This window comes from Hyperolius riggenbachi, chromosome 2, assembly GCF_040937935.1.
Source record: "Hyperolius riggenbachi isolate aHypRig1 chromosome 2, aHypRig1.pri, whole genome shotgun sequence".
Lineage (NCBI taxonomy): Eukaryota > Metazoa > Chordata > Amphibia > Anura > Hyperoliidae > Hyperolius > Hyperolius riggenbachi.
Window position 1 is genome coordinate 31,714,048 of NC_090647.1, and position 72,089 is coordinate 31,786,136.

The following is a 72,089-nucleotide window of genomic DNA, read 5'->3' on the forward strand; positions in this document are numbered from 1 at the left end:
AGTGTGAGGTGTGTTTACCTGTGTGAGGTGTCTGTACCTGTGTGAGGTATGTGTACCTGTGTGAGGTATGTGTACCTGTGTGAGGTATGTGAACTTGTGTGAGGTATGTGAACTTGTGTGAGGTATGTGAACTTGTGTGAGGTATGTGAACTTGTGTGAGGTATGTGTGCCTGTGTGAGGTGTGTGCACCTGTGTGAGGTATGTGTACCTGGGTGAGGTATGTGTGCCTGGGTGAGTATTTGTTTACACTGGATATCTCAAGAAGGTTTAACAAGGGTTTCAACATTCAAAAAACAAACAAACAACCAAAACATATGTTATCTCTCCTTTTTATTCTACTTAGCTAACCTATACTGGTAGAACCTACCCGATTGACCTATACTGGGGAAACCTACTTGATTAACCTATACTGGGGGAACCTACCTGATTAACCAGTACTGGGGGAACCTACCTGGCTGACCTGTACTGGGGGAACCTATCTGGCTACCTTATACTGGGAGAACCTACCTGGCTAACCTATACTGGGGAAACCTACCTGGCTAACCTATACTGGGAGAACCTACCTGGCTAACCTATACTGGGGGAACCTACCTGGCTAACCTATACTGGGGGAACCTACCTGGCTAACCAGTACTGGGGGAACCTACCTGGCTGACCTGTACTGGGGGAACCTATCTGGCTACCTTATACTGGGAGAACCTACCTGGCTAACCTATACTGGGGAAACCTACCTGGCTAACCTATACTGGGAGAACCTACCTGGCTAACCTATACTGGGGGAACCTACCTGGCTAACCTATACTGGGGGGACCTACCTGGCTAACCTATACTGGGGGAACCTACCTGGCTAACCTATACTGGGGGAACCTACCTGGCTAACCTATACTGGTGGAACCTCCCTGGCTAACATATACTGGGGAACCTACTTGGCTAACATATACTGGGGGAACCTACCTGGCTAACCTATACTGGTGGAACCTCCCTGGCTAACATATACTGGGGAACCTACTTGGCTAACATATACTGGGGGAACCTACCTGGCTAACCTATACTGGTGGAACCTACCTGGCTAACATATACTGGGGGAACCTACTTGGCTAACCTATACTGGTGGAACCTACCTGGCTAACATATACTGGGGGAACCTACTTGGCTAACATATACTGGGGGAACGTACCTGGCTAACCTATACTGGGGGAACCTACCTGGCTAACCTATACTGGGGGAACCTACCTGGCTAACCTATACTGGGGGAAACTACCTTGCTAACAAATACTAAGGGAACCTACCTGGCTAACAAATACTAAGGGAACCTACCTGGCTACTTTATACTGGGGGAACCTACCTGGCTGACCTATACTGAGGGAACCTACCTCGCTAACATATACTGGGGGAACCTACCTGGCTAACATATACTGGGGGAACCTACCTGGCTAACCTATACTGGGGGAACCTACTTGGCTAACATATACTGGTGGAAACTACCTGGCTAACATATACTGGGGGAACCTACCTGGCTAACAAATACTAAGGGAACCTACCTGGCTACTTTATACTGGAGGAACCTACCTGGCTGACCTATACTGGGGGAACCTACCTGGCTAACCTATACTGGGGGAACCTACCTGGCTAACCTATACTGTGGGAACCTACCTTGCTAACATATACTGTGGGAACCTACCTGGCAAACCTATACTGGGGGAACCTACTTGGCTAACCTATACTGGTGGAACCTACCTGGCTAACCTATACTGGGGGAACCTACCTGGCTAACCTATACTGGGGGAACCTACTTGGCTAACATATACTGGTGGAACCTACCTGGCTAACATATACTGGGGGAACCTACCTGGCTAACATATACTGGTGGAACCTACCTGGCTAACATATACTGGGGGAACCTACCTGGCTAACCTATACTGGGGGAACCTACTTGGCTAACATATACTGGTGGAACCTACCTGGCTAACATATACTGGGGGAAGCTACCTGGCTAACCTATACTGGGGGAACCTACCTGGCTAACCTATACTGGGGGAACCTACTTGGCTAACATATACTGGTGGAACCTACCTGGCTAACATATACTGGGGGAACCTACCTGGCTAACATATACTGGTGGAACCTACCTGGCTAACATATACTGGGGGAACCTACCTGGCTAACCTATACTGGGGGAACCTACTTGGCTAACCTATACTGGGGGAACCTACCTGGCTAACCTATACTGGGGGAACCTACCTGGCTAACATATACTGGTGGAACCTACCTGGCTAACATATACTGGGGGAACCTACCTGGCTAACATATACTGGTGGAACCTACCTGGCTAACCTATACTGGGGGAACCTACCTGGCTAACCTATACTGGGGGAACCTACCTGGCTAACATATACTGGTGGAAGCTACATCCTAACAAGTTTGCCTCAGGCAGCAAAAAGTCTACAAATGGCCCTGTTGCCTGTTTTTAATTGTTACAATGAAGGAAATGCAATAATGATCATGGCAGGAAGGACCAGTGTGGTCTGAATAATTAAAATACATATTTTGATCCTGCGTACTTAGTGGTCTGCTTGACTAGGGGCGTGTCAGGGGTGTGAACTGAGGTGTGGCATGGGCGTGAATTAAAGGTGTCCCTGTTTCTTAGCTTGAAGCGCACCTGAAATGACATATGACATGATGAGATAAACATAGGTACATATAATACTAGTCTTAGTAGGAAATTCTCTGTAGTCCCTTATTTGTTTTCCACTACAGCTAGAGTTGAAAAAGCATGAGTTGCTATTGATGCAAAATAACTAAATAACTTGTTTGACTGCTTGTGGAATTCAGTCTGGGTTTCCTGAAAAGTAAATAGAGGGTAAAAAAGCTGAGAAACAGTAAGATGATGCTTCTAATAAGGCTTAATTGCAACAAAAAAAAAAAGCTCAAAGGGTCATTAATTCTCTCCCGTTCAGCTTAAAGAGGAACTGCACTGTAAATAACAATGAAAAAAATTGTATATTTTTTACAATATACTTTATAAATAATTTAGTTGGTGTACACCCATTGTGAAATATTTCCTCAACCGTATTTGAATTGAGAAATTTATCACAGATAGCGATTTCTTTAGTCCTGTCAGGCGATCTCTGCAGAATGTTTTGTTACTGAGCATTTTAAAGTCAGTACAAATAATACCTGGTCTCCAAGAATGCTCTGGGGGGAAGAATTCTGCCTAACTAAACAGCCTAGACTAAGCATCATTGGAAGGGCGGGACCACTCACCAATATACAGATATAGGAAGTATTTATGATACTGAAACCAGAAAAAAATTCCATAAAAGTGGGTATCTTGAATAATTTACTACATTCTACTATATAATTATCATTGATTTATAAAGCACTAGCATATTCCGTAGCGCTGTACAAAGTAAGAAAACAAATATGGGGTACATAATGAAACAGACAAAGATATACATCAAATATGGACACTGGTGCAAAATACAGAATTGGCAATTACAACGACATATAACGTGAATAAAATGTATAACAGTGCAAGCTAAGAATTGAATAACAAAGTCCAAGACACAAAAGGGTGAGAGCTCTGCCCTTGCGAGCTTACAATCTATATGTCACTACAGTGCCTCTTCATCAAGGCAGAGTGTGGATTCTACTGTAAATAGCAACTATGACAGCCTGAAGCAATCTTAAAGGAAACCAGAGATGAACGCTTTGGCACAAAATAAACATATCCCCTGATAGATTTTACAAAATAAATAATATATCTGGTATTTTCGCCGCTCTGGTGTGCCGTTTTTTTTGTTTTTTTTTTACTAAAACTCCATGCAAAACACAGTTCATCAGAAAAGCATGTTATTTAGTGGGCTTTGTGCAAAATGAAATCACCATTTCTAAAAACCTCTTATGACTAACAAATATAGATTTAAAAAAACACGTTTTTCAATATACCCTTACATTAGCGGCTCCTCCCATCTCATCACAGCTCTCTGTGTATACAGAACAGGAAAGCAGAGCCAGAAGGGGGCAGGCTTGGGCTTGAAAAGACATGACAGAACACAGACTCGGCTATAATGATTCCTGAGCAAAGCCAGACTGAATGCTCAGTCTGGGATTTTATCAGGGCTGATAACAAGCAGGCTGAGCAGTGAAGAATGAAACAGAGAGCAGGGTAGGCGTTTTCTGTAATGTCCCCACTGATATATATGGTAAAATACATGAGGGTGCTTCGTCTCTGGTTCACTTTAAAAATTGAGCCATTAAACCGAAAATAAAAATATGAGACTCATTCCCTTGTTACGAATGTTCTGTATCATCTATACTACACAAAGAATTCATTATCTCACAAGTGTATTTTCACTCCAGGTTCACATAAAAAAAGTAAAGAGGTGTGCATGTACAGTATACACTCACATATAAGCCTAATTTTGTGGCATAAAAATGTGCTGAAACGTTACCCCCTCGGCTTATGTGCGAGTCAGTGGAGCAGAACGGACGGTGGAGGAGGTTTTGTTACTGACAGAGGAGCGTAAGGATTGTGTACTAGTGATCCTGCTCTTGCCAGCTGCCTCCCTGCTGTATCCGTGGCAACCGGGGGCCCCCATCCCCCAGCAATTTCTGCATATCATATCTACAACGCCATATAGTGGCATCCTGAGACACAGCTGTATGTGTATTATTGGTGCATATCTGGCTATGGATAAAGGAGATGACTTATACTGGGGGCAGATATGGCTACTGGAGAGGGAGCTATACTGGGGAGGGGCTTATATGCGAGTCAGTCACTTTTTCCTGGTTTCTTAGGGGAAATTTGGTTCCTCGGCTTACAAGGGCGTCGGCTTATATGCTAGTAAGTACGGTAATACATCTAGGTATATAATGTTCCGTGAGTTTCCAGCAGTCTCATTCAATTTCTTCATGTCAAGGACACCAGGAGAGCGCCCCTTGGTGTCTGTGGCTGTCCATGATCTGTCACGTGACAGCTGTCTGATAGTGTTGGGGTGTAGCTCAACTGCTGAGTCTCTGAAGGACGGTGACACATCCATGATGACTGGTGCCTCGAAGCAGAGGCTGTCCCTCCAATATACTGCCTGTAGTTGGATCATACACCAACGTCTTGTCCGTCCCCACCCCGTCCTCATCCCTGCCCCCCATAATGTAGATCTTCCCTCCGCAGGCGGTCAGTCCACAGCTTTCCTGGAAAAAAATGGAGACCGTGTTTAGTTGCATCAATTTAAAGAGTACATGTGGTAAAAAAAAGACAGAGCTTGTTATGCCAGTCTCTGATGGATTAGGGAGGGGGTCTCAGGTTTGAAGTGAACCCGAGCTCTTGCAAAGAACAGACTGAAAAGTGTTCATTCCACATCGAAATGCTGTAGAAATCAGCTGCACCAAGCTGTGTTTGTTTATTTAAATACAGAGGAGTGTAACGAGTGGGTAATCAGTAGGCATGACTCACAGTTCCGCCTCAGTGTTAGCTTACGTACAAGAAAGACAAATGCTCCCTGAAAGTTCATCCAGTAAAAAAACAAACACTTTTTTTTCAGGGCTCTTTTTTTAGGATTTCTGTGCATCGTAACAAATAATTTTTCCCCCCTGATTGTTTTAATACTGTCCCTAATCTTTTAGAGCAGAGAGGAAGTTCTGAGCTCAGATCCACTTTAAAGAAAAACTGTTAGCCATACAATGCATTAATAAAAAAACAAATAAGCAAGTAAATAATTACTTGCTCTACTTACTTAACAGATGTATTGCGCTGTCCACTGTTTAATTCTGATTTTACAATGTTTGCAAAATCCAGTGACTTCTGGTTCTGGTGGTGGCCATTTTAGATCCCATATGCTTAAAGAGAACCCGAGGTGGGTTCTAAGAATCCAATTAGCATACAGAGGTTGGTTCTGCATACAATGACCACCCTCTGTTGCTATACTGTTTGTCCCAGTCTCCCCCTTTCGCTCTGCTATGCCCCATAAATCAATCGCTGTGCTGGCGACATGCAGCGTGTCGCCAGCTGGCTGTTTACATGTGAAGTGTCAGTCTGCCGCTCCCCCGCCTCCTCCATAGTGCCGGTCCCTGCCCGCGTCCCTTCCCTCCAATCACCGGCGCTATGGAGGAGGCGGGAGAGCGGCAGAGACTGACACTTCACATCTAAACAGCCGTCACAAGCACGGCGATTGATTTATGGGGCATACTGTAGCAGAGCGCAGGGGGGAGACTGGGGTAGACGGTATAGCAACAGGGGCCGGTCATTGTATGCAGACCCAGCCTCTGTGTGCTAATTGGATTCTTAGAACCCACCTCGGGTTCTCTTTAAGTATTCCCCCTGGCATCCTCTCTCCTCCCCGCACTATTACAGAACAGAGTGGGGAGTGATAAAGGCAGTGCAGACCAACTCACCTACTAATAGTTCCAAGCACTAAAATTCCTGTGCATAATCTCTGCACTACCACAGGAGGCAGCGCAGAGAGTATAGAAGGGAACTCCAGTGCATGGAACCATAAGGAAGTGAGTCTGTGTGCACTGCCTTTATCCCTCCCCGCTCTGTAATAGTGCGGGGAGGAGAGGGGATACCGAGGGGGCATGCGGGGTGGAGAAAGATGCGGCAGGAGTGAGGACATGGCAAACTGCAGTAGGGGGGCCGAGGACAGTGTCAGGGGACAGCCTCTGGCCCCCCTTCCTGCACCCTAGCAGCTGGCAGTGATGTCAGTGACAGAGACTTCAGCCAATCAAGGCTGAATTTGCATGTGACATCACTTCTCTTTTGCGCCTGTGACTCTGCGTACCACATTAGAGCCAGGGGGGGGTAAGGAATAAAAATCAATCAGCAAAAAGGTGAGATTGATTTTAGACTTTTATATTGCCTCTTTAGCATCCATTTTTCTTGTAGAACAGTTACTTATTAGAGAATTGATTTTAGATTTTATGCCTAACAGTTACTCTTTAAATACTTTCTGTCACACTGGCCAGATCGCTTTGTGCCTCCCAATCTGCTTCAGCCCACAGACCATCCGATCTTGTGGATGCAATCGATGTGCGGAGGCAAACAGACAGGCCAGGAGGGAACGCGTTAAAAAACATCAACACTACTACACACAACTTGACGGTAAAAGTCTGCCACCACCTCATTTATTCAGGAAAAGAGGAAGAAGCTTTACAATCGGAAATTGGTGTGGAAGAATGATTGTGATTGCTATTTTCACGGTTCTGTCATGACACTTACCTCATCCGAATTCTTGTCTTTGGGTCACACTCACAAGTGATGCTCCGCCCCATTCGGCAGTGCAGTTGCGGCTATGTTTCTGAAGACTGACAAAGCTCTTCAGAAATCTCCACCTGCATTGGCGCAGGCCACACCCAGCTTAGCAGCCACCAATTAGGCCGTGGCTGCCAAGCTTGGTGCTGGGGGTGGGCTGCGGCAAAGCAGACGGGCCTTTGCAAAAAAATGGCCTTAATACCGAGGGGGCAGAGCAATCACCTTCCTGGAGGGATGACATCTGAACAGGTAAGTATTTAACCCTGACATCCCCCCATCATTAAGGGAAAGCCTGCCATGACAGGTTCTGTCTCTTTTATCCCCTCCCGACCTCCTAATGCCAATCGGCGTCGGGAGGTTGGCATCCCTAGGAGTTTTGCAGGAGATCGCGCGTGCCATCCGCTCCGTCATCAGTCTGCCAGCAGCGATTGCTGCTAGGAGACTGTTAGACGGCGAAACGGCCATCTATTTACATTATACAGCTCTGCGATCTACGGCAGCACTGTACTGGGGACAGCAGTGTCACTCGGCTGTCCCCTGGAGAGGCTCAAGAGCGATCGTCTCTCATAGGCTGTTGCCTATGACAGTCAATCACTGTGATTGGCTGGCAGGGGGAGGGATGGAATGGGGATAGTTAAAAAAAAGTAAAATTTATTAAAAAAAAAATGACAATTAAATTAATTTAAAAAAAGCCTGCAGCATTGATCAGAGCCCGCCAACAGAGCTTTCAGAGGCCACCAACAGGAAGCTCTGTTGGTGGGCAGAAAAGGGGACAAGCTGCATGGCACCAATTAGTAAATAAGTAGCCTGGCCATGGGGGGGGGGGGGGGGGAGAGGGGGAAGGCTACAATCCTCAAGTGGTTAACTGAAGACTGAAGATACTCTTTGACCACTTCACCTCCAAGGGTTTTTCCCCTTAAAAAGCAGACCAATTTTCTCCTGTCAGCGCTCCTTCCAGTCATTCACTATAACTTTATTACTACTTATCACATTTAAACAATCTATATCTTGTTTTTTTCACCACCAATTAGGCTTTCTTTGGGGGGTACTTTTTGCTAAGAATTATTTTATTCTAACTGCCTTTTTAACAGGAAAGATAAGAAAAAAAACTGGAAAAAAATCATTACTTCTCAGTTTTCAGCCATCATAGTTTTAAAATAATACATGCTACCGTAAATAAAACCCACACACTTTATTTGCCCATTTGTCCCAGTTATTGCAACGTTTACAATTTTTCCCTGGTGCAATGTATGGCACCAATATTTTTATTTGGAAATAAAGGTGCGTTTTTTTCAGTTTTGCGCCCATCACTAATTACAAGCCCATAATTTTAAAAGTAACAGTAATATACCCTCTTGACATACATTTTAAAAAAAGTTCAGTCTCTAAGGTACCGTAACTATTTATGTATTTTTTTTTTTTTTTACAAAAATTTTTTGGGGGTAACTATTGGCGGGTAAAAAGTTTGTTAATGGAACAAAATGTATGTAATTTTATTATTTGGCCACAAGATGTCCTATGCATAGTATTACTAATACGTAGTATTAGTGTAAGTATCGTTTTTTATAAATGACGGCGCTATCTCATTGATGGCCGCGATCATTCACAAGGGGACTTAAATCAATGAATAGGAACCGTGTTCCCATTCACTGATCTCCCGTCTAATGATTGGCGGCAAGAACGAGCGCGGAGGGGGGGAGTTGGGGCGGGGCAGGGGATCGGGATTGCGCGTCAGCAAGGCACATAGCAGCTACGTCCCTGCGAGAAGATATGGGAAAATGCAGGGATGTAGTTACTCGTCCCGGGGAGGGGAAGTGGTTAAGCTTGCATGCAAATATAATGCGAAATGTACACAGATTAGGATTGGGCTAATCTAAATCTTTTATTATGTTTTTGTAAGCAAAAATACTGTATGAATGTATAAATGTTTTAATGCTAAGTAGATGGGTGTCTATACATTGTTCGTTTGTTGGAAACCTTTGGCTTTTTTTAATACTCACCAGCGGTCCAGGTAAAGTGGCTGCTGCACTCCACGTATCTTCCTCTGGGTTATATCTGAAGATGGTATTCATTAAGCCGCCAATGACGTATATCATCCCATCTAAGTGTACTGCACCAATGCAGCTCTTGCAGAAAGGGGCTGGAGACTTGTAGGTCCATTTATCTTCCTCAGGATCGTAACATTGGACCTGAAATACAGAGGATTTTCATCACAATGTTCAAAATACAGTCTGCACTACTCCAACAAACAATATAAGAAGGAAGGCCCTGCACTCTATAAGTATTCCTGATATGATCTTCACTTAATTCTCAATGTTTTCATTACTCTGGATGTCCTTCAGTGGTGACTTCTCTTCACTCACTTACTCTCTGTGGGTGTTCCCCAAGGCTCAGACTTTGGGCCTGTACTCCTCCCTCTTTACAACCCCAAGGCTCAGACCTTGAGCCTGTACTCCTCCCTCTATGCAACCCCAAAGCTCAGACCTTGAGCCTGTACTCCTCCCTCTATACAACCCCAAGGCTCAGACCTTGGGCCTGTACTCCTCCCTCTATAATACCCCAAGGCTCAGACCTTGGTCCTGTAATCCTCCCTCTTTACATCTTTACTTATATCCTCTTTTTGTCTACAACACTTTTTGCATGTAGATGATTCACATGCCCATTGCCCGCTGAAAGGAAGGGTCAGTTTTCAGACCCACTTGACCATCAGGGATGACCTAGAAATAATGCTCTGTGATTCTCTAAATTGTCTTTGTGGACATGTAAGGTACTTAAAATTTTATCTGATCAGGCTGAATTATTATTACTCTCTCACTGTCAAAACTTGCTGGTCTGTGCCCATGGCGGTTGCCCTAGACCGCACTGCCCAAGAAACGGCCCTGGTGTTATGTGTGTTCTATAATTGTACATAATTAAATTGTCAGTTTGGTTAAATAGACAGCCATCCATTTAATTGAACCTGAAAATATGGTACAACACCAGCCTGCAACCTCACATATCCAATATGATCCAGAGGAAGGCGAAAAACCTTTACAAGGCTTGGACCAATTAGCATTAATATTTATCTAAGGTTAACCTTGGGTCAAAGTCATATACTTACCTAAGACTAGGGAAGCCTCAGGATCCTACAGAGGCTTCCCACGCTCTCATCTAGGGATGATCGGAATGAGCAAATTCCGTTTCACCGTAAATCACGGATTCCGTCAGTGTTAAATTCCGTCGCTATGAAAAATCCGCCGGATTTGTACGCAATTCTCCGGAATTCCGGATTCCGTGGGAAAAATTGAAAAAATCACTAAAGTAACCTTATATATCCTATATGATGGTCCATAGTCCCTATTAACTTAGTCTTCCTCTCTTTCTCCCTCCTCCCAGGGTCTCATCTTCCAGGGAATTGTAGCCTTTTAAAAGCCAGCTTACATTCAGTGGCTGGGAATTGAACCCAGGTCTCAGTGTGTGGTAGGTAACTGACTTAACCACTATACAGCATGTAGTGTGTTGGTGGTGGTATAGTGGTTAAGTCAGTTACCTACCACACACTAAGACCTGGGTTTAATTCCCAGCCCTGCCTGGGTTCAATTCCCAACCAATGTGAGTTGGCTTTTGACATGCTACAAATCCTTAAGCACACTAATTTTTATCTTGGATTGAGCACATTGAGCTGCGGGGACCCGGCGGAACGGCACGGAGGGCGCGGACGGTGCCCTCCGTGCATTGCTATTACATGCAGGTATTTAACTTTTTAGGTCTTTTTCGCCTCGGAAGTCCTTTAAGCACGCTAATTTTTTTCTTGGATTGATCATAATGGTGCATGCTAGGCTGGCTTCAGCATGTAGTGTTGGTGGTATAGTGGTTAAGTCAGTTACCTACCACAAACTGATACCTGGGTTCAATTCCCAGCCCAGCCTGGGTTCAATTCCCAGCCACGGTATGTAAGCTGGCTTTTGAAATACTACAATTCCCTGGAAGATGAGACCCTCCTCCCTCTGCGAGGAGGGAGGAAAGGGAATAGGAAGGAGGAAAATAGATAGGTGAGGAAATAAATTTGAATTTCGTAAAATTCCGCGGAATTAAAAAAATTTCCACGGAATTCCGTTTAGAGCTATAGCAATTCCGTTCCCACCAGCAGAATCAGAATTGGCCCAATTCCGTCCGGAATCGTGGAATTTAGAATTCCGCGGAATCCTGCGAGCATCCCTACTCTCATCGAGTCCCCCATTGCCAAGTACGGACTCCCCAAAGGAACCGAACAAGACGATAAGAGAATTCTTAAGATAAGTCAATTGAATCAACCCCATAGAGTGTTACACTACCTTCTCTGTGCTTACATCGTCATCCACTCCTCCACCAATGACGTAGATCTTGTTCAGGCAGGCCACCACTGCTGCAGAGCTCACAGCTTCTAACATGGGGGTGACAGGAGTCCAGGTGTTGGTGAATGAGTTGTACCGTTCCACCAAAGATAACCTCTTCTGGCCGTCAAAGCCACCAACAGCGTAGATCTACAGAGAACGAGAAGGGAATGTTATCACGTCTCGTCTAAGGCCACCAGGAGAAAGCTTGGCTAGATGGAGCACTCTTCTTTCTTTCTATTGTATTGTAGACAGACTTTTTTGCCCTACATGACATCTGTAACGATTACTGGAACGACCGCTTGATAGCCCAACTCTTGCAAATTCAGGCACTTTAGTTTTGATTAGAATTTCTTTAAGATTCATATAATGCGTATTAGAGCTTTAACTATAAGCTTTTACAAAAATTTAAAGTTAGCCAGTAAATGGGATTGTCCTGATTCAAAGCTTTCTGCCTTAGTTGGTAGCCATCATGCTAAAAACTCTACTACTAAGGCAGTGAAGGAAAGCATAGGCGCTGATTCCTGGTACATTTTTTATAGACGGACATTTCACGAGCCACATTTCAGATGGAAATGGGTAGAATGGTGGTCATTTCCCATCATTTATGGCGATATTTCTGCACTCACCTGACCCTTTAAGGCGGCCACGCCGTGCTTCCATCTTCCAGTGTTTAGTGAGGCCACTTTAATCCAACAGTTGATGTGGACGTTAAACATCCAGACATGGCGGCTGTCCATGTGACCACCTGGAAAAGGGTGATAGGAAGTATGAGTTTTACCCAAGTGATTTCTGAATGAAGTTACTGGCAAGTTAATTATACGGTTGTCTCTTAAATCTTAAAGTAACTTGAAGGAACCCGAGGTGTGAGACCTATGGAAGCTGCCATATTTATTTCCTTTTAAACAATACCAGTTGCCTGGCAGCCCTGCTGGTCTTTGTGGTCAGCAGGGTCTAAATCACACACCTGAAACAAGCATGCAGCTAAGGTTGTCAGTTTTGTCATAGACATCTAATCTGCATACTTGTTCAGGGGCTATGGCTAAATGTATTAGAGGCAGAGGATCAGCAGGACACCCAGGCAATGTGCATTATTTAAAAGTAAATAAATATGTCAGCCTCCATGTGCCTTTCATCTCGAATTCCCTTTGGAATAAAAGTTCTCATCAGTACCCAAACTCCCAGTCCCCATCCAGCTACTAGAGATATAATGAAGCCTAAGGATGGTGCCATCTTCTTCTGGTGGGATCACACACATTAAGAGTGGGTCCACACTAGACCCGGTTGCAGGACGGACACTGCAGTCCGGATCAGGGGAAGTACCCACCGTACTGCAAACTGATGAAAGTGCATCAGTTTTGCATCAGTTTCCGTTCAGGTTTTTCCCTGACAGAAAACGTCTCCATCATTAGGAAGGAGTGGGAGGATTTTTTTGGGCCAATCATAAAGCTCAGGCTATCCATTTTAACATCCGTTTTTTGCCTGTGGAGCTGGAGATGCATTTTCTCATTGCTTTCACCACCCCTGCGTGTATCCGTGGTCCTGATCCGTTGCGTGAAAATGCAGCAGATCCGGACCTTCCGTTCAGGTTTTGAAAACGGATCCCCGCAAACGCAGACGGATCCGTTTTTTACTTGGGTGAGGCTGGCTGCTATTTTCAACATTAGTATCCGGGACTCCGTTTTTCATCAGGTTTGAAAAACGCAGCCACGGATACGTTTCCGGACCTAGTGTGGACTGGCTCTTACTGGTCTTCCAACCCCCCCATAAGTATTTGAGGTCCCTCGGTCTCCTCCCATGCTCTGTCCCTGCTTTGTGTGCCTCCTCAATTATGCTATTATTGCTGGCAAAGTTGTACACATGCACAATTCCTAAAACTTGCAACTGCACATGTGCAGAATGCTCCCAGCCACCAGAGCACGATTGAGGAGGCACATGGCCGGGACAGCGAAGGCATCGCAGTCCACGGCTGCTGACATCGGCATAACGGAGCAGCCAGGAAGGACATCTCAGATATAGGCCTCAATTCACTAAGCTTTATCAAACACTTTATCAAACGTTTGATAATTTACCTCGTGAGTAAAATCTAATTTTGAATTCACTGAGGTGTTATAGATTTATTAAATGTTTTATCGATAAAACGTTCAATAAATCTATAACACCTTAGTGAATTCAAAATTAGATTTTACTCATGAGGTAAATTTTCAAACATTCAATAAAGTATTTGATAAAGCTTAGTGAATTGAGGCCATAGAGTTGTGCCGAATATCAAATTTTGGGTTCACAAATTTTAAATCGAATCTCCGCAAAAGTTTGTGGATCTGGCGAATCTGCGAATCTCCAAAGACTTCAAGGGGCAGGAGAATTTTACAACCTTCGAAGACTGTTTTTGGCTTCAAAAGTAATGGAAAAGTTTTTTCAAGGGGCCTAACACCTGGACTGTGGCATGCTGGAGGGGGATCCATGGCAAAAGTCCCACCAAAAATCACAGAGTTGGCGCAGTCGTGTTTTAATCGCTAAAGGGCAGAAATCACATTACATTCCTAAATTTGTGGAATAAAAGTGCTTTAAAACATCCGGCGTGTGTATATGTCAATCAGGTAGTGTAAGGCTCAGGGCCGGATTTACCATAAGGCACTGTAGGCACGTGCCTACAGGCGCCTGATTGGGCAAGGGCGGGGTTTAAACTGTCCCCTTCATAATTAAAAACCTCAGAGAGCGATCCCCCATGACAGCGCCGCACGGTCCGCCCACTTGCGTCATGATCCGGCGGCCGCAACTAAAGTGACAGGCAGGGCAGTCTGATGGCGGCTAATCACACATGCACTGTCTATTCCGCTCTTCCCGCCCGCCGCCGTTATCATGCCTGCACGCAGCGCTGCAACTTGTAGTGAGCAGCAGCTGCGTGCATGGGGGGGGAGCGGGCGGTACGCTTCTTCACGCTTCAGTGTTCAGTCTCTGCTGGCTGGGATCGGGAGAAACCACGTGGGTGGCCACCAGAGCTGAGCGGGCCGGGCATCACTTGCCTGTGAAATTAGTCTGCCTGCGCCCATAGCCCTGAACGAGGAGGTGGGAGACCAGTCCAGTGGAGGTAGGTAAAAAGCTCCGCTCTGCTTCCCTCTCATGTTCACAATGCAGCCAGCCAGTCAGCATGTTACAGTCGGGGAGGGGGGCAGAGGAAACAGATGTACGGGGAAGCCTTGTCCTGTATAGGCTACAGCTCCGCCCCCTGTGCGTATGCTATTAGGGGCTTGAGGGGCACGCTGTATCTGATCTTTCCCCTATGATCTCTGACACAAGGCAAGGGAAAAGGGGTCAGGCCAGGGGCACACACAGCTGCAGTGCAGAGTTTGCTGACAGCGCCATGCATTCCCTGCTGCTTCGGTTCCAGCCTGATCTAGACAGTGTCACCTGGCTGCGAGAAACTTCAGCTCAAGATGCTGTGAACAGTACTTTCCCTTCCTGTAAAGTTAGCTAGCTCATTGAATGGAGGAGGGGGAGTGATGGTTTTGTTTTATGTGTGTGCATGAGAAATGGGATGGGGAGGGGGGGGGGGATTATGGTGTGTGTGTGTGTGCGTGCGATTGTGTGTGTGTGCGCGATTGTGTGTTAGTGTAATCTGTATGATCTCTGTGTGTGATTGGGTGAGTGTGTGTGTGATCTCTGTGTGTGATTGGGTAAGTGTAATCTGTGAGTGTGTGTGTGTGTGTGATTGGGTGAGTGTAATCGCACAGTGTGTGTGTGTGTGTGTGTGCGTGCGTGTGTGTGTGTGTGTGTGTGTGTGTGTGTGTGTGTGTGTGTGTGTGTGTGTGTGTGTGTGTGTGTGTGTGATCTCTGTGTGTGATTGGGTAAGTGTGTGTGTGTGTGTGTGTGTGTGTGTGTGTGTGTGTGTGTGTGTGTGTGTGTGTGTGTGTGATTGGGTGAGTGTAATCGCTGTGTGTGTGTGTGTGTGTGTGTGTGTGTGTGTGTGTGTGTGTGTGTGTGTGTGTGTGTGTGATTGGGTGAGTGTAATCGCAGTGTGTGTGTGTGTGTGTGTGATCTCTGTGTGTAATTGGATAAGTGTAATCTGTGAGTGTGTGTGAATGGGTGAGTGTAATGTGTGTGTGTATGTGTGTGTGTGTGTGTGTGTGTGTGTGTGAGATTGGGTGAGTGTAATTGCACAGTGTGTGTGTGTGTGTGTGTGTGTGTGTGTGTGTGTGTGTGTGTGTGTGTGTGTGTGTGTGTGTGTGTGTGATCTCTGTGTGTGATTGGGTAAGTGTAGTTAGTGTGTGTGTGTGTGAGTGATTGGGTGAGTGTAATCGCACAGTGTGTGTGTGTGTGTGTGCGTGGTGTACGCAATCAAAGGGCACCTGAAAATGTGGGTGCCCAGGCAAGCTGATAGTAGAATATTGGTAAATTTGCCAATATTTTACTATTAAAGAGTAAAGAAGGAAACTAAAGAAGTAAAATATCGGAATTAAATACCGATATTTTACTAAAGCTCAACCTACCCCTACTCTCACACAGTACCCTCCCCCTGACACCTAACCCTAACCATCCCACACTGCACAGACACCTTACTGACATAACTCTATCCAACCATTCCGCACAAACACCCTACCTAACCCGAACTGCCCCCGTCTCGCACGAAATCCCTTCCTGATACCTAACTGCCCTGTCCCCTCCACACAAACACCCTACCTGATGCCTAACCATAACCACGCCCCCACCACCAATCACCACAGAAAAAGAAAAACGTAATTTTTCATGCGCCGCCATAGACCCATTGAAATAGTGGCTCTGAGGAGTAATTTGATCACCTGATGAATATCGGGTACTGGACCGCTAGGCTGCTTTTTATCACTTTGCCGCTACTTCAATGCCTTGCATAATTTTATTTTGAAACAAAAGGGGTGTGGCCTGTGCCTCTGGGGCGGGGTTTAGGGCGCCAGATCTTGTGTGCCTATAGGCTCCTCAGCTCTAAATCCGGCCCTGGTAAGGCTTATGCCCACTTCACACTGACAGACGCGTTTAAAGCACCACAGTCCACAAACAACCGCAAAGACCTTTAGTGATTACATGAGGTGAGCATATCTTTGTTTTTACTTGTTGAAACCCCCAGGACATAAATGTTAGTCCTCTCGGCAGCAGACTTTGTGTAGTGGTCGCCGTGCTTGTGCGCACAATCGTGGGAGTACAGGCGATCACAGTTTTCCAGCCCCTATGGTCAGGCTGAGGTAGTTCAATGACAGTTAAGTGACCAAAATAACACTGATTCTGCACTGAGGCATTATACAGAGGTCAGTAGTGGATACTAGATGCCAGTAGTGGTGGTGAAGGATTATTGGGTTAGGGTCAGTGCATTACTAGGGCCAGCAGAGCAGACCTGTCTCCTATAGCACTGAGATCTTATACAGGGGCTAGTAGTGGATACTAGACGCCAGAAGTGGTGTGAAGGTGGGTTATGGTCGGTGCACTACCAGGACCAGCAGACCTGTCTCCCACAGCACTGAGGTTGTACACAGGGGCCATTGGATACTAGATGCCAGTTGTGATGTAAAGGATTATTGAGTTATGGTCGGTGCACTAGTAGGACCAGCAGACCAGTCTCCAACAGCTAACTTGTGCACTGGCCACAGAAGAGCAATACAATAGCAAGAGAAACATTGTATCAGCCCTAAGAAGGGCTTAGCTATTCAAGACAATGTGGTGGCAGCAAGAATGTGCACTGAGAGGACACAGAACACAAGCCTACCTAACTCTCTCCCTGTCAGCAACACACTGTCCCTCATCTTCCTAGCACAGAAGCCAAACACAGACTGCAAAGTGGCTTCTGTGCTGGCTTTCTGATAGGTGGGGGGCGGTCCAGGTGGTAGGGATAGCTGATTGGCTGCCACGTGCCTGCAGACTGTGATGTAAGGGGTCAAAGTTTAGCTTGATGATGTATAGGGAGCGGGTTGAAAATGCCATAATTCCCCACACCCGTTGTTCGTCGGGTTATGAGGGGCTGGAAGAAGTCCCCAAATAAGAAAAAAACTTAACAGTTGCCCTCCCTTAACAATTCCCTTAATGCAGATATGTTATATAATAATATATAATAATAATAATCCGAACATTTGTATAGCGCTTTTCTCCTTTCGGACTCAAAGCGCTCAAGAGCTGCAGCCACTGGGACGCGCTCAGGAGGCCACCATGCAGTGTTAGGGAGTCTTGCCTTGAACTCCTTACTGAATAGGTACTTGACCTAGCCAGGATTTGAACCCTGGTCTCCCATGTCGAAGGCAGATCCCTTAACCAGTACACTATCCAGTACCATCACTCTGTATAGGTGGCAAACATTTGCCCCCCCAAAAAAAGTTTTGTGTCCTTAAATAACCAGGACTCGGGCTTCTCATAAAACTCAGCAAACATAACAATAAAAACTTGGGTAAATCCTACCTTACTCTGACTCACTACAGCCATACTTGGGAACGTAGCCAAGTCCACTTATCATTCTTTCTAGTAAACCTCATTTTGAACAGTAACCTGGAATCTACAATAGTGTCATCTAGTGGCCAAATATCAGAACACATTCCATAGCTACATCCTTCGCTATTTTCTATTTATCAGCTCTCATTCATCTGAATTGACTTAATCGACCATCTGAATCGACTTCATCAGCTAGTTTCCTTGCCATGAGCAAACTATTTGCATCTTGGTTTGTAAAACATGCAAAATTAAAGCTAACAGTATTCCAAATTAAGCAAAGCCGTACTTTAAAAAAAAAAAATAAAAACAGAAACGTATATACTACACAATTAGAGCCCATAGAACCAAGATATTTTGATTAGGTTCCTATTTTGTTCTATAATTTGGTTTAAAATATCTAGCTGTAAATGTTAAAATGACCTGCATGTTTTGTTCTTTGTTCTTATATGTTGTACATATGTTAATGTAACTAAAAACGTAATGCCCTTTGATAAGGGAATACTGAATTGCTGTAAGACTTTATCTGAATTTTTCTCAATAAAATATTTTGAAACTAAAATATCTAGCTGTAGGTCTTCCTCTAAAATAACTCTTCCCTTATATACCTCATACACACACCCAAAACTTACATCCAGAGCTATTTTTATGCGTAGGCAAACTAGGCAATGACCTATGGTGCACCCTGTTGCCAAAGAACCATGCCAAACGCACAGAGGCATAGCTATGGGTGGGCAAAGTGGGACATATGTCCCTGGGCACAGCACCGTGAGAGTGCTCAGCACCCAATGAGTGAGGCGGCTCGCTGATTGCCCGAAGTGCCCCTGTGTCTCTCCCTACCTCTGCAGAAGAGTGCAGAATTGGCAGCTGGCTATCTAAAAGGGGGGAAGAAGGAACATCTGGCTATCTATAGGGGGGCACACCTGGCAAACTAAATGGAGAAAGAGGGGCACTTCTGGCTATCTAAAGGGGGCACATTTGGCTATTTAAAGGGGGCGCATCTGGCTATCTGAACAGGGGAAGGGGGCACATTTGGCTATCTAAATGGGGGGGCGCAGTGGTGTACCAATAGGGGATGCAGAGGGTGCGACCGCATCGGTGCCCTTGGGCCAGAGGAGCCCCCGAGGGGCCCTCCCTCAACTGCAGTATTAGCTCTTTATTGGTCCTGTGCTGGTAATGATCACTTTTTTTATTTTTTTATTAGTGAAAGCTTTATTAAACATTAAACGTAACAAAGTAATGTAATGATCACTTCTATAGATGCTTTGAGTACTAGTAATCATTAACAAGCTGCTCCCCACCCACTTCTTGCACCTCTGACACTGTAGTTGCTATTGGCAGATTTTGGTGCGCAGTATCAATTGTTATCTACAGAGTGTTTGGGGGGACCCAATGTAAAACTTGCTGAGGGGCCCACAGCTCCTTAGCTATGCCACTGAGGGTAAGGGGGCCACATTTGGCTAAACAGCCTTTGTACATTTGACTCCACCCATGACCACGCCCACATTCTGATGTGTGGCCATGTACATTTTGTCCGGGGTGGGCAAAAACTGTCTATGTCCCCGGGCGCTGAAAACCTCTGCAAACAAACTTTTCCTTATGGAATTATTAAACAAAGCTACTAGTACCATGATGGACCGGGCAGTGCACTGTGTGTGCATGTATGTTTAATACACAGTATTTTATCACCCTTCTAAAGAACTCCTGCCAGGAGACTGGGGGCACCTCCGAAGCAATGCAGAGGTCGGCATGTGATTTTCTCCACGTGCAATTCCGTGTTTGCAATTCATTTAAAAGAAAACTGCAAGTTTTTGTGATTTTTTTTTAATATACATTTGCATGCAAAATTTTTTTTTTTTTATGTGAACATCAGTGAAGCTAATTCACATAAAAAAAACAACATATAAGTAAGTTTAAAATAGCGTGTGAATGTCTGTGCAAAACGCAAATTTTTATGCAAATTCTCTGCGTTCCCATTCCCTGAGGCAGATGTGTACGAAATCAGAAATCCAGTGTGATACCATTGGATACAGTACATCTGTGGCAAACGGGGTTTTGCAGTTTTGCAAACCGCAAGTGAACCGTGCCTAAAGCCTTGTACACACATGCAGTTTTGATTAGCCAATGCATGACCAATCGTACAACCTCCATGCAGCATGAGGGCCAAAGCTATGAAGTGATTGTGTAGGTAAGCTCTCTCATACTACGTAGAAGTGGTAGAATTGGCCAATCAAAATTAAAGGTGCTGTAGGATCGTTTAAGGTTTGTGATTCAGACACTACTGCAGCCAAAGAGATCAGCAGGACTGCCAGGCAACTGGTATTGCTTAAAAGGAAATAAATATAGAAGCCTTGCTTTAGGTTCCCCTTAAAGGGCAACTGAAGTGAGTAGACTAAGGAGGCTGCCATGTTTATATCCTTTTAAACAACACCAGTTGCCTGGCAGCCCTGATGGTCTGTCGGGCTGCAGTAGTGTCTGAGTCACACCAGAAACAAGCATGCAGCTAGTCTTGTCAGATCTGACAATGTCAGAAACACCTGATCTGCTGCAAGCTTGTTGTATGGTATATGGCTGAAAGTATTAGAGGCAGAGGATCAGCAGGATAGCCAGGCAACTGGTATTGCTTAAAAGGAAATAATCATGGCAGCCGCCATATACCTCTCTCTTCAGTTGTCCTTTAAAGGGCCACATACTGGTACTGAAGTGATTATCATTTCCCCGCTCCAGCATCAGTGCCCTATACTGTAACTGAGTGTGTACCATGTACATAAGGAAAGTGTCACAGTGTTTTCGGGATTAAACTCATGACAGGTGCACTTCAGGATGTTCTCACCTGAGATATAAATGTTATTCTTTAATACGCAGACAGCCGGCTCAGACTTGCCATATCCTGGGAGCCCGGAGAGCGCCATCCACTGGCCTGTCTTAGGGTTGCAGCCATCAATGTAAGGTAACTTTAACACTCCTCTCTTATCGCAGCCGCCAACAGTGACAATCAGCTCAGACAGATCCGTGAATCTGGAGGGACAGCAGACAGCAGAGCGTTAGTGTAGGAATTCCACTAAGGGGTGTGTCATAGGGCCTGTTATGACCAATGGGGGGAGGAAGAGCAGAAAATCCACTAAGGGGTGTGTCATAGGGGCTGTTCTGACCAATGGGAAGGGGGGAGAGAGCAGAAATTCCACTAAGGGGAGTGTCATAGGGGCTGTTCTGACCAATGGGGGGGGGGCAGAAATTCCACTAAGGGGTGTATCATAGGGGCTGTTATGACCAATGGGGGGGGGGGGGGCAGAAATTCCACTAAGGGGAGTGTCATAGGGGCTGTTCTGACCAATGGGGGGAGGAGGAGCAGAAATTAAACTAAGGGGAGTGTCATAGGGCTGTTCTGACCAATTGGGGGAGGGGGGTTCGGGGCAGAAATTCCACTAAGGGGTGTGTCATAGGGGCTGTTCTGACTAATGGGGGTGGGGCAGAAATTCCACTAAGGGGAGTGTCATAGGGGCTGTGACCAATGGTGGGGGGAGGAGCAGAAATTCAACTAAGGGGAGTGTCATAGGGCCTGTTCTGACCAATGGGGGTACTATCTGAATGTATAGGTGCATGCAAACACCAGATCACAACATGAGAATAATCGCAGGCTCGCATGGAGTTGTAAAATTACACTTATTAAAGGACACATCGGGGGTTTAAAAAAACAAAATCTACATACCTGGGGCTTCCTCCAGCCCCTTGCAGCCTGTCTGTCCCTCACCACAGCTCTGCTCCCAGACGGTGTCCCGTGTTCCCCTCCGTTGCAGATGGGGACCCCGGACACCGGCAGGGAGCAGAGCTGCGGCGAGGGCACAGGATGGCTGCCAGGGGCTGGAGGAAGCCCCAGGTAAGTAGATCTTATTTTTTTAATAACGGGAGGACTATATAGCCCAAATAGCACCACTCGTATAGATTATCAAAAAGTATTGCAATTTTATTGGAACAATTAATACACTTTAAGCAAATTTTAAAACCATTTAAAATGATTCTCACCATAACAATTCCAACTTCAAAAATACCAAAACGTATATAATATAACAATAGTTATTGATAAGTGTCACTCCAGAAATACTCGGCCATACTAAATAGCTGGTATACTATCACCTGAGGTGCTCATGAATAGAGCTCCCATCGAGTGGTGAATCCGGGTTGAGTTGTACATACTGTACATATGCTAGTCAAAACCGGGCTAAACCAATCATTGTATGTAGCCTTGCCAAGAATCTACTATGTGTCAAGGCGGATCAGTGAATAATGGCGCACAGCGCCTATGCATAAAAATGGCGCTGCATTAAAAAGATACGCTTATCGCTATTTATCGTTAGTACTGCATATTAATGGCGCACAGGGAAAAAAGAAGAAAAACGGCACACTAACGTTATTTATCAATAGTGGCACACAGTAACGTTATTTATCAATAGTGGCACACACACTAACGTTTTTTTATCAATAGTGCCGTTCATTGCCAAACAGCAGACGTTATTGCCCACAGTAACGTTATTTATCAATAGCGCCCTACATAAGCCAAACTGCAGACGTTATTTAACTTTAAAACGGTGAATGGATTTAATGTAACACTGTCAAGGTTAGGGTTAGGCACCATCAGGGGGCTCTTAGGGTTAGGCACCACCAGGGGCGTCTAAGGGTTAGGCACCACCAGGGGAGATTTAGGGTTAGGCACCACCAGGGGCGTCTAAGGGTTAGGCACCACCAGGGGGGTGCTTAGGGTTAGGCACCACCAGGGGGGTGGTTAGGATTAGGCACCACCAGGGGGGTGGTTAGGGTTAGGCACCACTGGGAGGGGGGGGGGGTTCTTAGGGTTAGGCACCACCAGGGGGGTGGTTAGGGTTAGGCACCACCAGGGGGGGTTTAGGGGTTAGGGATAGGTGCAGAGAGGGTTCTGTGTGTTAACGCTAAATAACGATAAGGCTTTAACGCTAAATAACAATAAGGCTTTAACGTTAAATAGCGATAAGCGGCAAACGGATTAGCGGCAACACCGTGCGCCATTATTCTCAGGCGCCATTTTCAGATGCATTCCCTGGAAAAGATCTATACAATGGTGTCAGGTGTCTTGACAACCATCAATGGTTTCCAGCTTTCCTTACAATATCCAAATTGATAATAAACGTTTTAAATATCGATACAATTTATTACAAGGACGAATTTGCTCAAGCTGTACCGGGCTTCTTAATTCCCTCCCAACCACTCTAAAGAAGAGTTAATTTATTATTACCTTCTTGGTCTCATCTTTATGGAATTAGCAGGGTCACCTAGAATATGGTACATCTGAGCCTCTTGCAATAAGACAAAGCACTCTGGAGAATCTTGAATGGTCTTGTCCATTTGTACTTTCTCTAGAAAGTAGGCAGGGTCCAGCAAGGGCAACCTCACGTGTTCCAGAAGATCCTTTAATTCTCTTACTCTTGTGGTTTCATTTCTCTTGATCCATCTCATGACGGCTTCAAACACCTCCTCCTCCTTGCTCACCACCAGCTCGTCATCAGATAAGTACTCAATCAGTTCCTCCTTACTGATGTCCAGGAATTCCTCCTTCTTGGACACTTCTGAAAAGCTTTGGAGCATCAACTTCTTGCTCTTCTCAGACAACGAAGCGATGGACAAGCTCTCTGCAAACCTTTTGATTCCCACACAGTTTGAAGGGTCCAACTGGCTTTCGAGAAACTGAACACAGAGGTCCCGTAAACAGGTGATGTCAAGAAAGTCTGACAGTTGGAGAATTTCCCGAACGTTTCCCTCGTGAATTGGAAGCTCCCCTTCATACAGGAAGTCCAAAACCAAACCCATATTTAGTGCTGAAACCTCACAAAGGTGTACAGTGCTGAGCTGACTCTCTCTGAGGTTGCTTGTGAACATTGTTCTGAAATAGGCACTTTTGGCAGACAAGACAAAACGGTGGCAGGGGAACGCCTGATCTTCTACCTGGACCGTAAAATCTGTGAAGACCCCATTCCTCCTGGAGATATTTAAAGTCTGCAGGATTTCATTAGCGTAACAGCTCCCAATGCAGTTCCCCGATTGGGATCCAGGCGCCATGTTTTCTTCCAAAGAACTCTGAAGATATCTTTGTTAATTTGTTCTGTAAAACAACAACACCCTCAGTTAAAGAAGTAAATACTGTTAAGTAATCACAAGTATATTTCAATGCTTTTCACTTTTCTATTCACAGGAGAACTTAACTTTTATTGCAATTGTAAAGTTGGTAATGGTAACCAGTACCACCATTTTTTTAGGTTGTAGCTCATCACAGTCCATGGAGGCACCAAGTTGGTCCTTCATGTTAACTGTTTAGAATATCTGTTTTCGTGTATGACTAATTTTAAAGTGCTAGAGTGTATCCCAAAAATGTACCGTATATTTAGTGCAGATGCACTGATTTATGAGCAACTTTAACCAAGGATTGACCGTCATCCCAATCAGTAGCCAATACCCTGTTTCCTATGAAAAATGTTTACCTTTTCTTGAATAGGTCGGTGGTCTGTATTGCTAATATTGGGGTGAAACCCCTCCCACAGTGTGATGTCATGACCATGGCCCTGACAGTTTGTGGTCTGTGAACCTCGTTGCATTGTGGTAAATAACAGCTTTTTTCAACTGCCAAGCAAGCAGTATCTCCCAGTATTGTACTGCAATATTGTATAGAATTATTCATGATACCCACTTTTATGGTATTTTCCTGCTTTGAACTACAGAAACATTTCCTTTACCTATTGTGTGCTCAAGAGCTTTCATTTTAACGAGAAGATCAACTCCATGAGCTTATATTCTTTTTAATTTGGGGGTCCTAATTTTATAGAAATGCCTCTCATGTAGGCCTTGGGGGCATGTCAGGTAGCTGTCACTACCACTTCAGGTGAACTATTCATCTTCAAATATTCAACAAGGTTGTCATGTAGAAAAGTTTTGTTAGATGGTAAAGAATAACGAGTTGTTGAATCTCTAGGTTGCCTCATTTGAACCTGGGGCTTTTGTGTTGATCTTCACAAGTATTGATCTGACCATGCAATAGAGTTAATGTTTGTATTGGATTAGAGTTAATGTTTGTATTGTAATGTGTGCAGTGTGTACCAGTCTACCAGGAAGTGATCTAGCCTGGAATACGTGTGATGAACTTTGGAGAAAAAAATGTGTAGTCTCGTTAATTTCCATGGGGGATTGTACAGTTGTCAAAAGGATCCTTTTAGATAAGCTATATTGAAAGCAAAGCAAGTTGTTTTTGTGTGTTCTATTTCAGTGTTTGCACAGGCATTAAAATCCCCAATCACTATAATTGAACTTTTTTTTTTACAATTGTTTAGTTTCTTGAGGATCCATTTAATAAAAGAGGATTGGTTGGTATTAGGTGCATATAAATTCATCAACGTTTATATTAGGTGTGTTAGGTACTTAGAAGTTCATCAAAGTGAAAGGTTGTTTTTTTTTCTGAATCTGCCCTGCTTATCACTGATTTCTTCTTTAATTTTAATCTACAGCAGGGATGGTCGTAGTCAGCCAACTTCGCTACGCTGGAACTCCGCGTATTTTTACGCAAATACGCTTCGCAATCTACGGCTCCGAAATCAGCCACTTCGCTACGTTAGCCTACCGTAGACTACGCATTAAAATACTCAAGCTTCACGTATTGCGTAGCGTAGTTGATGCGACCGCTTATGCCCTTATGCGGAAAAATTACCGCAATAATCTGCTAACTATGCGCATACACAAACTATTATAAGCATACATTCAAACATCCAATGCGGAATTGTATGCGTATAAAGGGCAATAAAATTTCTGCGCATGCGCAATGGCCCATATAAATGCAGTTACCGCACGCGTAGTTGACTTCGCAATACATACGTCAACTACGCGTAGCGGGCGAAGCTACGCATAGCGGGACTATGACTACGTGGAAATGCGTACGTGTAGTTCTTAAACTTCGCCTACGAACTACAATGCGTAGTTGCGTACTACGATGCGTAGATTCGCGCTGGCGTAGTTTACGAGCAGCCCTGATCTACAGACAGGGGCGTTGGGAGCTGTGCGATCGGGCCCGGGGCACCCGAGGAGCCCGCTTGTCCTCCACACATGCTGCCACTGAGGGGTCATCAGATACTCACTTCGCCACGATCCTCGCGCTGCATCTACAAACTTCTTCCTGTCCAGCTCACAGTAAGAACGTCCTCTAGGGGGCGCACTTACAGTGAGATGGAACGCAAGAACAGGAAGAAGTAAGTAGATGCAGCGCATGGATCGTGGCAAAATAAGTATTTGATGACCCCTCTGCCCCTGCTGGTCCGTGCTGCTGCATCCCGCCTCCGCCTGGCTACCCGGGCTACCTATACTGGGGCACCTATTCCTGGGTACCTATACTGGAGGCACCTACTTCTGGCTATTTAACAGGGGCGTAACAATAGACCCTGCAAGGGATGCAGCCGCAGGGGGGCCCAGAAGCCACAGGGGACTCCGTCCTGAGAGACTGACAACTAAGGGCTTGGAGAGAAAAAGCTTTCTGCTTTCTGCACAATTGTTCTAATGACTGCATCTTGGTGAAGGGCTGCTTCACTTCACTGCTGGGAATTGTGAGCACTAATTATATTACATTGCTGTTTGTATATTGTTTTTTGCTGCTGCAATATCTGGTGGATTGTCTGTTGTGGTTCATCTGATATTAAGCAGCAAGTGTCAGCTTTTAAAAGTACAATTTTTTTTTCTTTTCCCTCTAGTTTGTTTTGCAGCAGGCAATTGGCTAGGGGGAGGGACTAGCTGCAACAGGAGGTATTTGGTCAGCTTCAGGACTCAGTCTGTGGCTTGCTCACTAAGTGGCTGCGACACAAGTGGCATAGGCGTTAAAAACAGGCGTTACAACACAGGCACAAAGAGAGTGGTGAGAGGAAGTAGGTAAGGACTAAAAAAAAAAAAAAAAAAAACCTTCAATCAATATTGCGTTTTTTTGCATTGGTTAGAATGTGCTAGGCACGCTGTGGTGTAGTCTTTAAATTTTGAGGACTCCACCCCAACTTCACTCACTCCACCTCCACTCCTCCACCCCTCCCGCCCCTCCTCATCCCCTCCTCCCTCCTCCCCCCTCCCGCCCCCTCCCCCCCTTCTCCTCCCCTCACTCCCCACACTCCCCAACTTTACTTACTCTCCCTCTCCTCCTCCCCAGCTACACTCAATCTCCCGTTTCATCTTTTACCGCCACAGTTTACTTTAAATAATTTTTCCCCACACAAAAGTCATCATGTTGGACGATGCTATGCAGTGTACATCCTGCAACATGTATGCATGCCTTGATCAGCGGATTGAGGGTGTTTACTGTTGCCCTGGGTGTGTGCGTGTTGCTCAGTTAGAGGCGGAAGTCGCAGAGCTAAATAAGCATCTTGCAACACTGAGAAGCATACACAACATGGAGAAGCAGGGCCGAGCCTGGGCGGGTGCTGCGGGTGCAAGGCACCCAGGCGCCTGCCTCTGAGAGGCGCCGCCCCGCCGCCGCTCTCCCCCTGTGGCCGTCGCTCGCTCGCTCGCTCCCTCTTTCCCTCTAGCCGCCGGCACCGCGTCAGACCTCGATCAGGCGGGCGGGCGCTAGGACCTAGCACGCCGCACTGATATGCGGAAGTGACATCACTTCCGCATATAGAGCGGGTGCGCCTGGCGCCTTCTTACTGGTCGGGTCGCCCGCTGATTGAGGTCTGAAGCTGCTGCAAGGTGAGGGGGGAGCGGCGGCGGCAGAGGCAGCAGCGGCGGGAGGGGAGGGTTGGGTGCGCTCCTGTCACTACCTAAACGGGGACCCTATACCCCCTGGCTACCTATCCTGGGCACATATTACCCCCTGGCTACCTATCCTGGGCACATATTACCCCCTGGCTACCTATCCTGGGCACATATTACCCCCTGGCTACCTATCCTGGGCACATTTTACCCCCTGGCTACCTATCCTGGGCACATATTACCCCCTGGCTACCTATCCTGGGCACATATTACCCTCTGGCTACCTATCATGGGCACATATTACCCTCTGGCTACCTATCCTGGGCACATATTATCCTCTGGCTACCTAACCTGGGCACATATTACCCCCTGGCTACCTATCCTGGGCACATAATACCCTCTGGCTACCTATCCTGGGCACATATTACCCCCTGGCTACCTATCCTGGGCACATGATACCCCCTGGCTACCTATCCTGGGCACATAATACCCCCTGGCTACCTATCCTGGGCACATAATACCCCCTGGCTACCTATCCTGGGCACATATACCCCCTGGCTACCTATCCTGGGCACATATACCCCCTGGCTACCTATCCTGGGCACATATACCCCCTGGCTACCTATCCTGGGCACATATACCCCCTGGCTACCTATCCTGGGCACATATACCCCCTGGCTACCTATCCTGGACACATATACCCCCTGGCTACCTATCCTGGGCACATATACCCCCTGGCTACCTATCCTGGGCACATATACCCCCTGGCTACCTATCCTGGGCACATATACCCCCTGGCTACCTATCCCGGGCACATATACCCCTGGCTACCTATCCCGGGCACATATACCCCCTGGCTACCTATCCCGGGCACATATACCCCCTGGCTACCTATCCCGGGCACATATACCCCCTGGCTACCTATCCCGGGCACATATACCCCCTGGCTACCTATCCCGGGCACATATACCCCCTGGCTACCTATCCCGGGCACATATACCCCCTGGCTACCTATCCCGGGCACATATACCCCCTGGCTACATATCCCGGGGACACTGGCTGTTTGTCATTATGTGCATTTGCTGGTGAAAAGCAGTCTCTTGTTATGTGCATTTGCTGGTGAAAAGCAGTCTCTTGTTATGTGCATTTGCTGGTGAAAAGCAGTCTCTTGTTATGTGCATTTGCTGGTGAAAAGCAGTCTCTTGTTATGTGCATTTGCTGGTGAAAAGCAGTCTCTTGTTATGTGCATTTGCTGGTGAAAAGCAGTCTCTTGTTATGTGCATTTGCTGGTGAAAAGCAGTCTCTTGTTATGTGCATTTGCTGGTGAAAAGCAGTCTCTCGTTATGTGCATTTACATGGGGAAAAGCAGTCTCTCGTTATGTGCATTTACATGGGGAAAAGCAGTCTCTCGTTATGTGCATTTACATGGGGAAAAGCTGTCTCTCGTTATGTGCATTTACATGGGGAAAAGCTGTCTCTCGTTATGTGCATTTACATGGGGAAAAGCTGTCTCTCGTTATGTGCATTTACATGGGGAAAAGCTGTCTCTCGTTATGTGCATTTACATGGGGAAAAGCTGTCTCTTATGTGCATTTAGTGGGGAATTTTTGTCAGTAAAAATCTTTTGTCAGTAAATTTTTAGGTATTTGTCAGTAAAAAATAACGTGAAAGGTTGGCAACACTGGCAGGCTGTGTGGCGCAACGGAAAAGATACAGGCAGCCCACCTTGGGCTTGGCAGGGGGGAGGAGCCGACGTCAGCGAGTGAGAGTAGGGTGGCCGCAGGCAGCCATAAATACGCAGTGTGTGACTGCGTCGCACTCGCAGAGCCTCTCAGCCTGAGTCAGTCCAGAGACTAGCAGACTCGCAGGAAGCCAAAGCCAGCCAGGAGCAAGCCCATGGAAGAGGGGTAGGAATGGGGTATCACATGCATGCGTAAAGAGGTGGAAGGTGTGGGTGTGATTAGGAAGGACATGGGTGTGGTTATGTGGTTGGGCGCGGTTAATTTAACCACTCCCATAGGCGCCAGAGAAAATCTTGCACCCAGGTGCCAGGCACCCCAGGCTCACCCCTGTGGAGAAGAGCTTGGATCTCACGATCCAGACACTGGATGGAACCGTTGAAGATGAGGAGGGTGGAGTTCAGCCGGACTTTGAAGCTGAGGCAGCCTCTAGTTGGGTCACAGTTAGAAGGGGTAGGGGAAAAAGTGGCAGGGAGGCTAGTCCCGAGTTGTCCCTCACTAATAAGTATGCTTGTTTGTGTAATATTGGGGAGGATGATTCAGGAGTAGCAATGCTGCAGCAGGATGTGCTCCTTAGCAACCAAGAGGCAGACTGCTGTAACGAGAAAGGGAATAGGAGTGCAGCTAAGGCTAGACAGGTACTGGTGGTAGGGGATTCAATTATTAGGCGCACAGATAGGGTAATCTGTCGAAGAAACCGCGAATGCCGTACAGTCTGTTGCCTCCCGGGTGCTCGGGTTCGGCATGTAGCGGAAAGAATTGACAGATTACTGGGTGGGGCTGGGGAAGACCCGGCTGTCATGGTACACATTGGCACCAATGACAAAGTTAGTGGGAGATGGAAGGTCCTCAAAAAGGATTTTCAGGTACTTGGAGATAAACTTAAAGCAAGGACCTCCAAGGTGGTGTTTTCTGAAATACTGCCAGTGCCACGTGCTACATCTGAGAGACAGAGGGAGCTTAGGGAGTTAAATAAGTGGCTGAGAAATTGGTGTAGGAAGGAAGGGTTTGGGTTCCTGGAGAACTGGGCAGACTTTGCAGTCGGCTACAGGTTCTACAGCAGGGATGGGCTGCACCTTAATGGGGAGGGTGCAGCTGCATTGGGGGAGAAGATGGCTAAACGGTTGGAGGAGATTTTAAACTAGGATCTGGGGGGAGGCGGGAGGATAAAGTCTCAATACGTAGACAAGATGAGGTAAAAAGACAGTGGGAACCTAACATTATGGAGGGTGGAGAGGGGGGTGGGGACAGTGTAAAGATTAAGGAGGTTGGTAAAAATTCAAGTAGCCAATTTCATGTAAACAAAATTGGTAAATGTGGTGGTAAAAATATAAAGTGCATGGTAAAGTGCATGCTCGGAGCCTTGCAAATAAAATAGACGAACTAGAGTTCATTCTGAATGACAAAGGCTATGACATTGTGGGAATAACCGAGACATGGATGGATGAAAGCCATGACTGGATAGCTAATTTAAAAGGATACAATGTGTTTAGGAGGGATAGAACAGGGAAAAAAGGTGGAGGGGTTTGTCTCTTTAAGAATTCTCTTACAGCTGTCCTCAACGATGATATGGAGGAAGATTGCGAAGATGTGGAGTCCGTTTGGGTAAATATTCATGGTGGAAATAAAAGTTGCCAATTGCTTATTGGGGTATGCTACAGGCCACCTCTTATTAATGAAGCTGCAGAACTGCGATTACTACAGCAGATTGAAAAAGCTGCAGGTAAAAATGAGGTCATAATTATGGGCGACTTCAACTTTCCAGACATTGACTGGAGTATTGAGGCTACCCATTCTGGTAAAAGCAGCAGATTTCTGGCAGCACTACAGGACAATTACTTGACTCAAATGGTAACGGAACCAACTAGGGGGCTATGCGTTACTGGATCTGATCATTTCTAATAGACCAGATAATGTATCAAATGTGCAGGTTCAAGAACATTTGGGAAATAGTGATCACAACATGATAACGTTTGATCTGGTGACTGATAGGCCACGGGGCAGCGGGACCACTAAAACTATGAATTTTAGAAAAGCAAAGTTCACTCAAATTAGGCAGGCACTAAGTTTGGTGAACTGGGATAATGTACTACAAGGGGAAGACACTGAAGGGAAATGGCAAGCTTTTAAACTTATACTCAATCAATACTGTAGTATGTATATCCCATATGGAAACAAAATGTCTAGGAATAAAAAAGGCCTCTATGGATGAATAGAAAGGTTAAAGATAAAATGAAGAGGAAAAAGAATGCCTATAAGGTCTTAAAACAGGAGGGGACCGAGGCTGCACTAAGCAATTATAAGGAGTGCAATAAAAATTGTAAAAAAGAAATTAGGCACACAAAGATTGAAGCTGAAAAACAAATCGCTAAGGATATCAAATCTAACCCAAAAAAGTTTTACAAGTACATTAACTCTAAAAAAAGAAGGGTTGACTGTATAGGACTCCTAAAGGATGAGGATGGGAACTCAATGGTGGATGACCAAGGTAAGGCAGAGTTATTAAATGCTTTCTTTGCTTCTGTCTTCACAAAAGAAACAGCACTGTTGCAAACTACAGAGGCAGAAGAGTCTCAATCTTCTAACTGTAATATTAAATACTTAACGCAGGAAGAAGTGAAGGCAAGACTAAATAAATTAAAAATAGACAAGGCACCTGGCCCGGATGGCATGCATCCTCGGGTCCTAAGGGAATTAAGTTCAGTTATAGATAAACCCCTTTATCTTATCTTTTGTGACTCTCTTGCAACTGGCAGAGTCCCAGTGGATTGGCGTACAGCCCACGTTTTCCCATTATTTAAGAAGGGCAAAAAATCTGATCCAGGAAATTATAGACCTGTAAGTTTAACATCAGTTGTATGCAAACTATTTGAGGGGTTACTAAGAGATACTATACATGACTTCATTGTAGAAAATAATCTTATTTCTCAGCATCAACATGGGTTTACTAAAGACAGGTCCTGTTTGACTAACATGCTCAGCTTTTATGAGGTAGTGAATGCTAATATGGATATTGGGAATGCTGTAGATGTGATATACTTGGACTTTGCAAAGGCCTTCGACACTGTTCCCCACAAAAGTCTGGTGCAAAAGTTGAGGATGCAAGGACTGGGGAAGAGTCTGTGTTCATGGATAGGGAACTGGCTAATGGACAGAAAACAAAGAGTTGTGGTCAATGGATCGTACTCAAAATGGGAGACTGTTAGCAGTGGGGTCCCACAGGGGTCTGTTCTGGGTCCAGTGCTCTTCAATTTATTTATTAATGACCTAGTAGATGCAGTGGCTGGATAGTGTACTGGTTAAGAGCTCTGCCTTTGACATGGGAGACCAGGGTTCGAATCCTGGCTAGGTCAAGTACCTATTCAGTAAGGAGTTCAAGGCAAGATTCCCTAACACTGCAGGGTGGCCTCTTGAGCGCGTCCCAGTGGCTGCAGCTCTTGAGCGCTTTGAGTCCGACAGGAGAAAAGCGCTATACAAATGTTCGACAAATGTTCGGATTATTCAGTAGTGAGCAATGTTGCTATTTTTGCAGATGATACAAAATTGTGCAGAATCATTAACTCTCAGGAAGATAGTGTCATATTGCAACAGGATCTGGATAGGATGGCTATATGGGCACATACATGGCAGATGAAATTCAATGTTGACAAATGTAAGGTCATGCATTTTGGACGTACTAATGGTCTAGCACCATACAAAATAAATGGGATACAGTTGGGGACATCAAACTTGGAGAAGGACTTAGGAGTACTCATTGACAACAAGTTAAATAATCGTACTCAATGCCAAGCAGCTGCAGCTAAAGCTAACAAAATTTTGGGATGCATTAAAAGGGAAATAAAAACTCGAGATGCTAGCATAATATTGCCCCTGTTTAACTCTCTAGTAAGGCCACATCTGGAATATGGAATTCAGTTCTGGGCACCACATTACAAAAAAGATATTGCAGTTTTAGAGCAGGTGTAGAGACGAGCAACAAAATTGATGCGTGGGATGGAAGGTCTCACTTATCGAGAAAGGTTAGATAAACTGGGTTTATTTAGTCTAGAGAAAAGACGCCTTAGAGGGGATCTAATTAACATGTATAAATACATCAGAGGGCAATATAATACCTTGGCGGATGAGCTTTTTGTCCCTAGGCCTTCTCAAAGGACTAGAGGACATGATCTGCGCATGGAGGAAAAACGTTTTAACCATTTATTTAGGAAAGGGTTCTTTACAGTAAGAGTGATTAAGATGTGGAATGCATTGCCACAGGAAGTCGTTATGGCAAACTCTATACCTGCATTTAAAGGGGGCTTAGATGCTTTCCTTGCATTGAAAGACATCCATGGCTACAATTACTAGGTAATGCCTAATGATGTTGATCCAGGGATTTTATCTGATTGCCATCTGGAGTCGGGAAGGAATTTTTCCCTTTAGGGGCTAATTGGACCATGCCTTGTAAGGGTTTTTTCGCCTTCCTCTGGATCAACAGGGATATGTGAGGGAGCAGGCTGGTGTTGTACTTTATACTGGTTGAACCCGATGGACTTTGTATGTCTTTTTTCAACCAAAATAACTATGTAACTATGTAACTATGCATCTGCTCAGCCACTGATAATGAATCATACAAAGTTTTGTAGACAGAGATTTGTAGACAGACCCTATTCCGTGTGCAGGGGGGGGGGGGCTAGTGATTTCTAGTTACACCCCTGCTATTTAATGTAAGGTAGGGGGCCCGCATCCAAATTCTGCATCAGGGCCCCGAGGTTTGTAGCTGCACCACTGTATACAGAGTTCAAAAATTCTCTGTATTGAAAAAGATTTATAGTACAATCAAACATTTTGCAAAGAAGCAAAAATACGGTAGCAATGCAAACGGAAAAAAGACAATATATCACCAAAAACTCAAATAAAACTAATGGCTCCAGGAGGTTCCAATGCAATGTAGTTAATAAAGGGAAAACACTACTAATAGAGGCAGGTAATTAGAAGTTCAATTCAAAGAGTGTGTGGTCTACCGGGCACTATGAGATATACAGTCCTATCACTGGAAGCGGGAGGTATCAAACATCCAGACACCACCTTGATTAGGAAGACTGCGGGCTCATGAGGCTAATGACAGATGTATAAAACATGGATCATTGAGAAAAAGAAACAAGTTCCATCAGGCACTGCAGTTGATTTGTATTTATTTGAAATTCAAGCATGATATGGATCACAATATGTGAATTCCTTGTGTTCGTTGGTAGGTGCATAAGTCATAAGCAAACAACTTGTGCTATGATGACAAAGTCAATATTTCTGCATAAGATAGATGTCCTACCAGATCAGAGGGTGGTGGTGGTGGGTGCAGGGCAAAAAACGGTGGCCTAACGGCCGTTTCGCATGGCGGTGCTTCTTCTGAGGCTGATCCACTGTGTTACCTTCCCTGGCACTAGCGGGGGCGCTGTTGCGGTTCTTAGCACGGAAATAGATGGAAATAGCCGATCTCTGTCGGTTCCGCTCTACTACGCAGGTGCAGGAGACTTGCACCTGCGCAGTAGAGCGGACCGACAGCGATCGGCTATTTCCGCCTCTCTCCGAGGGGAGAGCCGATACTGCGCCTGCGCTGGAACCGGGAAGGGAAATGTTTACATCCCCGCTGTTCAGAGGGGCACAGCGAGACGGCCGTGGGACACAGGAGCAGCCCCGTTTCTTGCCCCGTGCGGAGCGTGCCGCCGCCCGGGGCGCTGTTGGGAGGGGGGCGCTATAATGGAGGGGGGAGCCGGAGCCGCGGGGAGGGCAGCCCGACCTCTCCCTCCCTCTCCTCTCCCGGGCGCCCTCCGTGCTCCCCCCTCAGATGCAGAGTTCGTGAGCAGCAGGGAAGCGCTGTTTACAACTCACCGGCTGCCTGGCTCCAAGCGCTGCTCTCTCGCCGCTGGTCTCCTCTCTCTCTCTGTATACGTACTGATACACACGCTGCTTCCTGTAGCCGGAAGCAGCGTGTATCAGTATGTATACAGAGAGAGGAGACCAGCGGCGAGAGAGCAGCGCTTGGAGCCAGGCAGCCGGTGAGTTGTAAACAGCGCTTCCCTGCTGCTCACGGACTCTGCATCTGAGGGGGGAGCACGGAGGGCGCCCGGGAGAGGAGAGGGAGGGAGAGGTCGGGCTGCCCTCCCTGCGGCTCCCCCCTCCATTATTGGGGGCATCTACCTATCTAACCTATTCTGGGGGCACCTACCTAATCTAACCTACGCTGGGGGGCAGCTGCTAATCTAACCTACGCTGGGGGGCACCTACCTATCTAACCTACACTGGGGGGCACCTACCTAATCTAACCTACACTGGGGGGCACCTACCTATCTAACCTATACTGGGGGCAGCTACCTAATCTAACCTACGCTGGGGGGCAGCTACCTATCTAACCTATACTGGGGGCAGCTACCTAATCTAACCTATGCTGGGGGGCAGCTACCTATCTAACCTACACTGGGGGGCACCTACCTAATCTAACCTACGCTGGGGGGTAGCTACCTATCTAACCTACACTGGGGGGCAGCTACCTATCTAACCTACACTGGGGGGCACCTACCTAATCTAACCTACACTGGGGGGCAGCTACCTATCTAACCTATACTGGGGGCAGCTACCTAATCTAACCTACGCTAGGGGGCAGCTACCTATCTAACCTATACTGGGGGCAGCTACCTAATCTAACCTATGCTGGGGGGCAGCTACCTATCTAACCTACACTGGGGGGCACCTACCTAATCTAACCTACGCTGGGGGGCAGCTACCTATCTAACCTACGCTGGGGGGCAGCTACCTATCTAACCTACGCTGGGGGGCAGCTACCTATCTAACCTACGCTGGGGGGCAGCTACCTATCTAACCTACACTGGGGGGCAGCTACCTAATATAACCAACACTAGGGGGGCAGCTACCTATCTAACCTACACTGGGGGGCAGCTACCTAATCTAACCTATACTGGGGGGCAGCTACCTATCTAACCTATACTGGGGGGCACCTACCTAACCTATACTGGGGGGCACCTACCTAACCTATACTGGGGGGCACCTACCTAACCTATACTGGGGGGGCAGCTACCTTATCTAACCTATACTGGGGGGCAGCTACCTAATCTAACCTATTCTGGGGGGCACCTGTCTAATCTAGCCTATACTAGGGGGCACCTACCTAATCTAACCTATACTGAGAGGCACCTACCTATCTAACCTAGGGGGGGGGGGCGCAATTTTTACACCCTCGCCCTGGGTGCATTTTAGCCTAGAAACTGCACTGATGGAGGAAGCCTCGATAGGATCCAGATGCGCCCCCCTACCGAGGCGAGTACCCCCCAGGGAAACTGTTTTAAGTTACAGGTTTTCTATAAGCATTAGTGTACCTCTGTGTTTTTTATGTACACCAGAGATGCATTTTAAAGATAATAAGAACCCAAAATTATGTCAAACCTACAGACCAATCTCTCATTATTGAAAAATGATTTACAAACAGGACGAACGGCTTTGGCTTGCTAGGCAGGCAGATATGTGGCCGCTCGTGTACTCGTGGAGGAGAGCGTGGCTACAAGACCATATCTGACAAGCTCTTGGGTTTGTGGGGGACATGGAAAGCGTTTGGACTGAAGCCTCTGGTCTGAATAATGATTCATGGGAAGTCCTTTTCCATAAAACCCCTTTATCCTCAGGAAAGTACAAGAACACCCACACACAAAACACTGGAAACAACAGGAGATACAAAGGGTTAGAAACTGGGTTTTGCAATATTAATCAGCAATGAGGTACAGTATACTTAAGGAACAGCACTAAAAGGGAATCTGAAAAAAAACTATAGAAATTGGGTAACTTGGATAGATTCTCCAAAAATGACTGTGCAGGGATTAGTTCATTGCAAATACTATGTTTTCTTTTTCTTTTTGCGGCCCTGCAAAACTCGCATTTTTGTGCATAATAACATGTGAATACGGAAAATAAGAATTTTTTTTCTGTGTACAGAGATACATTCATTTAATTATTCATCAACATGGGGCATGATGACACTGTAACACGATAACATAATAAAATAATTCTCCTAATAAGCTCATTAGCTCTCCCCTGCAAGCAGCAGGGATTAGCCAATCACAGCAGTGGACCCAAGTAACAAGCATATCCAGCTTCTCTCTCCCCAGTGAAACCATTGTGCTTGTTAGGAGAATTTTTGCACATCGCTTATATTAGTAGGAAAAACTAGGTATTGTAAAAAGCATACCTTTTAATGACTACGGCCTGGTGCACGCCAAAAACCGCTAGCAGATCCGCAAAATGCGAGCAGATTTTGAAACGCTTTTTCTTCTTTTTCTGTAGCGTTTCAGCTAGCATTTTGCGGTTTTGTGAAGCGTTTTTGGTGTAGTAGATTTCATGTATTGTTACAGTAAAGCTGTGACTGAACAGCTACTGTAACAAAAAACGCCTGGCAAACCGCTCTGAACTGCCGTTTTTCAGAGCGGTTTGCGTTTTTCCTATACTTTACATTGAGGCAGAAACGCCTCCGCAATCCAAAATCTGCAGCAGCCCGGGAGTATGCGTTTCTGCAAAACGCCTCCCGCTCTGGTGTGCACCAGCCCATTGAAATACATTACCCTAGCGGATCCACACCCGCAAGCGGATCGCAAACCGCAGCGGAAACGCTCCGGTGTGCACTAGGCCTAACTGATGAAAAGGTTTAACTTATTTTTCAGGCAACCTTTTGGGGATCTAGTTACCTTCATCAAGCATAAATACCTGAAAATATTCCCTGAAGAAGAGGGGCTGGACCTCTAAAATCTTGCATTGTAAAAATGTTTTCACTTAGTCATTAAAAGGCATCAGTTTTGCAATATCTTGCAATATTTCTTACCTACATACTTCACTCAGCTAAGAAAGCACCAAAAATGTTTTTTCGTTGCTCCTGCGCATCACTTAATCTCACTAATATTATAAATGCGAAAGTTTGGATGTTCAGATGTTTGTTACTCATTCATGCAAAATTGGGTGAACGGATTTGAATGAAATTTGGCACACACATAGTACATTACCTGGAATAACGTAAAGGATACTTTTTATCCCCATAACCAAAAAAAGTGTGGAGCTAAATACAAATTTCACTGGAAAATGTAAACTGCAGCCATTCTTACACAGTTAATGGCAGGGATCTCAAACTTTGCCTAGATGATCACTGGGTGGCTGGGATTAATATTCAGGGAAGTGGGTGGAGCCTACAAAAGCCAATCAAAATTCACCTGTTGATTTTAAAGGGGAATATTTAACCACTTTACCACCACAGGTGCGTATATCTATGCTCCTTTTAACACCCGTTGCCCACCAGGAGCGTAGATATACGCACCTCCCGCCGCTACCGCCGCTGTCCACGCTCCCGCTCGCTCTTGCGCGCGCTCCAACGCTCGTGCACGCCACCGGCCGCTCGCCCGGAGGTCAATGAACGGGAAAAAACTTTCCCGTTCGTTGATCTCAGCCCCCCCCCCAGCGCGATCATTGTGAAAAAAAAAAAGTTTCCCAGCCTCGTTGAACTTCATGTAAGCGTACTTACTACGCTTACAGGGCGCATTTACAAAAAATTACTGTGGCCATCTTGTGGCCAAATAGTAAAACTACATCCAAAACTTTTTTCATATACAAATACATACTTTTACACTATAAATTAACTCATTACCTCCCACACTCCCCAATTTATTTATTTTTTGTAATAAAAAGAAATAAAAATTACAATAAAAAACAAACAAACATAAATAGTTACTTTAGGGACTGAACTCTTTAAATATTTATGTCAAGAGGGTACAACACTGTTACTTTATAAACTATGGGCTTGTAATTAGGGATGGACGCAAAACTGAAAAAAATGCACCTTTATTTCCAAATAAAATATTGGCGCCAAACATTGTGATAGGGACATAATTTAAACAGTGCAATAACCGGGACAAATGGGCAAATACATTTCATGGATTTAAATTACAGTAGCATGCATTATTTAAAAACTATAATGGCCGAAAACTTAAAAATAATCATTTTTTTCCCACATTTTTTCCTATTTTCCCATTAAAACACATTTAGAATAAAATAATTCTTGACATAATGTCCCACCTAAAGAAAGCCTAATTGGTGGCGAAAAAAACAAGATATAGTTCATTTCATTGCGATAAGTAATAATAAAGTTATAGACGACTGAATGGAAGGAGCGCTGAAAGGGGAAAATTGCTCTGGTGCTCAAGGGGTAAAATCGCTCAGTGGTGAAGTGGTTAATTGCTGCCATTTTTGCACTGTTAATGTGCCATTAATGTGCCAAGCCTCAAACCTGGTACAGTTGGTCATTGGGTGACTGGGGTTCACATTCAGAAAAGGGGGTGGAGCCAAAGCCAATCAGATTTGTTTCATTTCAATGCAAATTATTGATGCCAAACACCGCAAAGCTTACAAACTTGGTCATTGAGTAATAGTGGTTGTGTGTTAGGGTTAGGAAAGTGGGCGGATCCAACATCAGCCAAATACATACCCGGGCAACGCCGGATCATCAGCTAATAATAATTATAATAAACCTTGTTAATATATTTATATCCATTCAGAGGGAAACCTTGTAAGTTGCATATTAATTACACGACAAAATAGTTCATACTAAAACACTACCTTGATATGTCAGTAAAGCAGGTATAACACTTGAAGCTGCGAAAACATGTGCGTTTTAACCGTCTTTTTTCAATGCTTTTGTGTGTGCGTTTTTCTCTGCGATTGCCTGTTTTTGTCGAATACGTTTTTTTTTCTGCTGCACCTTGCCAAGAAGTCAAAGAATGGGTCCTGGAGGCAGGTAAAGCATTACCAGGTCTACTGTGCAAAAAAAAAAAAAATATAGACATGGGTAAAAATGCGCAGCAAATGCATCCAATTGGCATAGTCTGAGGGCGATTTGTACATGCGGTGCGATTTTATGTGTCAAAGAAACATCGCAAAGGGGTTCAGACAGTGCAGGAGCCTCAAAGGCATAAATTAGCGTGCATTAGTGCATTGTAAGATAATGGGGTTTTATTTGCGTATTCATTGAGTTTCTCACAGGTGGTAATAGTTTAGCAATAATAATAATCTGAACATTTATATAGCGCTTTTCTCCTGTCGGACTCAAAGCGCTCAAGAGCTGCAGCCACTGGGACGCTCTCAGGAGGCCACCATGCAGTGCTAGGGAGTCTTGCCTTGAACTCCTTACTGAATAGGTACTGACCCTAACCAGGATTTGAACCCTGGTCTCCCATGTCAGAGGCAGAGCCCTTAAAGGGAACCAGAGGCCCCAGAAAAAAAGATTTTATACATACCTGGGGCTTCCTCCAGCCCCATACGCACGGATCGCTCCCACACCGCCGTCCTCTGCTGCCTGGATCCACCGGTACCGGGTCCCGTCATTGCCGCGAGTCGGCCAGCAGACGCGGCCAATAGTCCGCATCACACAGAGCTTCCTCCATGTACGTACGCGTGTGGCTGCCTACTGCGTAGCCGCATGTGTACGGGTATGGAGGGAGCCCCTGTGATGTGGACAATTGGCCGTGTCCGCCGGAAGTGACGGGACCCGGTACCGCCAATCCAGGAAGCGGAGGATGGCGGCGTGGGAGCGATCCAGGCTTATGGGGCTGGACGAAGCCCCAGGTATGTATAAAATTTTTTTTTTTTTTTACTACGTTCCTCTCTGGTTCCCTTTAACCAGTACTCTATTCAGCCACTACATTAGCAAACTATCAAATTCTTGACAATTTATAAAGATTTTTACCTTATGCTGTACTTAATATGGAAATTTAAGGAGACATGCAATAATTAATTCAGTATTTTTGGCGGAGATTATTGCAGCGTGAGGAAAATGGAAGTCAGGTGAGATACAGAAAGCATTGTTTATTATACTGACATTCTTTATTATACTGACTAAGTGCAAGTCCAAGCTGCACAAAATTAACATAAAATCTGAATCAGCACAAAACCATGAATATCTTATTAAACATTTTTAATCCCCACATAATAATGTTGTGGATTTGTGTTTTACAACAAATGTGATATTAGGAAAAAATGTTTTCATTAACTCTTGTTCTTTCCTGATTAATTTAATTATCTTTCTTCTTTTCTCTACCTTCTGTTTTGCTTTTTTTTCTCCTTCTTAAAGTGAATGGGAACCGCATTTTTTAAAAAATGAAGCAAATACTTACCTAAGGAGAGGGGAGGCTCTGGGTTGTATAGGGCCTTCCGTCTCCTCTCTCAGTGCTCTCTATCCTGTGCTGGCTCCCCCCCCCCCCCCCCCCCCCGTTTCAATCCCCCATTTGGAAGTCTTCGGGAGCCTTGTCCTCCCGAAGACGTGCGGCTCCATACTGCACAGGCGTGAGCGTGCAAGAGAGCGTGCTTGCGCAGGTGCAGTACAGGGCCGACCTTCTTCAGGAGCACTCGGACTCCCTGAAGACTTCTGAAGCCTCCTTCGGCCGTGTAAAGCAGTATTTGACTAATTTAGTCAAATACTGCTACCGGGCGAGCCAGCACCGGAACGAGGGGACCAGGAGAGGAGCTGGAAGGCCCTATAGGACCCAGAGTCTTCCCTCTCCTTGGGTAAGTATCTGTCTCATTTTTTTAAATGCGGTTCCCATTCACTTTAAAGGACACCTGAGGTGAGAGGAATATGGAGGCTGTCCTGCTGATCTTCTGCCTCTAATACTTGTAGCCATAGACCCTGAACAAGCTTTCAGATCTAAGGTTTGACTGGATTAGCTGCATGCTTGTTTCAGGTTTGTGATTCAGAATTTACTGCAGCCAAAGAGATCAGCAGGACAGCCAGGCAACTGGTATTGTTTAAAAGGAAATAAATATGGCAGCCACCCTACTTTTCTCACTTCAGGTGCCCTTTAACACCATTCGATATCCTCACAAATGTCTGTTTGTTATCTTACTAACATAAAGGCAGGAGATACAATACAGAGCGTCTCACTTGTCTTACAGCATACATTAATCTTTGTGTGGTGACATGTATGAGGTATTTACCTAACTCATAGGTCATTTTAGTCTCCATGCGGTAATAGCGTAAAGGACAACTGAAGTGAGGTATATGGAGGCTGCCATATTTATTTCCTTTTAAGCAATACCAGTTACCTGGCTGCCCTGCTGATCCTCTGCCTCTAATACATTTATTAGCCCCTGAACAAGCATGCAGCAGATCAGGTGTTTCAGACTTTAAAGTCAGATCTCACAAGACTAACTGCATGCTTGTTTCTGGTGTTATTCAGACACTACTGCAGCCAAATAGATCAGCAGGGCTGCCAGGCAACTGGTATTGCTTAAAAGAAAATAAATATGGCAGCCGCCATGTCCCTTACACTTCAGTTGTACTTTAAGTGAATTCACATTTGACAAAGTGTGCAGTAAAATCAGCTGTTTGTTCTGCTTTACCACAGACAATAATGCTTTGTGATTTGAGCCCATTGGCTGGATAGTGTACTGGTTAAAGGCTCTGCTTTGACATGGGAGACCAGGATATGAATCCTGGCTAGGGTCAGTACCTATTCAGTAAGGAGACCATGGGCAAGGCTTCCTAACGCTGCAGGGTGGCCCTTAGTGGCTGCAGCTCTTGAGCTCTTTGAGTCCAGCAGGAGAAAAGTGATATACAAATGTTAGCATTAGCATTGCCATTGTCACATTACCTGAGGTGCAGGCAGCAGAGTAGGATGGTTGTCACTCTTGTGGCAGGGACTGTCTCCAGGCAGTGCAGGGACACACACAGATGTCAGGCAGCTGGCTCGGTGTCACTTGCAGGACTGACACGGGAGGGATGTCTGGCTTCTTCTTGTGTGAGGCAAGTTCAGTTCCAGAGAATTACATTTTGTTTCCTTCTTCCTCCTATAAGGGAAAATGTATACAGTCCTCAGCTGTGTCTCCAGCAGGAGGGGAGGAGCTCAGAGGACAAGGGGGGCTCACAGCCTCCCCCAGGGGATGGATAAATGATCCTACACACATAACATGATTTCTGGATCCATTCTAGGCTGTCATTAGCGCCAGCTGTCCCTGATTTAAGAAGTGGCCTCTCTGTGTATTCCTGTCCCTGGAGTGTCCCTGCTTCTCATCAGCAACACACAATGCTGCACTAGTGCTGATCTACAGAACATAGAGTAGGCTGCATATACAGCTGGGTGTACTATGCATAAACTATGTACAATGTACTATTATCTGTACTCTACTCTGTACAGTGCTGAGCTACAGAACCCAGCCAGCCAGGGCATTATACACAGAGTATACTGTGTATACAGCTGGGTACTATGCATAAACTATGTCCAATGTACTATTATCTGTACTGTACTCTGTACAGCGCTGAGCTACAGAACCCAGCCAGCCAGGGCATTATACACAGAGTATACTGTGTATACAGCTGGGTACTATGCATAAATTATGTTCAATGTACTATTATCTGTACTGTACTCTGTACAGTGCTGAGCTACAGAACCCAGCCAGCCAGGGCATTATACACAGAGTATACTGTGTATACAGCTGGGTACTATGCATAAACTATGTCCAATGTACTATTATCTGTACTGTACTCTGTACAGCGCTGAGCTACAGAACCCAGCCAGCCAGGGCATTATACACAGAGTATACTGTGTATACAGCTGGGTACTATGCATAAATTATGTTCAATGTACTATTATCTGTACTGTACTCTGTACAGTGCCGAGCTTCAGAACCCAGCCAGCCAGGGCATTATACACAGAGTATACTGTGTATACAGCTGGGTACTATGCATAAATTATGTTCAATGTACTATTATCTGTACTGTACTCTGTACAGTGCTGAGCTACAGAACCCAGCCAGCCAGGGCATTATACACAGAGTATACTGTGTATACAGCTGGGTACTATGCATAAACTATGTCCAATGTACTATTATCTGTACTGTACTCTGTACAGCGCTGAGCTACAGAACCCAGCCAGCCAGGGCATTATACACAGAGTATACTGTGTATACAGCTGGGTACTATGCATAAATTATGTTCAATGTACTATTATCTGTAGTGTACTCTGTACAGTGCTGAGCTACAGAACCCAGCCAGCCAGGGCATTATACACAGAGTATACTGTGTATACAGCTGGGTACTATGCATAAATTATGTTCAATGTACTATTATCTGTACTGTACTCTGTACAGTGCTGAGCTACAGAACCCAACCAGCCAGGGCATTGTTCATAGAGTATATATACAGCTGGGTACTGTGTATAAACTGTGTACAATGTACTATTATCAGTACTGTACTCTGTACAGTGCTGAGCTACAAAACCCAGCCAGTCAGGGAATTGTCCATAGAGTATATATACAGCTGGATACTAATACTATGCGTAAACTATGTACAATGTACTGCTGTCTGTATAGTGCTCTGTACAGCGCCACAGAAGAAGAGCGCATATTAGAAATGATTAATAATACATTTTATTAATTGCATTATTTAATATTAATAAAATATATAATATATATATATACAGAGAGAGAGAGAGAGAGAGAGAGAGAGAGAGAGAGAGAGAGAGAGAGAGAGAGAGAGAGAGAGAAAGATGTATATGGATAGTATATCTATATACATCTCTCTCTCTCTCTCTCTCTCTCTCTCTCTCTCTCTCTCTCTCTCTCTCTCTCTCTCTCTCTCTCTCTATATATATATATATATATATATATATATATTATTATTAAATAATGCAATTAATAAAATGTATTATTAATCATTTCTAACATGCGCTCTTCTTCTGTGGCGCTGTACATAGCACTATACAGACAGCAGTACATTGTACATAGTTTACGCATAGTATTAGTATCCAGCTGTATATATACTCTATGGACAATTCCCTGACTGGCTGGGTTTTGTAGCTCAGCACTGTACAGAGTACAGTACAGATAATAGTACATTGTACACAGTTTATGCATATTATCCAGTTGTATATATACTCTATGAACAAAGCGATGGCTGGCTGGGTTCTGTAGATCAGCGCTGTACTGAGTACAGTACAGATAATGGTACATTGTACATAGTTTATACACAGTACCCAGCTGTATATATACTCTATGAACAATGCCCTGGCTGGTTGGCCCGGCATTGCCCGGGTATCAGGGGCATAACATTAGATCCTGGCTGCAAGGGATGCAGCTGCAGGGGGCTTCATCCTCAGAAACTGACAACCAAGGGCATGGAGTGAAAAAGATTTCTGCTCTCTGCATAACACAGCCACTGATAACGAATCATACAAGGTTTTGTAGGCAGAGATTTGTAGACAGGCCCTATTCAGTGTGCAGGAGGAGGGGGCCCCATCCAAAGTTTTGCAAGGGGGCCCAGTGATTTCTAGTTACACCCCAGTCGTGTATGTATTTGGCGGGTGTTGGCCCCGCCCACTTTTTCTAATACTAACACGCAGTTAGTCAATGACCAAGTTTGTGAGCTTTGCGGTCTTTGGCATCAACTATTTGCATTGAAATGAAACAAATCTGATTGGCTGTTTGTAGCTCCACATCCTGTTCTGAATTTGAACCCCAGCCACCCAATGACCAACTGTACCAGGTTTGAGGCTTGTGCTATTAGGCTGGTTTCACAGTGGGACGTTAAAGTCCCATGTTACAGCAGCCAGTAACGCAGCCTAACTCACAGCACTGTAAAATCAATGTGCTGTTCACAGTGCCCATGTTGCGTTAGGGTATAACGCTGCACGTTAAATGAAAGTGCAGCATGCTGTACGTTATACCCCTTTAGAGCTGCGTTAGATTGTTTGCACATGCTCAGTGACCAGCCACATGGTTAATTAATATTCACTGCACTGTGGTGACTCGTGGTGGGACCCGTAGTGTTGTCCGGATCATGAACGAATCGTCCATTTGATCCGGATCTTTTTTGCGAGTTGAATCATCCGGATCATCACAATGAAATATTCGGTTCACAGTGGATGTCTGTCTGGAAGAAACTGGAACATACAGAATGTACAGTGCAGGGAAAGTCCTGTCCTGCTAGTCATTTCACCCAGTCTGCTTCCCTAGTAAAATGATTCAAATGATTTGGTTCAAAGATCCGGATCTTATCAATGATCCGATCCGATTCGAATGATCCGAATCCTTAAAAAGATCCGGACTTCCCATCACTATCCTGGAGCTGCTGCTTTGAGAGTCGCATAACGTGGCTCAATCTGACGTCCAACTTCAACACCACCATACGTTGCGTTAGGGGCACGTTATGCGACCTTAACATCCCCTAAAACGCAACGTCTTGGTGTGAAAGTAGCCTTAACAGTGCAAGAATGACAGCAATTAAAAATTCCCCTTGAAAATCAATAGGTGAATTTTGATTGGCTTTTGTAGGCTCCGCCCACTTTTCTGAATATTAATCCCAGTCACCGGGTGACCAACTGGGCAAAGTTTGAGAACCCTGCCATTAACCGTGTAAAAATGGCTGCAGTTTACATTTTACCAGTGAAAATTGTATTTGCCTCCACCCACTGGCCGGGTATGTGTTTGGCTGGTGTTGGCTGCCATCGCTTTTTCTAACCCTAACACACAATTAGTCAATGAGCAAGTCTGTAAGCTTTGCGGTCTTTGGCATCAATGATTTGCATTGAAATGAAACAAATCTGATTGGCTGTTTGTGGCTCCACAAACAATCTACAGTAAGTAGATTTTCTTTAACCTGAGGCGGGTATTTGACATCTTAGGAGACCACAGAGGTATGTCCTGTGCATAATGACATGCCTCTGGTTCTCGCTAATGCCGCCTCTAGTCCCCCGGGGTCTCCTGTGCCCCCCTGTTAAAAGCTCCAGGCTAGCGACAGTCTCCTTGTCGCTAGCTGTCTATTTACCTTTTGTATGTCTATCAAAGCGTGCTTCCCCGCCTCTGTCCCCGCCACTGCCCACCTCCTGTGAGCTTCCTCCAATCGGAAGCTAAACAGCAACCTGGGAGGTACTTCCTGGGTCGCAGCTTAGCTTCCGATTGGAGGAAGCTCACGGAGGCGGGCAGCGGCGGGGACAGAGGCGGGGAAGCGCGCATTGATAGTCATACAAAAGGTAAATAGACGGCTGGATAGAAGGAGACTGTCGCTAGCCTGGAGCTTTTTACAGGGGGGCACAGGAGGAGACCCTGGGGGGACTAGAGGCGGCAATAGCGAGAACCAGAGGCATGTCATTATGCACAGGACATGCCTCTGTGGTCTCCTAAGATGTCAAATACCCGCCTCGGGTTCTCTTTAAGGTGTTTAAAAATGTCATAATCTAATAGCAATTCCATATCTTTTGTGTTTGGCCATCTTCCGACACTTCTTTTGGCTCTTGTAATAATATATTATTTTGTAATGTTTTTTTCAAATTCATTTAAAAAATATTTTTAATGCTACCAAGCATAATGAATAAACAGGAAAGTCAGACATCCCCTTAAATACGAAAATGTTATGGTCAGGTTAGTAGCTGGCAGCTTCCGCCTCTCCAGGTCTGTAGGTGTTTGTATTACAGAGTCAGGAAATCATTGAGGAGAGGATTGCTTTCACTTTCTCTCTAGCTGGATAAACAGGAAGCTGTGTTTCTCTCTGTTATTTTCGCTCTTCTTTCCTCTTCCTGGAACCTGAACACAGCCAGAGAGAATAGCGGAGAGGTGAAGGGAGAGATTGCTAGTACAACGTGAATCATCTCTCAGGGTACGTTTCCACTAACGCAAATTCGCATGCGTTCCCCGCATGCAAATTCACATAACCAATACAAGTGAATGAGCCTGTGTCCACTTGTCAGGAAAACCGAGCGTTTTCTTGTGCAGGAAAAATCTGCACAGCAGAGCCATCCGAATTCGGACACCGCACACACTGCATGCGAATCACATACAATGTAATTAATAGGAAAAACAAAAACGCATGCGAAAAACGCATGCATTTTTGTGTAAAAAAACAATGTAAAATGCACACCAGCATTGATATGGTTAAAAATGCTTGGCCACAAAACACATGCAAATTTGCATAGAAAAACGCATGGAAAAACGCATCCGCATGCGAAATCGCACATGTGTTTTCCGCACTGGATTCGCAACGCACAAGTGGAAACGGGCCCTTAGTGTGACAATAAACTTCCTTCAGAGAAAGGGGGAAAAAAGCCTCAGTCCATGGAATGGGGAGGGTCATATCACTCTTATGCCTGGACAAGAAGTACAGAAGTGATATGTACAGAAGTCAGAAATAATCAATTCCTGATGCAAAATTGCATGGTGTGTACCAGACATTAGGTTAGAGTCAAGCGTCCTACCTAATAAAACCCCTGTGTCGCTGTGTCCCCTCCTGCGTGTACCTGTGTCCGTGGTTTTGCGTTACCCGCATGCGCGGAGCGCAGGTGGACTTTTGAGCAGGAGAAGGATAGGGCTGGCATGTGCGCGCATGCACGGTAACGTGATCGGCGGCAGTGACCAGGGCAGCCATCAGGTGGGGACAACTGACACTGCAGTGAGGGGCCTAGGGCTTCTAGGGGCCCTGGGCCCCCTCCCCCACAAAATGCTGGAAGGGCCGAATGTGCTGGCTGCGGGCCGTGGCTCACTAACCAGCACACCGCATTCCAGCACTGAGAGAAGTGACATCAGCGCTTGTACGTGGGGAGCAGATGAGTGAGCCCGCAACAGCTGACTTTCTATACTGGGACACCACCTATATCTGGCTACCTAAACTGGGGTTCCACCTATACCTGGCTACCTATACTGGACCACCACCTATACTTGGCTACCTATACTGGGGCTGGAACCACCTATACCTGGCTACCTATACTGGGGCACCAGCTATACCTAGCTACCTATACTGGGGCACCACCTACACCTGGCTACCTATACTGGGGCACCACCTACACCTGGCTACCTATACTGGGGCTGGAACCACCTACACCTGGCTACCTATACTGGGGCTGGAACCACCTACACCTGGCTACCTATACTGGGGCACCATCTATACCTAGCTACCTATACTGGGGCACCACCTACACCTGGCTACCTATACTGGGGATGGAACCACCTATACCTGGCTACCTATACTGGGGCACCAGCTATACTTGGCTACATTTACTGAGGGCACCACCTATACTTGGCTACCTATACTGGGGCTGGAACCACCTATACCTGGCTACCTATACTGGGGCACCATCTATACCTAGCTACCTATACTGGGGCACCACCTACACCTGGCTACCTATACTGGGGCACCACCTACACCTGGCTACCTATACTGGGGCTGGATCCACCTACACCTGGCTACCTATACTGGGGCTGGAACCACCTACACCTGGCTACCTATACTGGGGCACCATCTATACCTAGCTACCTATACTGGGGCACCACCTACACCTGGCTACCTATACTGGGGATGGAACCACCTATACCTGGCTACCTATACTGGGGCACCAGCTATACTTGGCTACATTTACTGAGGGCACCACCTATACCTGGCTACCTTGTGGAAGTTTTACACCACCTGTACCTGGCCACCTATACTGGGGCACCATCTATACCTAGCTACCTATATGGGCGTACCACCTACACCTGGCTACCTATACTGGGGCACCACCTACACTTGGCTACCTATACTGGGGCTGGAACCACCTGTACCTGGCTACCTTTACTGAGGGCACCACCTGTACCTGGCTACCTATACTGGGGCACCACCTATACTTGGCTACCTTTACTGAGGGCACCACCTGTACCTGGCTACCTATACTGGGGCACCACCTATGCTTGGCTACTTATACTGGGGCGCCTATAGCTTGCTACCTATACTGGGGGCACCTGTATCTGGCTAACCTATACAGGTGCACCATCCATACCAGGCTAAGTATACTGGGGGCAACTATAGCAGGTAACCTATACCAGGGCGCCACCTATAGTTGAATACCTATACTGGGGCACCTATATCTTGCTGTCCTATACTGGGGCACCAGCTATACCAGGCTACCTATACTGGGGGCATCTACACCAGGCTGCCTATACTGGGGCACTACCTATAGCTCGCTACTTAAACTGGGGGAACCTATACCTGGCTACCTATACTGGGGGCACCTATACCTGGCTACCTATACTGGGGGAACCTATACCTGGCTACCTATACTGGGGGAACCTATGCCTGGATACCTATACTGGGGGAACCTATACCTGGCTACCTATACTGGGGGCACCTATGCCTAGATACCTATACTGGGGGCACCTATGCCTGGCTACCTATACTGGGGGCACCTATACCTGGATACTTATACTGGGGCACCTATACCTGGCTAGGGCAGGGGGATGAGCTGAGACAGAAGGGGACAAGAGGTAACACAGGGGTATAAAAGAGACACAGGGGGGAAAAAGAGGCACAGAGGGAACAGAGGCGGACAAAAGAGGCACAGGGAGAAAAGAGATGAGACGGGAACATGAGGTCACACAGAGGGACACAAAAGAGGCTCAAACTGAGGTGAGACAGAGGGACATGAAAGAGGCACAGGAAAAAAAAAGGGGACAAATTTAACGGATAAAAAATAAAGATATTTTGCTAGTATTTGGCTCCACCCACAACATGTTATGGCCATGCCCACTTTTTTGCCGCATCACGCTGTGCATGCTGCTTTCTTCAGTGTCGGAGCCATGCACATTTTTTGCAGCAGCGCACTTCGCGCACGGACACGGGGGTGGGGTGGCTAGTGGGCAGGCACTGCAACCAGTGGGTGGGCCCAGGGAGGGGGATCCCAGGCCTAATGTGTTTGAGGGGCCCCAAAATTTCTGATGGTGGCCCTGGCAGTGATGGGCGGGAGGGGAGGGGGATTGTGAGGGTGGCCTAGAGCCCGTTATTGTAACAGGCTTAGGTCCACTAGTTGTTGGATAAAACCTGAAGGGAAAAAGTGCCTAATTGGGATACTTACCTCAGTCCAGGCTGCCCCCACACCTCTCCACCTTGTCATTCCAGCGCTGGGATGCCCGAAGTTCATTGACAGTGGTAGGACGCACTGCGCAGACACAGACTCCTGCGCAGTTCATGGAGCCAAGAGAGCTCACCTTTTTCAGCTGAGCCTGAGTGGCGACTCCTTTCTGCTGCACAGGCGAGAGCTCGCCGATGCCTACATGGTGCAGCCGTGACCATTCCCAGAGAGACCGCACTGCCAACATTAGCTGGGGGTGAGAAATCCATTAATATCTTTGATCCTTATAGAGCACAGCTAACAACTACATATGATGCAATACTTTATACAGACTACACTGATCTAGTCACCTCACTCACTGCCTCGCCGCAGGCCTCACAATCTTAGATTATCACCACCAGCACCACAGTCTAGTGCCCATTTTTTTAAGGTAGGGGAGGGATTTGTTTATTGTGTGATCGGCCCCCATTGGCTGTCGTACGCTTATCTCACTTGTGGCTATTCAAGGAAAATACACAAGTCAAAACAGAGCGATATCTGTCTCTGGTCTTTTCACAGGTCTGAAGTACAACATATTTTTATTGGTTATCTTTGCTATTTCTTCCATTTTCTGTGTAAAACATTCCTTTAAGTCCTGTGGTTGCACACAGAGGCTTCACTAGGGTTGATGTCACCCAGTGCACAAACTCATGGTGTCACCCTTTTCTCACCCCATGAGCGTCCAACCTCAGCAGGCTAAAAAAGCCAATACTACTTAACCTCCCTGTCGGTACGCAGTTTCTGAGGCTGCGTCCGCGAAAGGAATTTTTTGAGTTAAAGTTGTTTTATCCTTTGTAGCTAGCACTAGGCTAGCTACCATTATCCCCCAGGTCCCCCCGCACCCTTCTGATCCCCGCGAACGCCGCCGCTATACGTTACCTAGCCGCGATCCCGCGAGAGCCACAGCCTCCCCAATGAGCTTCAGTCGTCGCTATAGCGACGATCAGACATGACGTCTGATGTCATCGATGTCATGACATGGTGCGCAATCCCGATCCTCCCCATAGCGAAGCCTGGAGCTGATTGGAGAGGCTGCACCATTATTACTATTATTTATTTATTTATAAAGCGCCAACATATTCCGTGGCGCTGTACAATGTAAGAAAACAAACAAGGGATACATAATGATACAGACAATGATATACATCAAATATGAACACTGATACAAGATACAGCACTGCTGATTACAATTTGATTTAACATGATGACTAAAATGTATAAATGTCTAACAGAGTGCAAGCAATTAAATTAATAACAGTCCATGACACAAAAGGGTGAGAGCCCTGCCCTTGCGAGCTTACAATCTAAAGGAATGGGGTGGAAACAAGAGGTGGGGAAGTATACAGTATATGTACAGGCAGTGCGTAATTAGGTTATTTAGTGGGTGCATGGCCTAAGCTAGAGAATATGCTTGTCGGAAAAGGTGGGTTTTGAGGGAGCGTTTAAAGATTTCAAAGGTGGGGGAGTAGCGGATGTGTTCTGGAAGGGCATTCCAGAGGAGGGGTGAGGCACGTGAGAAGTCTTGTACACGTGAATGTGAGGAGGTAATTGTAGAAGAGGATAGAAGAAGCTCGTGTGCAGATCTGAGATTGCGGTTGGGTTGGTTTTTGGAGACTAGTGAGGAGATGTACAGGGGAGAGAGACTGTGGAGAGCTTTGTAGGTTAGGGTTAAGAGTTTGAACTAAATCCTCTCATTAATTGGTAGCCAGTGAAGAGCTTGACAGAGAGGGTCAGCAGAGGAAGAGCGAGAGGAGAGATGAATGAGTCGAGCAGCAGAGTTCAGTACAGAATTGAGCGGTGCTAGTCGGTTAGTTGGAAGTCCACCAAGCAATATGTTGCAATAGTCCAATCGAGATATAATAAGAGCATGTACTAACATTTTGGTTGTGTCATGGGAGAGAAAAGGTCGGATACGTGCTATGTTTTTGAGTTGGAGATGGCAGGAGCTGGTTAGGGAGTTAATGTGAGGAGTAAATGAGAGAGAAGAATCAAATATTACCCCTAAGCACCGTGCTTTGGGAACTGATGTTATAGACGTGTTGTTAACATTTATTGTAATATCAGGCAAAGGGGTGGACAGGGATGGCGGAAAGACTATTAGTTCAGTTTTATTCATATTAAGTTTTAAGAAACGAGAGGACATGAAAGAGGAAATAGCGGACAGGCATTTGGGAACCCGTGTGAGTAAAGGTCTGGTGCCGAGAGGTACAGTTGTGTATCATCTGCATATAGGTGGTATTGGAAACTAAATGAGCTGATTAAGTTACCAAGACCGTGCATGTAGATGGAGAAGAGGAGGGGACCGAGGATAGAGCCTTGAGGTACCCCTACAGACAGAGGATGTGAAGAGGAGGCCTGATCTGAATAAGAAACAGTGAAAGACCTTCCAGAAAGGAAGGAAGATATCCAGGAGAGAGCGAGGTCCTTTATTCCTATAGATGAAAGGATCTGTAGGAGTAGAGTGTGGTCGACAGTGTTGAATGCTGATGACAGATCTAGAAGCCCACATTGCGATTTTCTGGTGACTGCTGCCCACTTTACGATTATTTTCTGGTGACTGCTGCCCACTTTACGATTATTTTCTGGTGACTGCTGCCCACATTACGATTTTCTGGTGACTGCTGCCCACTTTACGATTAATTTCTGGTGAAATGCTGCCCACTTTACGATTATTTTATGGTGAAATGCTGCCCACTTTACAATTATTTTATGGTGAAATGCTGCCCACTTTACAATTATTATTTTTTTTTTGTATTAAAGGCTTTATTGAACAGATTATCAATTTTAACAACTTCTGATGCCAATCAAATAGCACATCAATTATTCAAATGATTTGTAAAGAAAATCTAATTCACAAAACCTAAAAATAAAAGGAAAAAAAGGCAAAAAACAAACACAATACAAAAAAAAAAAAAAAAAATAAGGATGCGGCCGGGGAGCTTGGCTCATAAAAATGGACCATTCAACCTGGGAAATGGGGCACAGGGTACCTCCGACTGAGATCCCAGGGATCGGTCCTCCTCGAAGATCACTAAATATAATTAAGTTGCTCTCCAGCGCCGCACATGAAAAGAAAACAGAACAAAAACCTCAACTTAACATTATATCCACAGTATACATCTACTAAAAACAGGAGTCCTGAAGTATAAGTACCGTATTTCGCGCCGTATAAGACGCTCCGGAATATAAGACGCACCCAAATTTAGAGGGCAAAAACCAGGAAAAAAATACTAAACCTGGTGCGTCCATATTCCAGGAGCGTCTTGTACATGTTGTGTGCTCCTGTGTACCTCATGTCTCTTCCTGTGTGCCCCATCTGTCCTGCTGTATGCCCCATGTGTTTTTCTATGTGTCCAGTGTGCCCCTTCTCCCCATGAGTACCTGTCTGCCTGTCTCCCCCATGTGTACCCTGTCTGCCTGTCTGCCTGTCTCCCTCTGTGTCCTGTTTCCCCCATGTGTCCTGACTGCCCCTTCTCCCCATATGTCCTCCTGTGTCCGTCTCCCCATGTGTCCTGTCTCCCATATGTGTCCTGTGTGTCCCTTCTCCCCATGTGCACCTTGTCTACCTGTCTCCCACGTGTCCTGACTGCCCCTTCTCCCCATGTGTCCTCCTGGGTCAGTCTCCCCATGTGTCCTCCTGTGCACCTCTCCCCATGTATCCTCCTGTGTCAGTCTATGTCCCTCTCCCCATGTGTCAGTCTGTGTCCCTCTCCCCATGTGTCGTCCTGTGTCAGTCTGTGTCCTCTCCATGTGTCCTCCTGTGTCCCTCTCCCCATGTGTCCTCCTGTGTCCCTCTCCCCATGTGTCCTCCTGTGTCCCTCTCCCCATGTGTCCTCCTGTGTCAGTCTGTGTCCTCCCCATGTGTCCTCCTGTGTCAGTCTGTGTCCTCCCCATGTGTCCTCCTTTGTCCCTCTCCCCATGTGTCCTCCTGTGTCCCTCTCCCCATGTGTCCTCCTGTGTCAGTCTGTGTCCTCCCCATGTGTCCTCCTGTGTCAGTCTGTGTCCTCCCCATGTGTCCTCCTGTGTCCCTCTCATCAGTCTCGTTTCCCCCCTTGTGGCATGTGCCTGGCTCCCCTGCGTGGTGTCCCCCTCTAATTTCCACCTGCCCCCTCCATCTATGTGTGCATCTCCCCGGTGCCCGCCCCCCCCCCCCCCCCCCGCGCGCGTGTCTCCGATATCCTCCGATATCTAGCCTTCCTCCCTCCGGGTCTGCAGCTGCAGCGGCTTACCTCATATATGCCGCCGGGAAGACTGCAGACACCCGGCTACTCCATGTGTTCCCTCTACTGCGCGGCTTGTACTGATTGCGTCATCAGTACAAGCCGCGCAGTAGAGGGAACACATGGAGTAGCCGGGTGTCTGCAGTCTTCCCGGCGGCATATATGAGGTAAGCCGCTGCAGCTGCAGACCCGGAGGGAGGAAGGCTAGATATCGGAGACACGCGCGCGGGGGGGGGCGGGCACCGGGGAGATGCGCACATGGAGGGGGCAGGAGGAAGTTAGAGGGGGACACCTTACGCACGCAGGGGAGCCAGGCACAGCGAGCGCACACACAGGCAGGGAATCCCCAATGGCGTCGGGTCGGCGGTTCATATCGGCGGGCGTTCGCAAGTTGGGGATTCCCTGCCTTTGCCGTATAAGACGCAGGGACTTTTTCTCCCTATTTTGGGGGGAGAAAAAGTGCGTCTTATACGGCGGAAAATACGGTAACTTGTATGACTAGTTAAATGCCTTATACGCACATGTCCAGGGGCGACTAAAGTTGTCTATGAGCCCTCCATAGTTCCCAAATAAGATCAAATCTGGTCATGTTCTCAGTACTATGATAATACACTCGATCCATCATCATCATAAGGTCTAGACGTTGGGTAACCAATGTTAAATCGAGGTCAGTGGATTTCCATTTATAAGCAATGGACCATTGAGCAGCCAATAACATGTATCTGTATAATGGCCTAAATTTACCAGGGACATCATCATTCTGTGTATACAATAGGGCCTGGGGAGCGGTTAAGGCCACCGGAAAGCCAAACACCTCTTTAGTCAAAGATTTCCAAGCATTCCAGAACTGCTGTGCAACGGGGCAATCCCAAAAAACATGCAACAACGTGCCTTCCATGCCACAGGCCCGAAAACAGGTCGATGGGACCGAAGGATAAATTTTATGTAATTTAGACGGTGTATAATACCAACGAAACAAAATTTTGTAAGCCGTGTCTTTTACCATGTTTGATTTAATCACCCCAGAGACAGCAGTCCAGACAGAAGACCAATCAGCGCGGTCATATTGGATACCTAAATCCCGCTCCCAAGCTCTCATATATGACATTTTATCATCGTGATCGCGTCCTAGTAATAGAGCATAAAGTATTGAAATTAACCCTTTTCTACGGGAAAAACCAAAATATAGTGATTCAAACATAGTAGGGTCATATACTGGAGAAGAGGAAAAGATTGAAGAGAAATAGTGTTTAATTTGGCAAAATCGATATGCTTCTTCCATAGGGGCGTCTCTACTAAATCTGAGCATGTTAAAGGTAATCGGAACATCACTTATCCAAAATTTGTTTGCTGTGTGGAGATCTTTATCTCTCCACCAGGAGAAAACCTGCGGGTTCCTAAAGGCAGGAACAAACCGAGGATTACCGAAGATAGAAATCCTGGAGGAGGGAAAAGTCATAAGTTTATATGTAGAAGCTATCGAAATCCATAGTTTGGCCAATGACGATACAATTCTATTCCTACCAGCAAGGACTGTCAAATCCTTTTTGGAAACTATCGCGGCTAGTTAGTTGAGGTGGAAAGGAAAAACTGTGGTGGATTCCAGCTGATACCATGCCGGGGGCTTTGAATCTATGTTCCAATCTAACAATTGACTAAGTTCAGAGGCTAGGTAATAATGCCATAGGCTCGGCAAGCCAATTCCTCCTTGCAAGGGAGGTCTATAAAGAATCTGTGCTCGGACTCTAGCTGGCTTACCGTCCCAAATAAATCTATTGATTTGTGATTGGATAGTAGATATAGATTTCTTGGTTATAGTTATAGGAAGCATACGAAACAGATATAATAATTTGGGAAGGATAATCATTTTACAAGCAACATTTCTGCCCAGCCATGACACCTTATATGTAGACCAAATCTTCAAGAGTTGTGTAATTTGAGTAGTTGTGTGTGAAAAATTGGCTCCATATAGGTCCCCAAAGCGAGGTGTAAGAAAGATTCCCAAATATTTAAATTTAGTATGACTCCATTTAAAACTATAAGTAGAATTTAACCATCTAATCGTATGCGGGTATAGATTGATTGGGAGGGCTGTGGACTTGGACGAATTAACTTTAAGCCCTGAAAAGTTTGCAAAAGACTCCAATAATTGGAAAAGATTAGGTAAAGAGGTTAATTGTCTAGTCAGGAATAGGAGAGCATCGTCAGCATACAAAGAAAGCTTGATATTATCAATACCATATCCATAGATATTGGGATGTTGTCTAATCGCCACCGCCAAAGGCTCTAAGGCGAGGGCGAACAGCAATGGGGAGAGAGGACACCCCTGACGGGTGCCTCTTTTAAGATGAATGGGAGTGGAAGTTGCCCCAGGGATGCGAATCACAGTGGATGGGGAATCATACAAAGCTAAAACTGCTGTAATGATGGATCCGGTTAGGCCAAAGCTCTCCAGGGCAGTGATCAGATATTGCCAACCCACGGAATCAAATGCTTTACTGATATCAAGACCCAACATCAGAAACTTTGATTTCTTAATTTCTGCATCTTGTAATATATTAATTGCCAATCTTACATTATCAGAGCCTTGCCTACCAGGGATAAAACCAGTCTGGGAAGGAGCAACCAAATCACCCACCAGGGTACCTAGTCGCGATGCCAAAATTTTAGCAAAGAGTTTGATATCATTATTCAGGATTGAAATTGGTCTAAAACCGGCAGGGGAAGAGTGGTCGGCATCTGGTTTAGGGAGTAGGGTCATGTTTGCCAGGAGCATTTCCGAAGGGAGTTTCTCACCTTGTAGAATAGCGTTAAACATAGAGGTCAGAGGGAGTGACAATGTGTCAGCAAATTTTTTATAGTATAGCGGGGAAAACCCATCAGGGCCGGGGGCAGTGGAAGATTTAAGGGATTTTATTGTTGCTATTACTTCTGTGGGGGAAATTGGAGCATTGAGGAATTGTAGTTGTTCTGAAGTCAATGTAAGTAACTGAAGGGAATCTAACCAAGATTTAAGCTCAGTGGTATTAGCTGTTATCTCTGACCCTAAAAGGTTTTGATAGTATTCCTCAAATATTTTTAATACTTTGGGAGGTAATACTTCCTCAGTGCCTCTAGTGTTTTTCAGTTTATAAACATGTGGGGGCTTATAGTATTGATTAAGCTTACGAGCAAACTGAGTAGAAGGATTACTTCCACGCAATAAAAATCTAGCTTTAGAAAACTTCAATGCTCTAGCATGCGAGTTATCCAGAATAGAATTCAGTTCAGTTCGTTTCAAATTAATCTCATGTAAAATCTCTCTAGTGGTAGTCCCGAAGTGGCGCTTATATAAAAGATCCAGCTCTGCCGATAGTGTAAAATTTTTTTGCGATTAGCAGCCTTAGCAATAAAGATGCCTCTCATGACTGGCTTATGAGCCGCCCATCTCAGAATGGGAGAAGTATTATCTTCACTATTAAAAAAAAAGTATTCCTCCATCTCACCCCTAACTAATATTCTATCTGATTCCTCCGCTAGAAGGGAGTCATTAAGCTTCCAATTACCAGGACTAAAGGGCAAGCCAAAGCCTACCAAGGATGATAAAACCATGTGGTGGTCTGACCAACTACAGGTGACAATGTCTGAAGTGGAGGAGTTGGATGCGATTATAGGAGATAAATAGATATAATCTAAGCGGGCATAAGATTGCCGGGGATGAGAAAAGAAGGTGTACTGTCTGCAACCAATATTATATGATCTCCATATATCGATAACCTTAAGTCTTGCTAGAAGGCTAGTGAGTCTTCTCGGGAAAGTCTGAGCAAAGGGAGACTGAACTGATCTATCCAAGCTGGGGTTAGCTACAGCATTGAAGTCGCCTGCTATAATCAAATGTGTAGAAGATAATCTTTCCAATTGAGGGGCCAGCAATTGCAAAAAAGCTGTCTTAGAGGCATTGGGTGCGTAGCAATTGACTAACATAACAGATTTACCCTCCAAGATACCCTTAAGGATCAGAATTCTACCATCGGGGTCTGCATAAGAATCTATGAGTGAGAACGAAATAGAGTTATGAAACACTATAGCCACTCCCCTGGATTTTTTAGTGAATGAGGCATAATAGGATCTGCTATATGATCTATGTAGGAAGGTGGGTGATTTGGACTGAATAAAGTGGGTTTCTTGTAGAAACAAAACTGATGCTTTTAAGCTCTGATAATGTTGGAAGGCCTTTCTACGTTTGACTGGTTCATTCAACCCCTGGACATTGTGCGTAATCAAATTAAACTGTCTAGGCATGATAAGAATACGGACATAATCAGCAAAACTTCAAGATATATTAGTAAATCACGAATTTGACCATTCAGGACTCTTGAGAAAATCAAAAAAAGCAAATAACACAAACAAACAAAACTGTGCATAGTACCAAAAAGAATAGAAGAAAAAAACATCAATGTCATCATTTTGTCTGGGCGACAAACCTCCTCACTGTCCCACAACAAAAAGGCCCAGGTACTCTCAGTGGCTTAATTAGGACCACACTGAGAGGGGGGGGGGGGGGGGGCGGGGTAATACCCATAAAGTTAAATTCACTACGGAAAAGAACAAAAAGAAAACACCTAAGCGGGGAGCTATATCCCAGCCTTTTCAAGAGTTAGTGCGCCAGGTGCGAGGGACCTTATTCAAAGGTTGTTTGCGGTGTGCTTCCAGCTGATCAAGAGTCACCGGCAGGCCCATGCTGTTAAGAAGAGAGATTCCTTGCTCCAATGTAGTAATAGTGTGGAATTTACCATCTCGAGAGAGGAGAAGCTTTGTAGGGAAACCCCATTTATATTGGATCTGCTGCTCCCTGAGGTACGCTGTCAGTGGGGCCAAGGATCTACGCTTTTGTAAGGTAAATTGCGAAAGATCGGCAAAAACTTTGATGCTGCTGTATGGTTCCGGCAGTTTTCCATGTTGTCTCATGAAGAAAGAAAAAGCGTCCTTAACGTGATAAAACTGAAAACAAGCTATAGCATCTCTAGGAACTCTTTCTGGCAGATGGCCAGGCTTAGGCAGCCTGTGAGCTCGTTCTATGGTGTATTCCAGTGGTGCTCAAATACCCCTTTTCAAAATTCGAGTTAGGTCGAATTCGAATAGTAAATTATTCGAGGTCAGTCGAATATTCGAGTCGAATAATTTTTACTATTCGATTCGACCTCGGAATTCGAGCTCACTATTCGAGTCGGTATTCGAGCTCATTATTCGAGCTGACTATTCGAAATGGCCTTAAATAGCTTCCAACACTTGTTTTGAGGGTGAATGATGCAAGAAACCTCTTTTTTTCCAAGTAACAACAGCAAGTGATTATGTGGGGATGTTCCTTTAAAAAAAAAAAGTTGAAAAGAGAAGTTGTGTCCAGAAATTTGTTCAGTACTGTATATACTTCTTCTTCTTCTTCTTTATCTTCTATATCTTCTTCTTCTTCTTCTTCTATATCTTCTTCTTCTATATCTTCTTCTTCTATATCTTCTTCTTTTATATTGTCTTCTTCTTCTTCTTCATCTTCTTCATCATCATCTTCTTCTTCTTCATCTTCTTTTTCTTCATCTTCTTCATCTTCTTCATCTTCTTCTTCATCTTCTTCATCTTCTTCTTCATCTTCTTCATCTTCTTCATCTTCTTCTTCTTCATCTTCTTCATCTTCTTCATCTTCATCTTCTTCATCTTCTTCATCTTCTTCTTCTTCTTCATCTTCTTCTTCTTCATCTTCTTCATCTTCTTCATCTTCTTCTTCATCTTCTTCTTCATCTTCTTCATCTTCTTCACCTTCTTCATCTTCTTCTTCATCTTCATCTTCTTCTTCTTCATCTTCTTCTTCTTCTTCATCTTCTTCTTCTTCATCTTCTTCATCTTCATCTTCTTCATCTTCTTCATCTTCTTCTTCTTCATCATCTTCATCTTCTTCTTCTTCATCTTCTTCTTCTTCATCTTCTTCTTCTTCATCTTCTTCTTCTTCATCTTCTTCTTCTTCATCTTCTTCATCTTCTTCATCTTCATCTTCTTCATCTTCTTCTTCTTCATCTTCTTCTCCTTCTTCTTCTTCTTCTTCTTCTTCTTCTTCTTCATCTTCTTCTTCTTCAATATCGTCTTCTTCTTCACTTATTTCTCTTTTCAAATTTTTTTTTTTAAAGAAATGCAGCTATTTTTGAGCGTAACAAATAGCTGGTGGCGCACGCATGTTGGAAGCGCCATTGTATGTGCTCCCTGGCAGTGGAAACACACAGACAGCAGGAGGTAAATTCAGCAGCAGGAGGAGGAGGATGAGTGTGTGGCAGCAGGCAGTCAATGAGGCAGGCAGCGTGACATAATAGCCCTGGTACCTAGCGGTGATACCAGGGCTGTAAATAAACACAGCAGGCAGGAGGTCCCAGACAGCGGTCGTGCAGCCCACATTGTGTCCAATACACAACTGGGACAACACAGTTTTCAACCCGGGCACCTCAGAAAAATTAAACCTTTTTTTTTTTTTGGTTTTTTTTGTTTTGTTTTTACAACAAATTACACAGATATAGCTATTTTTGACGTAATAGCTGGTGGCAGAGTGGCAGCAGAAGGTAAATCTGTGTACCCTGGCAGTGGGAAACACAGGCAGACAGCAGCAGCAGCAGCAGGAGGAATGGAGGAGTAATTATGTGTGCAGCTATTGTTTGACGTAATAGCTGGTGGCAGAGTGGCAGCAGAAGGTAAATCTGTGTACCCTGGCAGTGGGAAACACAGACAGACAGCAGCAGCAGCAGGAGGAATGGAGGAGTAATGTGAGCAGCTATTGTTTGACGTAATAGCTGGTGGCAGAGTGGCAGCAGAAGCTAATTCTGTGTACCCTGGCAGTGGGAAACACAGACAGACAGCAGCATCAGCAGGAGGAATGGAGGAGTAGTGTGAGTGTGGCAGCAGGTAGGCAGCGTGACATAATAGCCCTGGTACCTAGCGGTGATACCAGGCCGTAAATGAACACAACAGGAGGTCCCAGACAGCGGTCGTGCAGCCCACATCGTGTCCAATACACAACTGGGACAACACAGTTTTCAACCCGGGCACCTCAGAAAAATTAAACCTTTTTTTTTTTGGTTTTTTTTGTTTTGTTTTTACAACCAATTACACAGATATATAGCTATTGTTTGACGTAATAGCTGGTGGCAGAGTGGCAGCAGAAGGTAAATCTGTGTACCCTGGCAGTGGGAAACACAGACAGACAGACAGCAGCAGCAGCAGGAGGAATGGAGGAGTAATTATGTGTGCAGCTATTGTTTGACGTAATAGCTGGTGGCAGACTGGCAGCAGAAGGTAATTCTGTGTACCCTGGCAGTGGGAAACACAGACAGACAGCAGCAGCAGGAGGAATGGAGGAGTAGTGTGAGTGTGGCAGCAGGCAGGCAGCGTGACATAATAGCCCTGGTACCTAGCGGTGATACCAGGCCGTAAATGAACACAACAGGAGGTCCCAGACAGCGGTCGTGCAGCCCACATCGTGTCCAATACACAACTGGGACAACACAGTTTTCAACCCGGGCACCTCAGAAAAATTAAACCTTTTTTTTTTTTAATGGTTTTTTGGTTTTGTTTGTAAAACAAATTACACAGATATATAGCTATTGTTTGACGTAATAGCTGGTGGCAGAGTGGCAGCAGAAGGTAAATCTGTGTACCCTGGCAGTGGGAAACACAGACAGACAGACAGCAGCAGCAGCAGGAGGAATGGAGGAGTAATTATGTGTGCAGCTATTGTTTGACGTAATAGCTGGTGGCAGACTGGCAGCAGAAGGTAATTCTGTGTACCCTGGCAGTGGGAAACACAGACAGACAGCAGCAGCAGGAGGAATGGAGGAGTAGTGTGAGTGTGGCAGCAGGCAGGCAGCGTGACATAATAGCCCTGGTACCTAGCGGTGATACCAGGCCGTAAATGAACACAACAGGAGGTCCCAGACAGCGGTCGTGCAGCCCACGTCGTGTCCAATACACAACTGGGACAACACAGTTTTCAACCCGGGCACCTCAGAAAAATTAAACCTTTTTTTTTTTTTAATGGTTTTTTGGTTTTGTTTGTAAAACAAATTACACAGATATATAGCTATTGTTTGACGTAATAGCTGGTGGCAGAGTGGCAGCAGAAGGTAAATCTGTCAGTGATGAGCGAAAATGCAAATATTCTTTTCGCCGAATTTTCGCGAAAATAAGTACTATTTTCGTTTCGAAAGGCGAAAATTCGCCGAATATTTTCGCATTAATTTTCGCCTAAAGTCCGTTTTTTTCGCGTTGAATTTCTAAGCCCCCTTACAAGCTAGAATCACCAAATTTGCAGGGTATATTAAGGAGATATGTGGGTACAAGAGGAAAAAGAAATTTTTTAAAAAGACCTTATAGTTTTTGAGAAAATCGACTTTAAAGTGTCAAAGGAAAAAAGTATACATTTAAATGCAGTAAATGACAGTTACTGTAGCAAACCTAGCAGTAGTGTAAATTTACTAATATCAAAAGAAAGGGCCAAGTGTAAGTGCCATGGGCTAAGTGTCAAGTGCAAACTGCCAAGTGCAAAGGGCTGAGTGCCAAGTGCAAAGGGCCAAGTGCCAAGAGCAAGTGCCAAGTGCAAACTGCCAAGTGCAAAGGGCCAAGTGCCAAGTGCAAAGGGCCAAGTGTCAAGTGCAAAGTGCAAACGGCCAAGTGCAAGTGCAAAGGGCCAAGGGTCAAATGAAAAGGGCCAAGTGCAAAGGGCCAAGTGCAAAGAGCCCTTGGCTCTTGGCCCTTTGCCTTTGCACTTGGCCCTTTTCATTTGACACTTGGCCCTTTGCACTTGCACTTGGCCCTTTGCACTTGGCCCTTTGCCTTTGCACTTTGCCTTGGCACTTGGCCCTTTGCACTTGCAATTGGCCCTTTGCCTTTGCACTTGGCCCTTTGCACTTGGCCCTTTGCACTTGGCCCTTTGCACATGCAATTGGCCCTTTGCACTTGGGCCTTTGCACTTGGCCCTTTGCACTTGGGCCTTTGCCCTTGCACTTGGCCCTTTGCACTTGGCCCTTTGAACTTGACCCTTGGCCCTTTGCACTTGGCCCTTTGCCCTTGCACTTGGCCCTTTGCACTTGGCCCTTTGCACTTGGCAGTTTGCACTTGGCACTTGGCCCTTTCTTTTGATATTAGTAATTTTACACTACCTCTAGGTTTGCTTAAAGGGATACTGTAGGGGGGGTCGGGGGAAAATGAGTTGAAGTTACCTGGGGATTCTAATGGTCCCCCGCAGGCATCCTGTGCCCGTGCAGCTACTCCCCAATGCTCCGGCCCCGCCTCCGGTTCACTTCTGGAATTTCAGACTTTAAAGTCTGAAAACCACTGCGCCTGCGCTGCCGTGTCCTCGCTTCCCCTGATGTCACCAGGAGCACACGGCGCAAGCACAGACCATACTGGGCCTGCGCAGTATGCTCCTGGTACCATCAGCAGGCGCGAGGACACGGCAACGCAGACGCAGTGGTTTTCAGACTTTAAAGTCTGAAATTCCAGAAGTGAACCAGAGGCGGGGCCGGAGCATTGGGGAGTGGCTACGTGGGCACAGGATATCTGTGGGGGACCATTAGAACCCCCGGGTAACTTCAACTCATTTTACCCCGACCCCCTCCAACAGTATCCTTTTAAAGGGAACCTTAACTGAACGGGGGGTAAAGAGTTTCACTTACCTGGGGCTATTACCAGCCCCCTGCAGCAGTCCTGTGTCCTCGGCGCCGCTCTGGAATCCTCTGGTCCCCCGCTGTCACTCAGTTTCGTTTTTGACGACTCACCAGTCGCCGGCCGCCATGCGTATTATTGGACGCATTCACCAATGCAATTAGCGCTATTGCGGACCGCAGCGCGTACAAAAATACGCGTTGCCGCATTCCGCATGCGTAGTTATGCGGCAACGCGTATTTTTGTGCGCGTTGCGGTCCGCAATAGCGCTATTTGCATTGGTGTACGCAGCGCGTACAAAAATACGCGTTGCCGCATTCCGCATGCGTAGATATGCGGCAACGCGTATTTTTGTGCGCGTTGCGGTCCGCAATATCGCTAATTGCATTGGTGAATGCGTCCAATAATACGCATGGCGGCCGGCGACTGGTGAGTCGTCAAAAACGAAACTAAGTGACAGCGGGGGACCAGAGGATTCCAGAGCGGCGCCGAGGGCACAGGACTGCTGCAGGGGGCTGGTAATAGCCCCAGGTAAGTGAAACTCTTTACCCCCCGTTCAGTTAAGGTTCCCTTTAAGTAACTGTCATTTACTGCATTTAAATGTATACTTTTTTCCTTTGAAACTTTAAAATCGATTTTCTCAAAAACTATAAAGTCTTTTTGGAAAATTTCTTTTTCCTCTTGTACCCACATATCTCTTTAATATACCCTGCAAATTTGGTGATTCTAGCTTTTAAGGGGGCTTAGATATTCAACGCGAAAAAAACAGACTTTAGGCGAAAATTAATGCGAAAATATTAATGCGAAATTTCGCCTTTTGAAGCGAAAATAGTACTTATTTTCGCGAAAATTCGGCGGAATCGAAAATGGGATTTTCGATGCGAAAATGGCTTTGGCGAAAATTCGCAAGCAACACTGCAATCTGTGTACCCTGGCAGTGGGAAACACAGACAGACAGCAGAAGGGCAGTACACAGCAGCCCACTGTAGGTGTAAAATGTGTGGCTGCAGGCGACGTAATAGTCAAAGTGAACCAGGCTGGCTTAGTGAGCAGGAGCCAGGAGGTGGTAAAGGGTGGTAAGGCACATTAACGATGGTTCTTAGCCAGTTCATGTCCCCCTCTCGCCGACAACAGGGGCCAGGAACTCGCCTTCCACCCACGCCTGGTTCATCTTGAGAAACGTCAGTCTGTCCACAGACTTGTGAGACAGACGTGAGCGTTTCTCGGTGACCACACCACCAGCTGCACTGAAGCAGCGCTCGGACAGCACGCTGGAAGGGGGGCAGGACAGCACTTCCAGGGCGTACTGCGCCAGCTCGCTCCAGATCTCCAGGCGCTTGACCCAATACTCCATGGGATCAACAGGGGCATCGCTGTCAAGCCCGCTGTAGGACCCCATGTAGTCAGCCACCATGCGGGTCAGGCGCTGGCTGTGACCGGTGGAGGATGCTGCTGCATGCACCTCCTCTCTAGTCACTGCTGCCGGAGCCTCTACAGTCCTGTAGAGCTCATGGCTGAGAGACAGCAGGTCTGTGGGGCGCTTGCTGCTGGATGCAGGCACCTGCTGCTGCCTCTGTGCTGGCTGCTGGACAGTGGGGGTGGAAGGCTGGGGGAAGGCTTCCTCCAAGCGCTTAACAAGGGCCTGCTGCAAGCTCCTTATTTGTTGCGCTGGGTCTCCTCCTGCAGGCGGCAGGAACTGGCTCAACTTCCCCTTGAGGCGTGGGTCCAACATCATGCTGATCCAGATGTCCTCCCTCTGCTTCATCTGGATCACCCTGGGGTCTCTGCGCAGGCACGTCAGCATGTGTGCTGCCATTGGGAAGAGGCGGGCCACGTCTGCTGGCACATCGACGGCAGTGCTGCTGTCCTCATCCTCCTCCTCTGCCTCGTCAGCCTCATCCTCTCTCCACCCCCGCACCAACTCAGCTGCACTGTGCTGCTCCCCCTCATCACCAGCAAGGTCAGGGACCTCCACCAAGTCCTCCTCCTCCTCCCCCTCAGAGGTGGACTGTGCAGCTGCTTGCCGCTCCTGCTGGTCCAAGGCTGCCGCTCCCTGTTCCAGCAAAGCATCGAGGGCCCTGTTCAGCAGACAAACCAGGGGCACCCACTCGCAGACCATAGCATGGTCCCTGCTCACCATGTTAGTGGCCTGCAGAAAGGGAGCCAGCACTAAGCACACCTGCTGCATGTGCCTCCAGTCATCATCAGGGACGATGGACGGGATGTTGCTGGTCTTGTCCCTTCTCTGAGCGGCGGAAACAGTGGCCAGGGCAAGGTACTGGTTGACAGCGTGCTTCTGTTCAACCAGACGCTCCAACATCGCCAGGGTGGAGTTCCAGCGAGTCGGAACATCAAGGATCAGCCGATGGCGTGGCAGATCCAGCTCCTTTTGCACGTCTTCCAGGCTCGCACAGGCTGCAGCCGAGCGCCGGAAGTGACGCACAACGTTCCTTGCCGTTTCCAGCAGTTCGCCCATCCCCTGGTAGGTGCGCAAGAACTTCGGCACCACCAGGTTCAGCACGTGGGCAAGACAGGGGATGTGGGTCAGGTTTCCCCTGTCTATTGCGGCAACCAGATTGGCCCCATTGTCGGCCACCACCTCTCCGACTCTGAGGCCTCTGGGGGTCAGCCAAATCCTCTCCTGCTCCTGGAGTTTTGCCAACACATGGGTTGCCGTCAGCTTGGTCTTCCCAAGGCTGACCAAGTGCAGCAGCGCTTGGCAGTGGCGGGCCTTCACGCTGCTGCTGAGGCGGGGGGTTTGGCCAGGTGTGCCGGAGGATGGCAGAGGATCGGAGGAACCTGCTGCAGTTCCCCTGACCCTGCGGGGTGGCACCACCCACTGTGTTGCTGCTGCTGCTGTGCCCGCTGCTGCTCTCCCATCCTCACCCCCTTCCACCAAGCTGACCCAGTGGACAGTGAAGGACAGGTAGCGGCCTGTCCCGAAGCGGCTGCTCCAGGAGTCCATGGTGACGTGGACCCTTTCACCAACCGCGTGCTCCAGCCCTCGCTCCACATTGGCCATCACAAAGCGGTGCAGTGCAGGAATGGCCTTGCGGGAGAAAAAGTGTCTGCTGGGGAGCTGCCAGTCTGGGGCTGCGCAAGTAAGCAGCGCACGAATGTCGCTCCCCTCCTGCACGAGCGTGTACGGCAGGAGTTGGGAGCACATGGCCCGTGCCAGCAAGCCGTTCAGCTGCCGCACGCGACGGCTGCTGGGAGGCAGAGCCCTAACCACCCCCTGGAAGGACTCGCTCAAAAGGCTCTGGCGTGGCCTTTTGCTGGCACGGGAATCAGCAGACACAGCGGAGGAGGCCACTGAGGACTGGCTGCCAGAACAGGCCTCAGTGTCGGCGGCAGGAGTTGCAGAGGGGGGAGGAGCAGTGCGTTTCCGCACTCCTGCTGGTGCTGCTGGAGGAGCAGGAGGGCGGGTGGCTGCTGTTGCTGCTGCTGCTGAAGGCTGTGCAGTGATGGGTGTGGTGCCACTGCCAGCACCAGATGCCTTCAGCCTCTGGAACTCCTCATGCTGGTGGAAATGTTTCGCAGCAAGGTGGTTGATGAGCGAGCTGGTGCTGAACTTTAAGGGGTCTGCACCTCTGCTCAACTTCCGCTGACAGTGGTTGCAAGTGGCGTACTTGCTGTACACAGTGGGCATGGTGAAATATCGCCAGATTGGTGACAGAAACATCCCCCTACGGCATGGAAGCGCTGCTGCCTGTCTCCCTGTGGTGGTTGGGGGGGGGGGCTTGGGTGCGGCTGGTGGTGGTACTGGCAGATGCTGCTGCTGCTGCTGCTGAGCCTGAGACACCAGCAGGCTGTGGGACCTGCCTACTGCTGCCACTGCTTGCAATGATGCGCCTCCTTGCAAGGCCCACAAGAGCATCCTCCTCCTCCTCCTCAGAGCTGCTGAGGACGACATCCCCTGGAGGTGGTGGCACCCAGTCTCTGTCTGTCACCGGGTCATCATCATCCTCCCCCTCCTGAAACATGTCCTGCTGGGATGATGACCCCCCAAACTCCTCTCCTGATGCATGGATGGGCTGCTTGACTGTCGCCACAGTCTTGCTGTCCAATCCCTCATCCCCCAAAGTGCCCATCAGCATCTCCTCCTCAAAATCGCCAACAACAGCAGACAATACCCTGATGGTGCCTGGGGTAAAAATACTGCTGAGTGACAGGTCGCCAACTTGTGACGGTGAACTGGCCTCCTCCCCAGACCCTGCTGGGCGGCTGCTGCGAACAGGGGTGGTGGTGGTGGTGAGGGTGGAGGCCTCGGATGCAGAGCTGATGGCGGGCTGCTCATCCTCCGTCATGAATTGCACCACAGTGTCTGCATGCTTTTCCTCAATGGGACGTTTCCGACCCGGCTGGAGGAAAATCGGAGCAGGTGCTACACGCTGCTGCTGCTGTGTCTCTGCAGCGTGAGTTGCAGATGCTCCTGCTGGGCGGCGCCCAAGGCGTCCACGGCCAGTGGCTATGGGAGGAATGTTAGCCACGGACGCTGCTGCTGCTGCTGCGGAACTGTGCATGGTGGCGCGGCCGCGGCCTGCCACAATGCTGCTCCCTCTCCTCCTGATTCCCTTGCTGCCCTTCCCCTTGCCCAAACCGCGCTGGCTGCCACTTCCAGACATCTTCGATGTTTTGGGCGTATAGACAAAAGTTTTTTAAAAGGGCGGGTGAAAAGTGGGGTACTTTAATGGAGTGGGTTGGTGGGTGAGGTGACTGAGTGAGTGTCCCTAGTACAGTAAGTAAGTAGTAACAGTCAGGAAGTACAACTAGCAGTTACAATAATCAGTAGTAATCACAAGTAAATTTAGTGTGTGTACACTACAGACAGTGAGTGCACGCACGCGCAAACACGCGCAGGAGCTAGCCTATGAACAGTGACTGAGTGAGTGTCCCTAGTACAGTAAGTAAGTAAGTAGTAACAGTCAGTAAGTACAACTAACTAATTACAATAATCAATCAGTTATCAGAAGGAAATAGAGTGTGTGTAGTGTGTGTACACAGACAGTGAGTGCACACACGCAGGAGCTAGTAGACTATGAACAGTGACTGAGTGTCCTAGACTCCTAGTACAGTAAGAGTAAGTAGTAACAGTAAGTACAACTAACTAATTACAATAAGCAATCAGTTATCAGAAGGAAATAGAGTGTGTGTAGTGTGTGTACACAGACAGTGAGTGCACACACGCAGGAGCTAGTAGCCTATGAACAGTGACTGAGTGTCCTAGACTCCTAGTACAGTAAGTAGTAACAGTAAGTACAACTAACTAATTACAATAATCAATTACAATAATCAATCAGTTATCAGAAGGAAATAGAGTGTGTAGTGTGTACACAGAAAGTGAGTGCACACACGCAGGAGCTAGTAGCCTATGAACAGTGACTGAGTGTCCTAGACTCCTAGTACAGTAAGAGTAAGTAGTAACAGTAAGTACAAACAACTAACTAATTACAATAATGAATCAGTTATCAGAAGGAAATAGAGTGTGTGTAGTGTGTGTACACAGACAGTGAGTGCACACACGCAGGAGCTAGTAGACTATGAACAGTGACTGAGTGTCCTAGACTCCTAGTACAGTAAGAGTAAGTAGTAACAGTAAGTACAACTAACTAATTACAATAAGCAATCAGTTATCAGAAGGAAATAGAGTGTGTGTAGTGTGTGTACACAGACAGTGAGTGCACACACGCAGGAGCTAGTAGCCTATGAACAGTGACTGAGTGTCCTAGACTCCTAGTACAGTAAGTAGTAACAGTAAGTACAACTAACTAATTACAATAATCAATTACAATAATCAATCAGTTATCAGAAGGAAATAGAGTGTGTGTAGTGTGTACACAGAAAGTGAGTGCACACACGCAGGAGCTAGTAGCCTATGAACAGTGACTGAGTGTCCTAGACTCCTAGTACAGTAAGAGTAAGTAGTAACAGTAAGTACAAACAACTAACTAATTACAATAATCAATCAGTTATCAGAAGGAAATAGAGTGTGTGTAGTGTGTGTACACAGACAGTGAGTGCACACACGCAGGAGCTAGTAGACTATGAACAGTGACTGAGTGTCCTAGACTCCTAGTACAGTAAGAGTAAGTAGTAACAGTAAGTACAACTAACTAATTACAATAAGCAATCAGTTATCAGAAGGAAATAGAGTGTGTGTAGTGTGTGTACACAGACAGTGAGTGCACACACGCAGGAGCTAGTAGCCTATGAACAGTGACTGAGTGTCCTAGACTCCTAGTACAGTAAGAGTAAGTAGTAACAGTAAGTACAAACAACTAACTAATTACAATAATCAATCAGTTATCAGAAGGAAATAGAGTGTGTGTAGTGTGTACACAGACAGTGAGTGCACACACGCAGGAGCTAGTAGCCTATGAACAGTGACTGAGTGTCCTAGACTCCTAGTACAGTAAGTAGTAACAGTAAGTACAACTAACTAATTACAATAATCAATCAGTTATCAGAAGGAAATAGAGTGTGTGTAGTGTGTACACAGACAGTGAGTGCACACACGCAGGAGCTAGTAGCCTATGAACAGTGACTGAGTGTCCTAGACTCCTAGTACAGTAAGTAGTAACAGTAAGTACAACTAACTAATTACAATAATCAATTACAATAATCAATCAGTTATCAGAAGGAAATAGAGTGTGTGTAGTGTGTACACAGAAAGTGAGTGCACACACGCAGGAGCAGCTAGTAGCCTATGAACAGTGACAGTGAGTGTCCTAGTACAGTTACAGTATATA

At 46.2% G+C, this 72,089-nt stretch overlaps 1 protein-coding gene across 2 annotated transcripts; it reads right to left on the reverse strand.

Annotated features, from left to right (window-relative positions):
* Nucleotides 1-4,616: 4,616 nt before the first annotated feature.
* Nucleotides 4,617-43,339, reverse strand: LOC137545417 (kelch-like protein 35). 2 transcript variants are annotated; one of them, XM_068266610.1, is made up of 7 exons: nucleotides 43,193-43,339; nucleotides 23,312-24,175; nucleotides 20,879-21,063; nucleotides 12,231-12,349; nucleotides 11,563-11,751; nucleotides 9,250-9,438; nucleotides 4,617-5,193 (listed from the first exon to the last, which is right to left on the reverse strand). In XM_068266610.1, exons 2-7 carry the CDS (start codon nucleotides 24,130-24,132, stop codon nucleotides 5,005-5,007), a joined length of 1,692 nt encoding a protein of 563 aa, XP_068122711.1. In that variant the 5' UTR covers nucleotides 24,133-24,175; nucleotides 43,193-43,339; the 3' UTR covers nucleotides 4,617-5,004. The 2 variants fall into 2 exon arrangements, with proteins under 2 accessions (XP_068122711.1, XP_068122712.1); XM_068266611.1 differs by lacking the exon at nucleotides 43,193-43,339 and adding an exon at nucleotides 40,164-40,247.
* Nucleotides 43,340-72,089: the final 28,750 nt, after the last annotated feature.

Excerpts from the sequence above, each read along its gene's own strand:
- LOC137545417 (XM_068266610.1), bottom strand. The coding sequence starts at position 24,132 with ATGGCGCCTGGATCCCAATCGGGGAACTGCATTGGGAGCTGTTACGCT. Across the intron at positions 21,064-23,311 it reads ATAAAGATGAGACCAAGAAG|ATTCACGGATCTGTCTGAGC; the intron begins GTAATAATAAAT and ends CTGTCCCTCCAG. Across the intron at positions 5,194-9,249 it reads CCACTTTACCTGGACCGCTG|GAAAGCTGTGGACTGACCGC; the intron begins GTGAGTATTAAA and ends ATTTTTTTCCAG.